The 72,089-nt window shown below is 42.2% G+C and overlaps 1 protein-coding gene and 1 pseudogene across 4 annotated transcripts; both read right to left on the reverse strand.

Moving 5' to 3' along the window:
• Nucleotides 1–4,148: 4,148 nt before the first annotated feature.
• LOC112215045 (sodium- and chloride-dependent GABA transporter 2) lies at nucleotides 4,149–24,290 on the reverse strand. 4 transcript variants are annotated; one of them, XM_024374061.2, is made up of 15 exons: nucleotides 24,090–24,290; nucleotides 16,409–16,617; nucleotides 13,573–13,707; nucleotides 12,260–12,400; nucleotides 11,813–11,903; nucleotides 11,540–11,672; nucleotides 11,315–11,449; nucleotides 10,855–10,958; nucleotides 10,576–10,700; nucleotides 10,264–10,376; nucleotides 9,947–10,084; nucleotides 9,515–9,617; nucleotides 8,067–8,167; nucleotides 5,780–5,950; nucleotides 4,149–5,112 (listed from the first exon to the last, which is right to left on the reverse strand). In XM_024374061.2, exons 1-15 carry the CDS (start codon nucleotides 24,140–24,142, stop codon nucleotides 4,951–4,953), a joined length of 1,914 nt encoding a protein of 637 aa, XP_024229829.2. In that variant the 5' UTR covers nucleotides 24,143–24,290; the 3' UTR covers nucleotides 4,149–4,950. The 4 variants fall into 4 exon arrangements, with proteins under 4 accessions (XP_024229829.2, XP_024229834.2, XP_024229838.2 ...); XM_024374066.2 differs by lacking the exon at nucleotides 12,260–12,400; XM_024374070.2 differs by lacking the exon at nucleotides 24,090–24,290 and having other exon boundaries at nucleotides 13,573–13,642; nucleotides 16,409–16,501.
• An 8,755-nt stretch (nucleotides 24,291–33,045) lies between these two features.
• Nucleotides 33,046–49,549, reverse strand: LOC112222763 (annotated as a pseudogene).
• Nucleotides 49,550–72,089: the final 22,540 nt, after the last annotated feature.

Consider the following 72,089-nt stretch of genomic DNA (forward strand, 5'->3'; position numbering starts at 1 on the left):
GATAAGTGTTCTTTGTCTACCACGGGACATTAGTGAAACGAGTGACCGGATCTCCTTGGTGTTCAGTCAGAGGATCAAGATGATGTCCTTCTGTGTGTAAATATTTGAAGATAACATAACTTAAAAAGGAACAAAGAAAACCCCAGTCAAAAAGCCCCCATATCAATTGCCTGCCAAGAGAACTTGAAATTGTATTTTTTTTTACTCAGTTTTACACCAAATGTTGTATCTGTTAGGTAATATCATGAGTCCAGTGTTGCTCTTTAGCAATATGTTTTTGTGGAACAAAAACCTACATTACTTGAGGTGTCAAACAAGGGGGACTTACTGTAGGTAGGACACCAAGTGTATCTATGGAAATAAAAGCGAAGTCAGAAGACACCATTTCAGTTGATGAGATAGTGTGTCGCTGATGTAGGCTTAGATGTATTATATATTCATTACAAGTCATATTTTACCTGATGTAACTTGTGTGTTATTTTTTACTGCAGAACCCATAAGTTCTCAGGTGGAGGTAATGTAAAATATCTTCAACCAGAAATAAGGCTTGTTATACCCAGGGACTAAGCTCTCAGCTCTCTTCCCTTCTGGCCCGAAATGTCAAATACAAAGGGTCCAAGTGTCATATTTTATAATTTAACATATGAATGCAGAAGGAAATAGGACAAAATACAACTTGTCACCCATCACAGTCACACTGAGAGCTCTCATAGAACCACATACTGTAGGCATGTTGTACGACCTGATAACTGGCACACTTTTAATAGGCATTCTTTCTTACCTTACACACAACGACAAACTTGTCAAGCTTCCTCATATTTGAACTCAAATCAAATTTTATTAGTCACATGCGCCTAATACAACAGGTGTAGACCTTACAGTGAAATGCTTACTTACGAACCCCTAACCAACAATGCAGTTTAAAAAAAACATGGATAAGAATAAGAGATAAAAGTAACAAGTAATTAAAGAGGAGCAGTAAAAAATAAAAATATATACAGGGAGGTGCCGGTACAGAATCAATGTGCGGGGGCACCGGTTAGTTGAGGTAGTATGTACATGTAGGTAGAGTTAATGTGATGTGAATGTGAATAGTCTGGGTAGCCATTTGACTAGATGTTCAGGAGTCTATTTGGCTTGGGGGTAGAAGCTGTTTAGAAGCCTCTTGGACCTAGGCTTGGCGCTCCGGTACCGCTTGCCATGTGGTACCAGAGAGAACAGTCTATGACAAGGGTGGCTGGAGTCTTTGACAATTTTCAGGGAGCAAGGAGTTTGCAAGGAGCACACAATGTCAGTGTTGTTCTGTTCTTCTTTATTTACTGTAATGCAATAACATAACAGGGCAACAAGGGACCCTTTCAAATGCTTGTTTATGTTAAGATGACTTTGGCATTATACCTTGTCAGTCTCTCCCTGGATTGACTACTCTTTCAAATTTCAAATCAGCATTAAAAAAGGTAGGAAACAATGGGCCAGTTTCCCAGACACAGATTAAGCCTAACCCAGGACTAAAAGGCATTCTCAATGGAGATTCTGAGAGATATGTTGTGAGAATTCATAAATTACCATTCAACTTCTTCCCCTGAAACCCTGAACGACCTAGGGCTCTTTTCAATCTTCATCGCGGAAATTCATCTCTACAGTGTGATTGAGATTTAAAGGCAATGTTCTCGCTTTAGTGGAGATATACACTGTAAACGCCGTACCGTCATGGCCAAAAGTTTTGAGAATGTCACAAATATACATTTCTACAAAGTTTTCTGCTTCAGTGTCTTTAGATATTTTTGTCAGATGGAATACTGAAGTATAATTACAAGCATTTTATAAGTGTCAAAGGCTTTTATTGACAATTACATGAAGTTGATGCAAAGAGTCAATATTTGCAGTGTTGACCCTTCTTTTTCAAGACCTCTGCAATCTGTCCTGGCATGCTGTCAATTAACTTCTGGGCCACATCCTGACTGATGGCAGCCCATTCTTGCATAATCAATGCTTGGAGTATGTCAGAATTTGTGGGTTTTGTTTGTCCACCTGCATCTTGAGGATTGACCACAAGTTCACAATGGGATTAAGGTCTGGGGAGTTTCCTGGGCCCAAAATATCGACGTTTTGTTCCCCGAGCCACTTAGTTATCACTTTGCCTTATGGCAAGGTGCTCCATAATCCTGGAAAAGGCATTGCTCATCACCAAACTGTTCCTGGATGGTTGGGAGAAGTTGCTCTCGGAGGATGTGTTGGTACCATTCTTTATTCATGGCTGTGTTCTTAGGCAAAATTGTAAGTGAGCCCACTCCCTTGGCTGAGAAGCAACCCCACACATGAATGGTCTCAGGATGTTTTACTGTTGGCATGGCACAGGACTGATGGTAGCGCTCACCTTGTCTTCTCCGGACAAGCTTTTTTCCAGATGCCCCAAACAATCAGAAAGGGGATTCATCAGAGAAAATGACTTTACCCCAGTCCTCAGCAGTTCAAAACCCTGTACCATTTGCAGAATATCAGTCTGTCCCTGATGTTTTTCCTGGAGAGAAGTGGCTTCTTTGCTGCCCTTCTTGACACCAGGCCATCCTCCAAATGTCTTCACCTCACTGTGCGTACAGATGCACTCACACCTGCCTGCTGCCATTCCTGAGCAAGCTCTGTACTGGTGGTGCCCCGATCCCACAGCTGAATCAACTTTAGGAGACGGTGCTGGCGCTTGCTGGACTTTCTTAGGCGCCCTGAAGCCTTCTTCACAACAATTGAACCTCTCTTCTTGAAGTTCTTGATGATCCGATAAATGGTTGATTTAGGTGCAATCTTAGTGTCAGCAATAGCCCCTTTTGTGCAAAGCAATGATGATGGCACGTCTCTCCTTGCAGGTAACCATGGTTGACAGAGGAAGATCAATGATTCCAAGCACCACCCTCCTTTTGAAGCTTCCAGTCTGTTATTCGAACTCAATCAGCATGACAGAGTGACTCCAGCATGACTCCAGCCTTGTCCTCGTCAACACTCAACACCTGTGTTAACAAGATCATCACTGACATGATGTCAGCTGGTCCTTTTGTGGCAAAGCTGAAATGCAGTGGAAAAGTTTTTTGGGGATTCAGTTCATTTGCATGGCAAAGAGGGACTTTGCAATTAATTGCAATTAATCTGATCACTCTTCATAACATTCTGGAGTATACTGTATACAAATTGCCATCATACAAACTGAGGCAGCGGAATTTGTGAAAATTAATATTTTTGTCATTCTCAAAACTTTTGGCCACGACTGTATATGTCAGTCCAATCGGAAATTACCTTTACATTTCTATCGCAGAATCTGTAACACTTCAGCTTTACAGATTGAATAGAGCCCCTAGTCTTTAAACTCAGTGGAGTTTAGAACCAGAGTCTAACATCTCTGTTAGAACTACTATTACAAGTTGCTGAAGCACACCAGATGATTGCCTGACATGTGAAATGACACAACCAATTACTGGACCACAATGTGAAATACTAGTGGAATCATGTGCAGCTGGGGAATTGTGTAAAATGATCACAAGGGTCAAAATGGTATCTATGAATGATAAAACACAAACTGTCATCAGGGATAGTAGAGCTGGTGCTGCTCCTTTGGTCAGCAATTATCAGAGCCATTTGTACACTGTAATACAGACTATAATAAGTCATTAAAGGATGAATATAGATATTGTACAAATAACTGTCTAAAGCTACAAGTATTTATTTTTCATATCAGGGTAAATTCACCACAAATGCAGGTGGGGTGTGCTCTGTGTTGGTTTAGCCTGAACTGGCAGTTAATGATAACTGCTGTTAACTACTGGTCTTATCTGTAACTCATAGAAGGGCATTGTTCCTGTGTTTGTCTTCAGTTCGGCTATCGAACACTCTGTACCCTGTGGGGAAAACGTATTTACAGTCCGTGAATGACGATGTCTCTGTTCAATTACCTCAGAGTAGGAGTGCTTATCTAGGTTCAGTTTAGCCTTTGCTATGTTCCTAGATAATCACTTCTACTCTAGGACTCTTTATGAATATGGGCCCAGGTGTCAGATGAATATTAGGTCTGAATATCGGAAGAGATTTCTGCAGTGAATTACTTTTTTCATTTAATGTATTCCAAAGAATAAGGGTGGAAAAATAAGATTTAAATCATGGCACAAGGTTTGATGAGTTTATTGATATTGGCATCAAATCCTATCACAGTATTTTACAGTGTTTCTACTATATATGCATCTACACAATCCCTTATAATTTACCATCGATATATTTTCACAAATGTCATACTTCACAAAGTCTTAAGAAATTACATAGTAGTAGAAAAAAACAGTGTCGGATTATTAAACCCACCCAAATCAAAGACAAAATGTATCTTTAAAAAAAATAGTTTGTTCACTTGTATATACAGACCCCAGGACCAATAGCATGACCGTCATGTTTTGTTTCCACCATGATGTGTGACACGTGTTTGATCCATTCATCCTTTACTCTGCCATGACCACAGTCCTGGTTAAAGGACAACTTCAAAGGTCCATATTTTGTGCCGGACCTTACTCAATATCTCACTTCAGATGCTTTCTCTGCATTCTGTCACGAGACAGAAAGATTGACCTGTAATTCTAATCATTCTAGGTAGGGTTTTCTGGACCAAACAGAATGACCGCATCTCTCTTTTCACTTTCCAGAACCAGTGCTTCTATGTCTCATCAGCGCTACATACAGGAAACAGTGTGTGTTTTGGAAACACTTTGCCCACATCTCCCTCCCAAGAAAAAGGCATGGGGTGGATTATGTTCTGTACTATACTTTTCTAAGTCACTCAGACCAAGCGAAGGGTCACATAAGTCTCTGTTACACAACGGGAAGTATTTGTATTGTTTATGTCAGGACCTTGAGTGACTGGCTGGACCTGCTTATCTCTAGTCCTATAGGGATGGTAGCTGAGAGAGGGGGCCAGTGTCTCTACAGGGGGCCAGTGTCTCTGTCTAGGAGGTTGTGGCCCCAGGCTGGTATCTCCGTGTCCCCCAGGGGTCTGTCCTGCTCTGACTGCTTGGCCAGGAGGGAATTCTTCTGGGCCTTGGTCATGGGGAGATCCTCTGACGGAGTGGTGAGGATGGACAGTCTCTGAGGAATCAATAAAGAGGACAGAGGAGCATTTCAAAGAGAGACCAACAAAGGAATGAGACATAAAATAACTGGCGATGTTTGCAGAACGTTGATTGTTTTTCCTCTTTTCTTAGTTGGTAGAAGAAACAACATCATCAGTGTGTATTGGGGAGTAATGGCTGTTTGGGTAATGGATCTGATCATTGTATAAATAGAGACATAACTAGCGATAACAACACAAATGGTACCTGCCAACTTTTAAAAGATCTGAAGTTTGGAATTGATAGTGAGAAATTAACCATGGCCTCTCATGACCATTGCTCCATCTTTGGAGAATGTACTCAAAGACTTAGCCTCTTTCGCCAACCTACGTAACTACCTATAGCTAGGCTACCTATGATATATTGCTTGATTTTTGTTGCTTTTGGACCACTTTGAGATGCTTTTCTGTTTTGAAACTCCAGTGCTTGACTTGGGCTGAGACAGTTGCCGGTACTCATGTTTGGTGCCGGTACTGTTTACATTTAGGTGCATGAGCTCCACAATACTTTTGAGTTAATATTCTATAAGAGGAACAGGAGCTCAAACTGTTAAACATTTTAGGTGCCGGTACTTAGCTCCGGAGAGCTCCTGCCCAAGTCAAGCAATGTGAAACGGAAACATAATAAATGATGTCCCTATTTACCTGTTGCAGTGTACCAGGAGTGACGCTCACGATGTAAACCATCCATAGAGGAACCATGAGGGTGGAGGAGAGAGTGAACCACCAGCCAACGGCGGAACCCCACCAAGGATACTGAAAGGTGTTGTTGAACTTCAGCGGAGTAAACTTTATCAAGGAGGAGACAAATGTAGCCTAGAACAAAAGATATGGATGGAGGTTGTAAAATAAACATTAAAGAACACAATGTATTTTCTGATAGCATTGTACTAATTATAACATATTAGGGTAACAGTGAGGGCTGAGTGAAGACAGAGATGAACAAGATAAGGTTTAGAACAAGGTTATAGTTTCTCCAGTACGTTTAGGTCAGGCTCCTGGTGAAGCATTTATAATGGTCTAATAAAAAGTATGAGCTGGTGCACACCCAATATGTTCCCCCTGTTGATGATGCTTATCATGCATTATAGTTGAAACAAAAGATTACATGTAACAAACATTTTATGAAATTGGAAACAATTAAATACACATTACTAGTAATAAGTTTGGACACACCTAGTCATTCAAGGTTTTTTCTTTATTTTTTTTACTATTGTCTACATTGTAGAATAATAGTGAAAACATCAAAACTGTGAAATAACATATATACTGAATCATGTAGTAACCAAAAAAGTGTTAAACATATCAAAATATATTTTATATTTGAGGTTCTTTAAATTATTCACCCTTTGCCTTGATGACAGCTTTGCAAGCTCTTGGCATTCTCTCAACCAGCTTTATGAGCTAGTCACCGGGAATGCATTTGAACTAACATGTGTGCCTAAAAGTTAACATGTGGAATTAATGCGTTTGAACCAATCAGTTGTGTTGTGACAAGGTAGGGGGGTATACAGAAGATATCCCTAATTAGTAAAAGACCAAGTCCATAAGATTGCAAGAACAGCTCAAATAAGCAAAGAGAAATGACAGTCCATAATTACTTCAAGACATGAAGGTAAGACAATGCGAAACATTTCAAGAACTTTGAAAGTTTCTTTGAATGCAGTTGCAAAAAACATCAAGCGCTATGATGAAACTGGCTCTCATGAGCACTGCCACAGGAAAGGAAGACCTAGAGTTACCTCTGCTGCAGAGGACAAGTTCATTAGATTTAACTGTACCTCAGATTGCAGCCCAAATAAATGCTTCACAGAGTTCAATTAACAGACACAGCTCAACATCAACTGTTCAGAGGAGACTGCTTGAATCAGGCCTTCATGGTCAAATTGTTTCAAAGAACCTACTAAAGGACACCAATATGAAGAAGAGACTTGATTGGGCAAAGAAACATGAGCAATAGACATTAGACAAGTGGAAATCTGTTCTTTAGTCTGATGAGTTCAAATTTGAGATTATTGGTTCCTACCGCTGTCTTTGTGAGATGCAGAGTAGGTGAATTGATGATCTCCGCATGTGTGGTTCCCACCGTGAAGCATGGAGGAGGTGAGATGGTGTGTGTGTGTGGGGGGGGGGCTTGGAAAAGCATTCCTCATGCAGCTGGTTGAGAGAATGCCTAGAGTGTGCAAAGCTGTCATCAAGGCAAAGGGTGGCTACTTTGAAGAATCTAAGATCAAAAATATATTTTGATTAGTTAACACTTTTTTGGTTACTACATGATTCCGCATGTGTTATTTCATAGTTGTGATATCTTCACTATTATTCTACAATGTAGAAAATAGTAAAAAGAAAGAAAAACCCTTGAATGATGAGATGTGTTCCAACTTTTGAGTGCTACTGTATATGTGAAATTAAACAGTAATGTTAATGTTAAACTTTTGCTTGTGCTAATGATAACAAGAGCCTAATATAATTCAATATGCGGTAAACTATTGTCTTCAAACAGTTTCACTCAATACATTCTAATCAACCTAGTAATTATGACACACCCTCACTATTGTCATTAGTTGCACTAATTGCACTGTTTTGTCTACATAACCTGGTTCAGGCACTCGTGACATTACCCTGAAGAAGGAACAATGATGTCGAAATGTTGGTGGTTTACCCAATAAATTACAGTGAGATTATACATAGAGTGTGCGACTCTCTTTGTTTTTATAGAAGCATTTATAATGAACATAAAGTTTATCTACTTTACATAGGTTACACATATACATCAAATTGAAGCCTCTCTCTCTGTATTGCCAACTAAACTTTTGGTTTTCTGTAAATCACTTTTATTACTGTGACATCAACGTCATGTTTACCATAAGTATAATTGGAAAAAGAACATTCATTTGCTGTTGACAGTGTGGTGTAAATAAATAAAACTTACAGTGCAGATGACTGGAGTGAAATACTTCAAACAGTACTTAATGATGGGTAATGGTCGATAACCGATCATGTCCTCTATATTATCGTACAGACGGTCTGCACCTGTGGAGTAAACATATCAACAGGGACTCAAACAGCAGTCAATAAAAGTGTTTGGTCAGTTGGTCTGTCAAATACACAGTTGGTCTGTCAAATACCCAGGTAAACATTCTCAAACCACCAAGTGACAGACAGGTTCAAACAATTTGCAGATTAGGAAACCTGGACAACAGCTCTAACCAGGGTTTCCCAAACCCGGTCCCGTGCCCCTCACAGCTGATTCAAATCACCAACTCATCATCAAGCTTTTATTATTTGATTCAATCGAATTAATATAAAAAGAGGACGGTGTCACGTATACTCCCTCTCCGGTGCTTTAGGTCACCAAGCTGCTCATCATTACGCACACCCGTCACCATCGTTACGCGCACCAGCGCCTCATCAGACTCACTTGGACTTCATCACCTTCCTGATTACCTTCCCTATATCTGTCAGTTCTTTTGGTTTCTTCCCCAGGCATTAGTGTTTCTGTTCCAGTGTTCCCGCGCATCATTCAGGTCGTCAGGTTCCCGCACCTCTTCCGGCTCGTCATGTTCCCGCACCTCTTCCGGCTCGTCAGGTTCCCACGCCTCTTCCGGCTCGTCAGGTTCCCGCGCCTCTTCCGGCTCGTCAGGTTCCGGCGCCTCTTCCGGCTCGTCAGGTTCCCGCGCCTCTTCCGGCTCGTCAGGTTCCCGCGCCTCTTCCGGCTCGTCAGGTTCCCGCGCCTCTTCCGGCTCGTCAGGTTCCCGCGCCTCTTCCGGCTCGTCAGGTTCCCGCCCCTCTTCCGGCTCGTCAGGTTCCCGCCCTCTTCCGGCTCATCAGAGATCCGCGCCTCTTCCGGCTCGTAGGGTTCCCGCTCCTCTTCCGGCTCGACAGGTTCCCGCGCCTCAGCAGAGACGACTGGTCCGCTCTTGGTCACCGAGATCGTCCTTTTGGTCAGTGTCCTGCAGCTGAAGCCGTGCGTCAGGGAGAGGGTACTGTCACATATACTCGGCACACTAGGTCACCAGGCTATTCATTATTACACACACTTGTCACCTGGACTTCATCACCTTCCTGACTCCTGAACAGCTAATCGAAGGGCTACCCAGACCCCTCTTTTACGCTGCTGTGACTCTTGGCTAGACTAACTTACCTAACCAACTATAACAGGGTAGCTGACACGGGCTAATTGGGTGACTGTCAGTGACTGACATAACAAGAGGAAGACTGCGGATGCACTACCACATTTCAAAATGTCACATAGTAGAATACACAATCTTAACTAACAGTAAGTTGAGACCCTGACTGACATTGAACAAAAGTGGTTGAGGGCCATATATGGGAACTTATATTTAGAAATGGCACTGGAAGTAGGCCGGGCTATCTCACCATAAACCCAGCTGATACACACTGACTGTAGTATAGCGAAGAGAAGCAGAGTCATCCCACTGCAGGCATAGTAATCAAACAGCTGGAAGATATACAGGCCTCCCTGCAAATAGAGGAGGGGTAGAAAGAAAGTATAAGGTACAGTCTTACTGAGCACAATAATAAGACTAATCTACCTCCAGAGTCTACAAAACACTCAGACAATGATCGTAGGTGTCCAGCAGCCCAATCGCTTATGGATGAAGTGGAATCTACCAACAATTCTGCGGAATGAGGAGGTATGTTGAAACACAGGGATATGTTGAAACAGATCATTTGGGAGGTGCATTATCCATCATGTATCTGGTTACTGTCATGATTGATCTGATAACGATGGCCTTGAAAATATATCATTTATATCCTATATAATGATGAATTCAAATGACCTCTCACCTCTGTGACCATGACCAGGCCGATGAAGAAGCTTCCCACACTGATGATGATGAGGAGGATTTTACGCCGATGGCCAACCAGGAAGAAGGAGGGATACATGTCTGAGATAGCTGTCATCAAAGCCTCCAGACCTACAAACTGAGGGAGAGATGATGGGGAAGTTCAGTGGAAACTCTCTTCTTTGAAATACTAGCTACTCATTCACAGTTTCACATCCTAAAGTTTAGTAATGATTGCAGAATCTATCTATTGTAGGTTATGTAATTATCCGTCACTAAGGAAATATTTTGTAGGCCTTCAGGACCACACTAACACACCTCACTGTCTAAACCCAGTAGGATTATCATGATGAAGAAGAAGATGGCCCAAAGCTGGGGTAATGGCATCATGGCCACGGCACGAGGGTAGGCGATGAATGCCAGGCCAGGACCTGTATGCAGCAATACAGGTAAACTCATTACTGAACTCTCAGGGGCAGAGGGAATAGTTAGATCGCTGAAATGCTAAGACACCTGTCTTGTAACAAAGCAGAACTTACAAGGGTATGTTAATTTGTTTGTTTGCGCATTTTTTAAGGTTTATTTTATTCATTAATTCATTAATTCATATCTCACTGCTACAACACTTACCTGATTCGGCCACTGTTGAGATGTCTGTCCCTTGTTCATAAGCCATGAAGCCCAGAACAGAGAAGATCGCAAAACCGGCCACAAAGCTGGTTCCACTGTTCAAAAGGCACAGGTACACACAGTCCCTATAAAGAGATTCACTTCCCTGTTAGTCACAACACGAAGGCATCCAAATGACCTACAATGTGGAGATCAACAAACTTTCCAGAAAACGTTCTGCCTGCACATTTTATCTAGCAAGGCACATTTACTGTTTATGTACTTAATTCTTCCACTCACTTGTAACAGTTGTTGTCATACTTGTTGTAGCTGCCAAGAGCAGTCAGACAGCCGATGCAGATAGCATAGGAATAGAAGATTTGTGTTCCAGCATCCATCCACACCTGTGAGATACACCAGAGAGAGACACAATAGTCTTCATAGTTTCACAATTCTGAAATACTAGTCTCATCCCAGGGTATTAGAGGTTAATTAAAATGGTAATTATGTTGACCTTGTAGCTGTAATAAGTCAACAGAAAATATATTTGCTTTGAAATTCAGAGTTATTTTTTTTATGAGGTATTGATGTTGTAACAAATCTGATGCTCTTAAAACCACAAACTGTTGCACCAAGGGAGTTACGTTTCTTGGGTCAGTGGTAATGGTTTCTGCCCTCGGTCATGTTGACTAGGGCTCAAACACCGACAGAGACGTTACCATCTATCCCCAACAATCATTACTGATCGTTTCTGTTACACCTGTGGGTCAGTGAGGCGGGCTGGGTCTGGGTAGAGGTAGAACTTGATACCATCTATTGCCCCCGGCAGTGTGAGTCCACGGACCAGCAACACCACCAGCATCAGATAGGGGAAGGTGGCAGTGAAGTAGACCACCTGAGGGGAGGGGGACCAGACCAGCATTACATTACATACATTACAGTATTCATGGTGTCATCAGGTTGAATGGCAGAGATCCCACCTTACCTTCCCAGTAGACTTCACTCCTTTCCAGACACAGAAGTAACAGAGAATCCATGACAGTAGAAGACACAGAGCCAGCTCCCAGCGAACACTGCCTAGCTTGTTTGGACTGTCTGTGAGATTCAAAACTCTTCTCCTGAAAATAAAATTTTGAGTTACAATCTCACCTCTTGCTTTTCACCATTCTCTTAGCGCCTCCTAAGGCACATAGCCATGATTTCCATCTGTAAGGACTTAATAAGGAGTTGATAAATTGGAATGATTTTGTGTACTCACTCCCAGAACTCTCTCACTGGCGATGTTGCATTCCCTGCTACTGTCCAATTTAGATGTCCCACTACTCTTCTGTCGAACTCCATGCAGGTTGCTGGTTAGGAGGAAATTACACAATAACAAGCATGTCTCAGAACTCTCTGAATCTTTCCTGGATAAGGAGATATTTACAAAAATAAAACAATCAACCCACTTGTCAAAATCGGAATATCTCAGTTTGAAGTAGTGTCCATAAATGTAAGATACTATCTATCATTTAGGCATGACAAAGGTATGTCAACATGTCTACACACTGAAGTTAAACTGGTCCCAGATCTGTTTGTGTTCTATGCAATGCAAACTCCATTGCTCTCCTTGTCAATCCAAACAGGTTTGCTATGACAATGAATGACAGGCAGTTGGTATGACAGCACAAGCAGACTGGCACTCAGGCTACACTGATATACATACCTGTGTTCCAGCTGTTTCTACAACTGGCCCAGGGGAGCTCAGAGCTGAATGAGGAGAAGAGGTAGAAGAAGGCCCAGGCTAGAATGATGATGTAATAGATGCTGGAATATAGAACTACCACCTGACTACCATAACCCAGTCCTGAGGAGGAAGACGAGGAGGAGGAGGAGGAGGAAAAGGAGGAGAAGATTTTACAGACAAACATGGAGGTGTAAATATAAAAAAAAAGGCTTCTTCTAAGAAATAGATGCGACATGTTATATCCAATCACATTCTCAACCTAAAACCACAAAAAACATTGAACTGTGTTTCTTTTTGATGTGGATTAGACTCCTTTCAAAGTCACCAGCTCCGATTAATAAGTTATGGTGCCATTCCAACAAGACAGACATTTTTGAATGTTTGAACACAAGACAAGTGTCCTGAATGCACGTGTCATGTCACATTAAGGACTTCCACTTTATCATGTAATAGCTCATGAATCACATTGTGATACTTGTGTAATACTGTTGATTAATCCTTCATCCAATAACTTGAATTAAATGTTTTGTTACTGTAATCCCTTTTTCATTTTATAAAAAAAAAATCAGGCCAGAAACAGACCAATCATTTTCCAAGCAATCTAAAATGTATCCTGATATTGTTTCAAACTGGTAAAGCAATGTGATTAAAATCATGGTGGATTGACTTTTACAAATACAATAGTGCAATATCATTTAAAGAAGGAAAAGCCTGCATGTACTGTGCATATACTGTACCAATTATGGCTAATTGTCTTGCCCTATATGTCACCCTCAACCAGCACATTCTTGACAAAGGCTCCAGACAGAAACCTTGAGTCTCTGTGCTGAATACCAATTGAAATCATATTGACATTGCTTTGGATTACAGTGCTACTTTCTCAAGTTTGGATATTGCAGCTAGGAGTTTTCCCGAGCACAAATACAATAAACAGACAAAGTTTGGTCTGCAGTGACACTAAATGTTATATTTTCTTTTGGCACAGTTTACAGTACTATCATATCTTTACTTTTCTGAAGGCTATAGCCTTTCTTCCTTCCAGCTATCAGGCTCTCATGTATATTTCACCAAGATGGCATCCATCTTAGGAAGTAAATGCTATCAATGGTCAGACAAACACTGACAATTGAATCCCTAATATGGATGCAATACGTACAACAAGGCCCCGTGGCCGCATTCATAAAGCATACCAGTAGGATGGCTGATCTAGGATCAGATTAACCTTTTAGATCATGATGACTAAGCTTATATGACAGAGGGAACTGATTCTAGATCAGCAGTCTGATATATACCTTCAAACAAGGGGCAGATCTTCCTCCAGCAGGTGATGCTGCCCTGCGTGGTGTACTGGCCCAAGGAGGTCTCCAGGAGAAAGAGTGGAATGCCACAGGTGAACAGAAAGAGCACATAAGGGATGAAGAACACCCCTTACGAACAACACAAGTTAAACCACAATTAAACATATGGCCCAAGACCATAACTTAATGTTTCACCTCACGTGATTATGGTTTCACAAGACTAACATTTTTCACAGAAGCCATCTCTACCATCTCTACCACCTCAACCCCCCCAGACACTTCATTGCATTTATACCGTCCAGAGAGGAGAACGCAAGTATTTATATATATATTTTAGAGGCAGGAGCAGCTTCCTACGATGTAATTGTCTGTATCATTTCTAATCCCCCATATATTTTTTTTTTGTATTTATATAAATGGTTTTGGGGCGGCAGGGTAGCCTAGTAGTTGGTGTTGGAATAGTAATCGAAAGTTTCAAGTTTGAATCCCCGAGCTGACAAGGTACAAATCTGTCATCTGTCTTAACTGACCTGCCTAGTTAAATAAAATAAAAATATATACATACATATAAATACCCATTCATATACATATCTTTTTAGAATATATTTTCCTTTATTATTCCCAGCAAACCCTACCAACCCTCCCCTAATTGGACAAAACCAATCAATAATAACACTTAGGCTTCTACATGCTATATACATTTTACAGACACATTCTAATTTACAATAGTTATATTTTGTTTGTTTTTAGTCCTGGCCTTCCTCTATTTCTTTTTTTTCTTTTTTCTTTTTGATTTGACCCCTTTTTCTCCTCAATTGTTTTAGTAGCTACTATCTTGTCTCATCGCTACAACTCCCGTACCGGCTCAGGAGAGACGAAGGTTGAAAGTCATGAGTTCTCCGATACAAAACCCAACCAAGCCGCACTGCTTCTTAACACAACCCATCCAACCCGGAAGCCAGCCGCACCAATGTGTCGGAGGAAACACTGTGCACCTCACCACAGGAGTCGCTGGTGCACGATGAGACAAGGACATCCCTACCGGCCATACCCTCCCTAACCCGGACGATGCTAGGCCAATTGTGCGTCACCCGACGGACCTCCCAGTCATGGCCAGTTACGACAGAGGCTGGGCGCGAACCCAGAGTCTCTGATGGCACAGCGGGTGCTGCAGTACAGCGCCCTAAACCACTGCGCCACCTGGGAGGCCCACCTTCCTCTATTTCTGATGTTTATATTTGCCATACATTTGTAACTGTGCTATTTCACAAAAGTTCTGAACCTATATACATTTTACAGACCCCATATGTTTTACATTTGTTACATTGTTGTTATTATTCCCAACCTTCAGCTCCATTCAACCCCTCCCATCTATCTCTTAACACCGTCCATATTGGATTTCTATTTGCCATATATTTTTCAACTGTCCTGTGATGCTTCACAAAGTACTGAACCTTTCTATTCTCATAGTTTCTACAGATCGTAAATTAAAGATAACATTTTTTGCTAAAATTATTGATTGATTATGACTTTTCAAATCACCAGGTATTGTTATCTGCAGCGTTAGATCTAGGTAAATGTTGCAATTCTTCTGCCATTCTTGGACCTGTGACTAAAAAAGAGCTACATGTGGACAGTACCACAATAAATTATCTAATGACTGCCTCCTCACAGCAAAATCTGCAGAGCTGGGAAGATTGCATCCCCCATAAATATATATATATAGTCATATGTTATATATATATATATATATATATATATATATATATATATATATATATATATATATATTCTATTCATTCTATTCGTTGCAAGAATATATTTTGCAATTTACAAGGCACAGTTGTCAATTCTGTGCTCTTTAAATGAAACTGGTATATATTTATATTTATCACAATTTTATTTAAACAATTTTGGTCTTTAATGCAGGGCCGACAGACAAGTTCCTTACTTGTTCCCCTTCCACTTGCCACTTCCATTTTTTAGGCAATGCTGCAATCACATGGCTGTAATTTTGGGTAGAGCAGACATTTGCATACAGTATGTCTGTGTTAGCTGCATGTGTGACATAACTCCACCAGCCATATTAATGATATAATTTACAAAGATGATACTTTTTTTACGTTATCGAAAATAATGTTTTTTTATCAACTAGTATATTTGAGTTTAACCACAAGAACTTAAGTATTTGTTTGTGTGGCTAACGGACTTAGCTACCACCCGAAGTGTTGTGCGTCCATTTGGCATGTAAGTGTTAGGGATATTCTCGTGGGGTTTCTGGGACACGTTCAGTAGCCTAACATCATTGAACATTGCAGATAGAAAGGCCATGAATAGAGTCAACCTGATTCCTAATTCTACATGTCAGAGAGACATGTTTTCTCCATAGCATATTTCTATCAGAGCGTAACAAAATGTTGTACAGTAGTGATGTGCATATCAGTATAGAGATTCTGGAAGCACCTAGAAGGTTTTGGTGCCTTTTGTGCACCAAGGCATGCACTGTTGTTTTTATGATTGTGCCAGCCAGATAACATCTAGCCCTAGTGTGTAAATATCCCTATAATATTATAGCAACCACTGACATGTTTATATCAGGCCATGATTACACATCTCTTAATGATTATTCCATTACCGTCTTGTAATTGTGTGATTTCAATATTAGCCTATGATATGAAAAGAACAACTCTGTATTGTCTCCACCACAATTAAGTTAAATGAGGTGACTAGCTCTTTTGCATTGATAATGTAAAAGACAAAGCCTCACCTTGCCATATATTTAATGTGAGCTTAATTGTATGACCATGTAAAGATGTGATGTGAGACTCACCTCCTCCATTTTTGTAGCACAGATATGGGAACCTCCATACATTCCCCAAGCCTATGATCTGTCCGGCCACAGCCAGGAGGAACTCCAGCTTGCTTGACCACTGTCCCCTGGTCTGGGTGCTTGGCACAGGGACAGGATGGACCAGACCCATCTCCTGCTGGGAAAGCATATTGAACCTCAAATTGGGATCATTATGCTTTTCCATAACACTGAGGAAGACAAAGACAAAGTTGGTATATTGCGGTGAACACACGTTAATCTAACAGTCTGTGTGTTATGAAGACAGTATAAGGACACACAGCTAACAGCTACATACTGTATGACCTGCTACATGAGAACAGCTATATTTGACCAGCTACATATGACCAGCTAGATGTGAATGCTACACATGACCAGCTACATATGACCAGCTACATATGACCAGCTACATATGAACAGCTACATATGAACAGCTACGGTACATATGAACAGCTACATATGAACAGCTACATATGAACAGCTACGGTACATATGACTAGCTACATATGAACAGCTACATATGACTAGCTACATATGAACAGCTACATATGACTAGCTACATATGACTAGCTACATATGACTAGCTACATATGACTAGCTACATATGAACAGCTACATATGACTAGCTACATATGAATAGCTACATATGACTAGTACATATGACTAGCTACATATGAACAGCTACATATGACTAGCTACATATGAGCTACATATGACCACAGCTACATATGACTAGACTAGCTATATGAACAGCTCCGGTACATATGACTAGCTACATATGAACAGCTACATATGAACATCTACATATGACTAGCTACATATGAACAGCTACATATGACTAGCTACATATGACTAGCTACATATGAACAGCTACATATGACTAGCTACATATGAACAGCTACATATGACTAGCTACATATGACTAGCTACATATGACCAGCTACATATGACTAGCTACATATGAACAGCTACATATGACGAGCTACATATGAACAGCTACATATGACTAGCTACATATGAACAGCTACATATGACTAGCTACATATGAACAGCTACATATGACTAGCTACATATGAACAGCTACATATGACTAGCTACATATGACTAGCTACATATGACCAGCTACATATGACTAGCTACATATGAACAGCTACGGTACATATGACTAGCTACATATGAACAGCTACATATGACTAGTACATATGACTAGCTACATATGAACAGCTACATATGACTAGCTACATATGAACAGCTACATATGACTAGCTACATATGAATAGCTACGGTACATATGACTAGCTACATATGAACAGCTACATATGACTAGCTACATATGAACAGCTACATATGACTAGCTACATATGAACAGCTACATATGACTAGCTACATATGACTAGCTACATATGACCAGCTACATATGACTAGCTACATATGAACAGCTACGGTACATATGACTAGCTACATATGAACAGCTCCGGTACATATGACTAGCTACATATGAACAGCTACATATGAACATCTACATATGACTAGCTACATATGAACAGCTACATATGACTAGCTACATATGAAGCAGCAGCTACATATGACTAGCTACATATGAACAGCTACATATGAACAGCTACATATGACTACATATGAACAGCTACATATGACTAGCTACATATGAACAGCTACATATGACTAGCTATATGAACAGCTACATATGACTAGCTACATATGAACAGCTACATATGACTAGCTACATATGACTAGCTACATATGACCAGCTACATATGACTAGCTACATATGAACAGCTACGGTACATATGACTAGCTACATATGAACAGCTACGGTACATATGACTAGCTACATATGAACAGCTACATATGAACATCTACGGTACATATGACCTGTCAAGAAAAATAAAAGTTCCAGTACATCAAAACATGAGCCCCTTTCTTCCATGTTTTGGATAGATCTGCATTGCTTGCTGTTTGGGTTTATGCAGGGTTTCTCTATAGCACTTTGTGACATCTGCTGATGTAATAACATTTCATTGATTGATTGATTGATTGGATAGCCTAGTGGTTAAGAGTGTTGGGCCAGTAACCGAATGTCTCTGGGTTGAATCCCCCAACAGACCAGGTGAAAAATGTGTCAATGTGCCCTTGAGCAAGGCACTTATCCCTAATTGCTCCTGTAAGTTGCAATGGATAAGAGCATTTGCTAAAATATGAATGTACATATGAACAGCTTCATATGACCTGTTAAGAAAAAAAGGGGGAAAAAGAGAAGGTCCAGTGCAGCAAAACATGTGCCAGCATATGTGCTACTGGTGTGGAAGTCAGGTGCAGGAGAGTACAGAGTTGTGATCAGGCGCACACTTTATTCGGCAGAAGCAAACAACAGACGGACGCAACAGTGTCCAACAAACCTCCAGCCAAAGGCAAAAGTGCAAAGCGCGACAAAGTCACAAACAAGCAAAAATGTTTAACAATAAACATACTCCGGGTTGAAACATAGTACCCGGGGAAAAACCAGCTAGGCGTGTCAATACAAAACATGTAACAAAACAATCCCACACAAAGACATGGGGGGAAAAAGAGGGATATACATATGCATATGTATATACAGTGCCTTGCGAAAGTATTCGGCCCGCTTGAACTTTGCAACCTTTTGCCACATTTCAGGCTACAAACATAAAGATATAAAACTGTATTTTTTTGTGAAGAATCAACAACAAGTGGGACACAATCATGAAGTGGAACGACATTTATTGGATATTTCAAACTTTTTTGACAAATCAAAAACTGAAACATTGGGCGTGCAAAATTATTCAGCCCCTTTACTTTCAGTGTAGCAAACTCTCTCTAGAAGTTCAGTGAGGATCTCTGAATGATCCAATGTTGACCTAAATGACTAATGATGATAAATACAATCCACCTGTGTGTAATCAAGTCTCCGTATAAATGCACCTGCACTGTGATAGTCTCAGAGGTCCGTTAAAAGCGCAGAGAGCATCATGAAGAACAAGGAACACACCAGGCAGGTCCGAGATACTGTTGTGAAGAAGTTTAAAGCCGGATTTGGATACAAAAAGATTTCCCAAGCTTTAAACATCCCAAGGAGCACTGTGCAAGCGATAATATTGAAATGGAAGGAGTATCAGACCACTGCAAATCTACCAAGACCTGGCCGTCCCTCTAAACTTTCAGCTCATACAAGGAGAAGACTGATCAGAGATGCAGCCAAGAGGCACATGATCACTCTGGATGAACTGCAGAGATCTACAGCTGAGGTGGGAGACTCTGTCCATAGGACAACAATCAGTCGTATATTGCACAAATCTGGCCTTTATGGAAGAGTGGCAAGAAGAAAGCCATTTCTTAAAGATATCCATAAAAAGTGTTGTTTAAAGTTTGCCACAAGCCACCTGGGAGACACACCAAACATGTGGAAGAAGGTGCTCTGGTCAGATGAAACCAAAATGGAACTTTTTGGCAACAATGCAAAACGTTATGTTGGGCGTAAAAGCAACACAGCTCATTACCCTGAACACACCATCCCCACTGTCAAACATGGTGGTGGCAGCATCATGGTCTGGGCCTGCTTTTCTTCAGCAGGGACAGGGAAGATGGTTAAAATTGATGGGAAGATGGATGGAGCCAAATACAGGACCATTCTGGAAGAAAACCTGATGGAGTCTGCAAAAGACCTGAGACTGGGACGGAGATTTGTCTTCCAACAAGACAATGATCCAAAACATAAAGCAAAATCTACAATGGAATGGTTCAAAAATAAACATATCCAGGTGTTAGAATGGCCAAGTCAAAGTCCAGACCTGAATCCAATCGAGAATCTGTGGAAAGAACTGAAAACTGCTGTTCACAAATGCTCTCCATCCAACCTCACTGTGCTCGAGCTGTTTTGCAAGGAGGAATGGGAAAAATTTCAGTCTCTCGATGTGCAAAACTGATAGAGACATACCCCAAGCGACTTACAGCTGTAATCGCAGCAAAAGGTGGCGCTACAAAGTATTAACTTAAGGGGGCTGAATAATTTTGCACGCCCAATTTTTCAGTTTTTGATTTGTTAAAAAAGTTTGAAATATCCAATAAATGTCGTTCCACTTCATGATTGTGTCCCACTTGTTGTTGATTCTTCACAAAAAAATACAGTTTTATATCTTTATGTTTGAAGCCTGAAATGTGGCAAAAGGTCGCAAAGTTCAAGGGGGCCGAATACTTTCGCAAGGCACTGTACATACATATGTTGATTAGGGAATGTAAACCAGGTGTGCAGGGAACAAGACAAAACAAATGGAACAATGAAAAATGGAGCGGCGATGGCTAGAAGGCCCGGTGACGTCGACCACCGAACGCCGCCCAAACAGGGAGGGGAGCTGAGCCCCTATTATTCAATAAATTTGATCTTTCTTTTGTTCAGCTCCTGTTATTACTTTGGATGTGCATAACCCCCCCCCCCCTTCCAAAGGTAATTAGCGGGGCACTGTTAAAATGTACTGTTCTGAAGGCAAAATAAGCAACGTTGACATATAACAGTGGAATTAACTACTGTATTGTACTCCATGTATTATTTTTTACAGTTTCTGTAATTTAGCAGACACTCTTGTCCAAAGCAACTTACAGTAGTAAATGAATACATTTTTGGACTGCTTAGTTGACCCCTTAACCCTGGCATTTCAAGCACCATGCTCTACCAACTGAGCTACACGTGACAGTATGAAGACACATCGATTTTTATTCTTTAATGATCCTGAGAAAAGTCACGGTTCCCATACACTGATCCATACTAGGGTCTATTCTAGAAGTACCCTGAGTATCGGGAGAAGCCTGATTATCTGGGAATAGCCAATACCAGCAGACGTTTTGGCATTGGCCACACAAAGAGGTGAGATTCCAATTGAATCTGGTATTGTGAGGAGCCAGGGCAGCATCTCACTGCTTGGCAATGTGTATGAATGTTCAAATTCCACACTGTTGTACCAGTCTTGTTGCATTAGAGTAGGAGGGGATCAGCACAGCTTGGTGGGACTAGTGTAATCCTGTCATCAATGTTGCCTTTGTGCCCTTGCCTAGTATCCCTGTGGGAGTAGGACACATACAATGGAAAATATGTGCTGCAGCTGCTGCAACCATTATGGTGATTTCTGAAAATGAACACCCTGTACTTATACAGTTATAAGAAGCACAAGTGCAAGGTCTGTTGCTAGGGCAATGTGTTCTAAATAGTTACCTTTACCTTCACTATTTACAGTATGAGGAACTTCCTGGGCATGCATCAGAGGAGGACACTACTGTGACACTACTAGACACCCAGTAGTCAACCTGCCAGAGCCAGGGCACAGTTTGTGATACTAAGAGTAGGTACTGACAGTATATCTTCGATAGTATAATATTGCTTGGTTCAATACAGTACACCCTTTTTTAAATGGATGACAGAGTCGATAGAGAAGAAATGTAACGATTTATGGGAACAATAAGATAAATATGGAGTGTTACTACAGCTAAATATCAAAGTTAATTAGTCAGTTTTTTGGGCTATACTCAGCTTTGTCTAAGGGTAGACTGTGCTTTGGCAAAGTAGGTGGGGTTGTATCCTACCTGGTTAGCCTTCACCCGGGGTATGATGGAATAGCCTGGCAGCAGGTATCCTAGTGGTAAGGGTGTTGGGCCAGTAACAAAAAGGTTGCTAGATCAAATCCCTGAGCTGACAAGGTTAAAAATCTGTTGTTCTGCAGTTAACCCTCTGTCATTGTAAATAAGAATTTTGTTCTTAACTGACTTGCCTAGTTAAATCAAATTTAAATTTAAAAAATGTGCCGGTGTCACACCCTGACCATAGTTTGCTTTGTATGTTTCTATGTTTTGGTTGGTCAGGGTGTGATCTGAGTGGGCATTCTATGTTGGATGTCTTGTTTGTCTATTTCTATGTCTGGCCTGATATGGTTCTCAATCAGAGGCAGGTGTTAGTCATTGTCTCTGATTGGGAACCATATTTAGGTAGCCTGGGTTTCACTGTGTGTTTGTGGGTGATTGTTCCTGTCTCTGTGTTTGCACCAGATAGTCTTTATTAAAGAAACATGAATAACCACCACGCTGCATTTTGGTCCGCCTCGCCTTCACCTAAGGAAAACCTTTACAGAATCACCCACCACAACAGGACCAAGCGACGTGGTAACGGGCAACAGCAGGAGAGGCAGCAATGTCTGGACTATACTACTTGGGAGGAAATAGACAGGTGGGCGGTCGACCCAGGAGGAGTGCCGGAGCCCGCATGGGATACGCTGGAGCAGTGCGAAGAGGGGTATAGAAGAATGGAGTTGGAGAAGCAAGCACGGCGGCGCGGTAGGAAGCCCGAGAGTCAGCCCCAAAAATGTATTGGGGGGTGGCACACAGGAAGTGTGGCGAAGCCAGGTAGGAGACCTGCGCCAACTTCCTGTGCTTACCGGGGGGCTAGAGAGACCGGGCAGGCACCGTGTTATGCTGTGAAGCGCACGGTGTCCCCAGTGCGGGTGCATAGCCCGGTGCGGTACATTCCAGCTCCGCGTATCGGCCGGGCTAGAGTGGGCATCGAGCCAAGTGCCATGAAGCCGGCTCTACGCAGCTGGTCTCCAGTGCGTCTCCTTGGGCCGGCTTACAAGGCACCAGGCTTGCGCACGGTGTCCCCCTGGTTCGCCTGCATAGCCCAGTGCGGGCTATTCCACCTCGCCGCACTGGCAGGGTGACCGGGACCATTCAACCGGGTAAGGTTGGGCAGGCTCGGTGCTCAAGAGCTCCAGTGCGCCTGCACGGTCCGGTCTATCCGTCACCACCTCCACGCACCAGCCCTCCGGTGGCAGCCCCCTGCACCAGGCTGTCTCTCCGGCTCATCCTTACAAGAACCTCTGGCCTTAATGGCCATATACTCTTGTAATCTCCACACGGCACAGCCAGAAAAGGACTAGCCTCCCCTCAGAGCCTGGTTCCTCTCTAGGTTTCTTCCTAGGTTCATGCCTTTCTAGGGAGTTTTTCCTAGCCACCGTGCTTCTACATCTGCATTGCTTGCTGTTTGGGGTTTTAGGCAGGGTTTTTGTACATCTGCTGATGTAAAAAGGGCTTTAAAAAGAAATTATATTTTCTAGGTTCATTGTTCATGTCCGAGTCGTCTCTGTTTAATATTTTAGCATGCTGTAGTGTTTATTTTTTTCTCTTAAGGTTTGTAGCTTGAATTGTGAAAATAATATCTAGCTCAACATCCAGTAATTCTGCTTTCAAATCGAAAGAATGCGAAAAGAGGACTTCTACATTCATTAGACATGCCTGTATAGTTACACAAAACAGGAAGACACTGCTGCTCTCATTAGCACTGCTGAGCCTCCAGTCTGTAACCTTTAGCCTACATTCAGCGCCTGCAACAAGTGCTACAGACTGCAGATAGAGAGAGAGAGAGACAGTGAGAGAGAAAGAGAAAGAGAGAGAGAGAGAGCTACCATACCACTGACTGAAGCCTCATGCCTGTCTCTGTCTCTCTGTACATCTAGGGAGATGTCTAGGTGTTATCACAGCCCCCGCCTGCCAAGTCTGCTAGATTTCAAATACAAACAGTGATAAACAGTCTAAATAAAAGGTTTCCTGATAGACATGGAAGAGACTAGAACACGCGAGAGAGAGAGAGTACCTTAAGGAGGAAGATGTAGTTCTGAAGTCTGTTGTAGTAGTATACTTCTCCATTAAGGAATACTTGTTCTGGTCCCTTTCATTGGAAGCAAACCTAGACCCTGTGTTTCTCCCTGTCAAATGCCCTTCCCAGAACTAACCATGAGTGAACCCATGTGGATAGTTTGGTGTGTGTGTGTGTTCATGTGCCTGTGTGTGTGAGGCGGAGCTATTGAGTCGAGGTAACACTGGCTCCTTCATTGCAAGGAAGAGGAGGGGATTTGCTCTGTGAAAGTGGCAGTAGCAGGCGGGCTTCTTTTGAATGCTGCATGGGCCTGGATGTGTGGAATGTGAACAAATGAACTCGGCATTACAACTTTACAATGGATAGAGGAGAGGAGGGACAGAACTTGAACACTTAAATGAATAGGAAAAGGGGGCATAATACATCTTATGTAGAGTTCTTACAAAACTTTTGAAATGTAATGGAGAGTGATAATGTTACATCTAGTTTGACAGATATATATTTTGTATTACCTCATACCAAAGTCCACTGATTTCATCAGTCTAGAATATGCTGTACATTATGTAGTATTTCAACATATCAGCATGATCATCAATTGCTAGTTGTATGGACTGTGCCTAATGTCTGTGGATGGAATCTAAAACTTCAGCCAATGAAATATGATTTAAATTAAGCATTCTGTCAAGGCCTCTTAAGGGCCATAGTGGGAACACTATATTTTACAGCACATAAATGACCAGCCATTTACTAAGAAATAACATGGCAATGACACAGTAATTATGTTAAAGTAGTGGACACACATCCAGTGACCTTTAGGTGAGGGTCACGTCAAGAAAATCTGTTACATTTTACATTACAGTGTAAGTACAGTATAATAATGAGTAATTACAATACTGTTGCACTGTACTTACAGGAATAATTCCACTGTAATAAGGCCACTGTAATATAAGTGTTACCAAAACATCTAGCTCAAAGAAAATAATGAAATCTGTAGTGCTCACCATTCTCCACGCTTTGTAGCTGAGCAGCATTCTTCAAGAATTTCCTCTGAACGCCTCTCAACTTCGTTCATCACAATGTTTTTCTTGTATTTTTATTATTTGAATGTTGTGTAATAATTGCCTTTTTTTAAAAACATATTTTGTGTGTTTCACCTTTATTTAACCAGGTAGTTGAGAACAAGTTCTCATTTACAACTGCGACCTGGCCAAGATAAAGGAAAGCAGTGCGACAAAAACAACAACACAGAGTTACACATGGGATAAACAAACGTACAGTCAATAACACAATAGATAAATCTGTATATAGTGTGTGCAAATGAAGTAAGGAGGTAAGGCAATAAATAGGCCATAATGGCAAAGTAATTACAATTTAGCCATTTTCACTGGAGTGATAGATGTGCAGATGAGGATGTGCAAGTAGAAATAGTGGTGTGCAAAAGAGTAGAAAACAAAAAAATATATAGGGATGAGGTAGGTAGTTGGTTGGATGGGCTATTTACAGATGGGCTGTGTACAGCTGCAGCAATCGGTAAGCTGCTCTGACAGCTGATGCTTAATGAGGGAGATATACGTCTCCAACTTCAGTGATTTTTGCAATTCGTTCCAGTCATTGGCATCAGAGAACTGGAAGGAAAGGTGGCCAGGGGGTGTTGGCTTTGGGGATGACCAGTGAAATATACCTGCTGGAGAGCGTGCTACGGGTGGGTGTTGCTATGGTTACCAGTTAGCTGAGATAAGGCGGAGCTTTACCTAGCAAAGACTTATAGATGACCTGGAGCCAGTGGGTTTGGCGACGAATATGTAGCGAGGACCAACCAACGAGAGCATACAGGTCGCAGTGGTGGGTAGTATATGAGGCTTTGGTGAAAAACGGATGGCACTGTGATAGACTGCATCCAGTTTGCTGAGTAGAGTGTTGGAGGCTATTTTGTAAATTACATCGCTGAAGTCAAGGATCGGTAGGACAGTCAGTTTTACGAGGGTATGTTTGGCAGCATGAGTGAAGGAGGCTTTGTTGCGAAATAGGATGCCGATTCTAGATTTAATATTGGATTGGAGATACTTAATATGAGTCTAGAAGGAGTTTACAGTCTAGCCAGACATCTAGATATTTATAGTTGTCCACATATTCTAAGTCAGAGCTGTCCAGAGTAGTGATGCTAGTCAGGCGGGCGGGTGCAGGCAGCAATCGGTTGAAGAGCATGTATTTAGTTTTACTAGCATTTAATAGTTGGAGGCCGCGGAAGAAGTGTTGTATGGCATTGAAGCTCGTTTGGAGGTTTGTGAACCAGGCGAGGCAGTCATTAGAGATACCAAGGCTGTTGAGTCTGCCGATAAGACTACGATGATTGGACCTACTCTATGGCACAGCGCTCTGAAAAAAACAAAACTGAGAAAGGTGTTTATAAATGTTAATAAATTATCTCCATTTCACGATTATGGCCAAAGGTTAGAGATCACAAAACTGTGTCAACACACAAAAAGTTATCTATAATTGTGATATAAAGGTGATGTTAGTTACTTAGAAACAGACCCATTTAGGCTCCTTCACTGTTATCCCCCTACAACCCCTATCCCCTAATAGACAAACAATCACCTTATTGTTATACTGGTTTTCTTGTACTAACAGGTGTCTTTTTCTACTAGCACTGACTTTGTAATGACTGGTTTTGACAAATACTGTCATAGCTAGCAACCTTTAGTTGAATGAGCTGACTGTAAGTGGCTCTGGAGAAGAGCGTCTGCTAAATTATCAAAATGTACAAATTTAAGATATTGTTAAATTCAATTATATTGAATTTGGCCATCAATGGCCCTTCAATAATTTGGTGCGTGACACCTCTTGGTACCATAATAATCATCTTATTATTATTATTATTACAAAAGTACAATCAATGTATGCATATTCAATCAATATGACTTTACCACAACCATATCCATGTCACAGTTGCAGTGCGTTAGTACCACCATCTGTTCATGCAATGTTACTACAGGTGGTTCTGAGTTCCTTGGTGAGTGAGTGGTGATTGTTTTTGTCCCCTTGAAAGTAAGTCATTTACCTACAAGTAGTTGTACTGTAGATGGCAATAGCGCACTAGTTTCAAGCACGTGTCATGCAGCCAGTCCCATTTGAATGATGGCAGAATGTAAGACTGTAGTGGTCTACGGGTATGGGTGGACTGTGACCAGAAATGGTTATTTTACTGCTGCTCTTCAATTACTTGTTACTTTTATTTCTTATTCTTATTTGTATTTGTATTATTATTTTTTTACTGCATTGTTGGTTAGGGGCTCGTAAGTAAGCATTTCACCTGTTGTATTCGGCGCATGTGACTAATAAAATTAGATTTGATTTGATTTCTTTGCCACATTCTTTGCAATTTTACTTTAGTGCCTTATTGCAAACCGGATGCATGTTTTGGAATATTTTTACAGACTTCATACTTTTCACTGTGTAATTTGATTAATATTGTGGAGTAACTACAATGTTGTTGTCACATCTTCTCCTGCTCCCCCCTCTGGCGTACGACGTTGCCGGAATACTAACCACCGGTCCTGAGAGTTATCATTACGAACACCTGGCACTCGTCATTGCGCACACCTGTTAATCCTTATGATTCACACCTGGTATTCATTAACTTTGTAAGGCGTCTAGGTATAGCAGGTAAGGCAGAGTCAGGCACAGGACACAGAGATTAGTAATTCACGTAACTTTACTCAAAACAACAAATATTCCAAGAAGGAAAATAATCAAGCTCACAAATACAGACCAACGAACAAACACACACAAAACCATGGGAGAATCAGAGGGTTAAATAAGGAACATATAATTTTGGGAATGGAAACCAGGTGTATACAATGAAGACAAGACAAATGGAAAATGAAAAGTTGATCGGTGGCGGCTAGAAAACCGGTGACGTCGACCGCCGAACGCCACCTGAACAAGGAGAGGGAACAGCTTTGGCGGAAGTCGTGACAACCTTCATCATTTCCTACCTTTTATATGTCAGTCTTTTATGGTCACTCACCAGTTGGTATCATTCGTATGTACCGGCGTGTAGCCTTATGGAATTGTTTCGTTCCTTGTTTTGATGTTTTATTAAACGTTTCACCTGCACCTGCTTCCCGACTCACAGCTCCATTATTACAGAGTACCAACTCAAACTATGGAAGCAGCAGGAAAATCAGATATCGGTCGACGAGCAAGGGTACCTTCTATATCAACACAATGACCAGCTGGCTCAACTGGGGAAGGCCATGGAAGAGGTTCTCCACAGTCTGCAGCATCTCGAACACCCCTGAGAGATGTTGCAGCCCAGCAGCGGAGGATACTCTAGAGCCAGTCTGCACTGCGAGCCAGCGCAACGGCCCATTCAGCAATCCGCTCAGGTCAGCGATGCCCGTCTATCCCTCCCGGAGAAATACGACGGTACACCATCCAAAGGCAGTGGCTTCCTCCTTCACACCAGATGGGAGCCCCCACCCCTGAGAGGTCTAAGGTTGCCACGGTTATTTCTCTGCTGACCGGGCGGGCATTGAAATGGGCTACGGCCATCTGGGAGAGAGGAGAGGAGGAGCTAGATTCTTATGAGGGGTTCACGGCTCTGTTTAAATGCATTTTTGATCATCCCATGGAGGCTTAGAGAGGGAGGTGAGCATATGCTTCAGCTACAGCAAGGGGATCAGACGGCTGCTGAGTATTTGCTCACCTTCCGGAGAGTAGCAGCTTCCAGTGGATGGAGTGAGCCGGTGCTTCGCACACTATTTAGAAGAGGTCTGCGTGAGGGGTCCAGAAGGAAGTGGCCTGTCGTGACAGCAACCTCACCCTGGACGCACTCATTGTGATAGCCATCCATCTGGATAACCTTCTCCGGGAGCGTCGGAATTCTCATTACTTCTCTCCCTCTTTTATGGATCAGACCCTTGCCTCCTCCCTCAACATTACCATCTACCTGCTCTCCTCTCCTTTTCCAGTTCAGGGCCTCGACTGTCGGCCATTAGGATCTGGAACCATCACATACATCACTCAACCACTCACCCTCACTGTGGAGTCCAATCACCAGGAGAACATCCCCTTCTTCATCACCAGTGCACCAGTTCACTACATCATCCTTGGCCTCCCTTGGCTCCAACGCCATGACCCTACCATCTCATGGTTGAATATGATAATCACAGACTTGTCACCTGAATGCCGGAAGACCTGCTTCCCTGTCCCCTGTGGCGCCACTTTGGTTGAGAGTCCTGTGGTTGCCCTTCAGCCCAAAATCCCGTTTGAATACCAGGACATAAGGAAGATATTCTCCAAAACCTGCACTACCTGTCTCCCTCCTCATTGCTCCTGGGACTGTGCCATTGACGTGTTTTCCCATGCTACACCTCCGCGCAGACGCATCTAGCTGTGACCCAGGCCTTGGAGGATTACATTCAAGAGGCCCTCCAATAGGGCTTCATCCTCACATCCACGTCTCCTAAATTGGCTGGTTTCTTCTTCGTGGCCAAGAAGGAGGGAGGATTATGCCCATCTATTGATTACGGGGACTCAATGACATCACCACAAAGTATCGGTACTCTTGTTGCTGCCGTCAGCCACCGAGCAGCTCTGTTGGGCCCAGTTCTTCAACAAACTGGTCCTGCGGAGTGCCAACAATCTCATCCGCATCCGGGTGGGGATGAATGGAAGACATTGTTCAGCACGATGTCAATGCTCCGTCAGTGTTCCAGGAATTCATCAACAAGGTGTTCAGGGACATGATTGTATACATCGATGACATCCTGTTCTTCTCGACCAACCTGGAAGATCACATCACCCACGTTCGAGCAGTCCTGGAATGCCTCTTAGCCAATCACCTGTTCGCCAAGGCGGTCTCCTTCTTGGGTTATCAAATCAGCCCACAGGGATCGAAGATGAAGGACAAGAAGGTAGATGCGGTAAAGTCATGACCAGTCCCAACCACAAATCAAGGGGATACAACTGTTTTTGGAGTTTGCCAACTTCTACCGCCGCTTCATCAGGAACGTCCGCGCCGTCGCCGCCCCTCTCAGCTCAAGGGTTGGCCTCATAGGTTGGTTTGGTCTCCAGTAGCTGACGAGGCCTTACGTCTCCTCAAGGGGCGTTTCACCTCTGTCCCCTTGCTAAAACACCCAGATCTAACTCTACCTTTTGCGGTTGAGGTAGACGCATCTGAGGTGGGCATGGGGGAAGTTTTGTCACAAAGACAGGGTAACCCATTGAGATTGTATCTTTGTGCTTTTTTTCTCCAAGAAACTGTCCTCCACAGAGAGGAATTACGATGTCGGCGATCGGAAGCTCCTGGCGGTGAAGTTGGCATTAGAGAAATTTAGACACTGGCTGGAGGGCGCCAAGGAACCATTCGTCATACTCACCAACCATCGGAACCAAGAGTACATATGGACAGCAAGGAGACTGAATCCACGCCAATCCAGGTGTGCACTTTTCTTCACCAGGTTCGACTTCTCACTAACCCATCGCCCAGGTTCTAAGAACATCAAGGCCGATGCCTTGTCCCGTATCTACAATTCGGCAGAGGTTCCTGTCCAGAGGGTACCCATAATCCCATCCTCCCGAGTCGTAGGTCCAGTGGTTTGGGAAGTAGATGTGGACATCCGCCATGGTCGAGAGAGGGAGCCCGCACCCGGAATTGTCCTCCCGAGCGCATCTACAGTGGTTCCTCCTCTAAAAGTTGTGAGCTTACACCGCGGGACTTAGAGGGACCCAAAAATATATAAGCATGGAGAAACAAACATTTTCCATGATATTCTTAAGATATGTGTTGACTGAATATAAGCAAGTGATGTCTGCTAAATAATCAAGTTATGTTTCTCCAGAAATACATTTTTCTAAATATCAAACTGGCTTTATTTACAAATTAGTGAGAATGTCTCACCCTATGTTCAAGAACTGCCTTTTTCTCGCTCACTCTAGGTTAAATGAAAACGAAATCTCCAAAATATTGTTACTTTTAAACAAATCGATTATTATTAATTAATTTAGAATTATATACTGTAAAAGCCCCATAGATATTCTCAGATATTCTCACAGATCCTAATGGAAAATGACCCTTAGATATTCATCCTCCAATCCTCTAAATGTAATTATTGGGGGAGAGTCACGTCATTGAAAACAATATTTTTTCGATATACTGTAGGCCTACCATAGTCTCACTAGTGTTGAGTAATGTGCTATTGAAAATGGTGTAGGTCTTATTTATTTAAAGAGCATATTGAAGTTAGAAGCACAAGCCTACAGCTATTTTAACACCGTTTCGCGTTGCTCTGAGGCAGGCATCGGGACCGGTCTTGATAAATCAATGAGATTTTTATTTTCACTTAATCTCCATTTGGGTATGGTTAGACAAGAATTAGAAAATTAGGGTGCAGAAATGTTATGCTCTTAGTGTAACCTTTATTTAGCTAGGCAATGTTGTTGATCCATCCTCAGTTGTCTCCTATCTATGGAATTAAAAGTGAAGTCAGACACCATTTCAGTTATGAGATAGTGTGTCGCTGTTGTAGGCTTAGATGTATTGCATATTCACTACAAGTCATATTTTACCTGATGTAACTTGTGTATAATTTTTTTTACTGCAGAACCCATAAGTTCTCAGGTGGAGGTAATGTAAAATATCTTCAACCAGAAATAAGGCTTGTTATACCCAGGGACTAAGCTCTCAGCTCTCTTCCCTTCGGGCCTGAAATGTCAAATACAGAAAGGGTCCAAGTGTCATATTTTATCATTTGACATATGAATGCAGAAGGAAATAAGACAAAATACAACTTGTCACTCATCACAGTCACAATGAAAGATCTCATCGTACAGCATGTTGTATGACCTGATAACTGGCACACTTTTAATAGGCATTCTGTCTTACCTTAAATACAACGATAAACTTGTCTAGTATTACAGCTATTACAACTTGCTGAAGCACTCCAGATGATAGCCTGACATGTGGAGTGACACAACCAAATACTAGTGGAATACGTCATGTGCAGCTGGGGAATTGTGTAAAATGATAACGAGAACAACAATAAAATATCAAAACCTTGAAACTCTATTATCACCCTAACCTGCTACACTGAGGGTTGTAATGGTATCTATGAATGAAGAAACACAAACTGTCATCAGGGATAGTAGAGCTGGAGCTGCCACCTTTGATCAGCAATCAGAGACATTTGTACACTGTAATACAGCCCATAATAAGTCATTAAAGGATGAATATAGATATTGTACAAACAACTGTCTAAAGCTACGAGTATTAATTTTTCAAATCAGGCTAAATTTGCCACAGACACAAATGCAGGTGGGGTGTGCTCTGTGTTGGTTTAGCCTGAACTGGCAGTTAATGATAACTGCTGTTACCTACTGGTCTTATCTGTAACTCATAGAAGGGCATTGTTCCTGTGTTAGTCTTCAGCTCGGCTATAGAAAACTGTCTGTACCCTGTGGGGGAAACGTATTTACAGTCAGTGGAATGACATGTCTGTTCAATTACCTCAGAGTAGGAGCGCTTATCTAGGTTCAGTTTAGCCTTTTCTATGATCCTAGATCAGCACTTCTACTCCAGGACGCTTTATGAATACGGGCGCAGGTCTCAGATGAATGTTAGGTCTGAATATCAGAAGAGATTTCTGCAGCAAATTACACTTTTTATTTAAAGTACTTCAAAGAATAAGGGTGGAAACATGACTTATAAATCATGGCACAATGTTTGATGAGTTTATTGATATAGGCATCAAATCCTATCACAGTATTTTACAGTGTTTCTACTATATATGCATTGTCGTGTCTTTACTATCATTAAATTAAGACTTTTAGTTTTTATCAAAGATTCTCTGTAATTAGTTTTACGCGATCAAACTGACCGGCATCGCGGCAGCATCTACACAATCCCTTCTCGTTAATCATCGATATATTTTCACAAATGTCATACTTCACAAAGTCTTAAGTAATTACACAGTAGTAGACACAAAACTACTGTATATCGGAATATTAAACCCACCCAAACATAAGATAAAATGTATCTTAAAAAAAAATAGTTTGTTCACTTGTATATACAGACTCAGTTAACCAAACAGGGACTAATAGCATAAATGTCATGTTTTTGTTTCCACCATGTTGTGTGACAGGTGTTTGATTCATCCATTACTCTGCCATGACCACAGTCTGCCATGACCCGGTTACTCTGCCATGACCTGGTTAATTCTTCCGGACCTTACGCAATATCTCACTTCAGATGCTTTCTCTGCGTTCTGACATGAGACAGCAAGATTGACCTGTAATTCTATTAATTCTAGGTAGGGTTTTCTGGGCCAAACAGAATGACCACACCTCTTTTTTCACACCAAGACTTCCCAGAACCAGTGCTTCTACATCTCATCAGCGCTACATACAGGAAACAGTGTGTGTTTTGGAAACACCCACATCTCCCTCCAAAGAAAAAGGCATGGGGTGGATTATGTTCTGTACTATACTTTTCTAAGCCTCTCAGACCAAGCGAAGGGTCACATAAGTCTCTGTTACACAACAGGAAGTATTTGTATTGTTTATGTCAGGACCTTGAGTGACTGGCTGGACCTGCTTATCTCTAGTCCTATAGGGATGGTAGCTGAGAGAGGGGGCCAGTGTCTCTACAGGGGGCCACTGTCTCTGTCTAGGAGGTTGTGGCCCCAGGCTGGTATCTCCGTGTCCCCCAGGGGTCTGTCCTGCTCTGACTGCTTGGCCAGGAGGGGATGCTTCTGGGCATTGGTTATGGGGAGATCCTCTGACGGCTTGGTGAGGATGGACAGTCTCTGAGGAATAAGAGACAGAGTAGCATTTCAAAGAGAGGCCACCAAAGGAATGAGACATAAAATAACTGGTGATGTTTGCAGAACGTTGATTGTTTTTCCTCTTTCTTAGTTGGTAGAAGAAACAACATCATCAGTGTGTATTGGGGAGTAAATGGGGTTTGGGTAATGGATCTGATCATTGTAGAAAGAGAGACATAACTAGCGATAACAACACAAATGGTACCTGCCAACATTTAAAAGATCTGAAGTTTGGAATTGATAGTGAGAAATTAACCATGGCCTCTCATGACCATTTCTGGAGAATGTACTCAAAGACTTAGCCTCTATCGCCAACCTACGTAACTAGCTATAGCTAGGCTACCTATGATATATTGCTTGATTTTTGGTTGCTTTTGGACCACTTTGAGATGCTTTTCTGTTTTGAAACTCCAGTGCTTGACTTGGGCTGAGACAGTTGCCGGTACTCATGTTTGGTGCCGGTACTGTTTACATTTAGGTGCATGAGCTCCACAATACTTTTGAGTTAATATTCTATAAGAGGAACAGGAGCTCAAACTGTTAAACATTTTAGGTGCCGGTACTTAGCTCCGGAGAGCTCCTGCCCAAGTCAAGCAATGTGAAACGGAAACATAATAAATGATGTCCCTATTTACCTGTTGCAGTGTACCAGGAGTGACGCTCACGATGTAAACCATCCATAGAGGAACCATGAGGGTGGAGGAGAGAGTGAACCACCAGCCAACGGCGGAACCCCACCAAGGATACTGAAAAGTGTTGTTGAACTTCAGCGGAGTAAACTTTATCAAGGAGAAAAGAAATGTAGCCTAGAACAAAAGATATGGATGGAGGTTGTAAAATAAACATTAAAGAACACAATGTATTTTCTGATAGCATTGTACTAATTATAACATATTAGGGTAACAGTGAGGGTTGAGTGAAGACAGAGATGAACAAGATAAGGTTTAGAACAAGGTTATAGTTTCTCCAGTACGTTTAGGTCAGGCTTCTGGTGAAGCATTTATAATGGTCTAATAAAAAGCATGAGCTGGTGCACACCCAATATGTTCCCCCTGTTCATGATGCGTATCAGGCATTATAGTTGAAACAAAAGATTACATGTAACAAACATTTTATGAAATTGGAAACAATTAAATACACATTACTAGTCAAAAGTTTGGACACACTTAATCATTCAAGGTTTTTAATTTATTTTTTACTATTGTCTACATTGTAGAATAAAAGTGAAAACATCAAAACCATGAAATAACATATATACGGAATCATGTAGTAACCAAAAAAGTGTTAAACAAATCTAAATATATTTTATATTTGAGGTTCTTTAAATTATTCACCCTTTGCCTTGATGACAGCTTTGCACACTCTTGGCATTCTCTCAACCAGCTTTATGAGCTAGTCACCTGGAATGCATTTTAATTAACAGGTGCGCCTTGTTAAAAGTTAATATGTGGAATTAATGCATTTGAGCCAATCAGTTGTGTTGTGACAAGGTAGGGGTGGTATACAGAAGATAGCCCTATTTGGTAAAAGACCAAGTCCATAAGATTGCAAGAACAGCTCAAATAAGCAAAGAGAAATGACAGTCCATCATTACTTCTAGTCATGAAGGTAAGACAATGAGGAACATTTCAAGACCTTTGAAAGTTTTTTTGAGTGTAGTTGCAAAAACATCAAGGGCAATGATGAAACTGGCTCTCATGAGGACCGCCACAGGAAAGGAAGACCCAGAGTTACCTCTGCGGCACGTGACAAGTTCATTAGAGTTAACTGCACCTCAGATTGCATCCCCCAAAAAATGCAAATTCAATTCAATTAGAGTTCAATTAACTTAAGGTATAGGGGGTATAGGGGGTATAGGGGTATGCTGTATAGGTACAGCATTTTGGATAAATAGTGTGCCCAATTTCAACTTCCTGCTACTCATGCCAGGAATATAAGATATGCATACTATTAGTAGATTTTGATAGAAAATACTCTGAAGTTTCTAAAATTGTTTGAATCATGTCTGTGAGTATAACAGAACTTATGTAGCATGCAAAACCCCGAGGACTAACCGTTCAGAATGTGTTTTTTTTGGTCTCTGTCTGTTCACTGAGGTCTCATTGGCAAATTATATTTCTTAGGAACCTGTTTTCAGTTCCTACCGCTTCCACTGGATGTCACCAGTCTTTGGAATTTGGTTGAGGTTATTCATTTGTGCAATGAACAAGTAGGCCATCTAGGAACTGGGGAACACTGTTGAGAGTGCGCAAGACGTGAAAAGTAGCGTTGGTTTGTTGTCTTCCTGTATTGAACACAGACCCGTCTACAATTATTAACGTTTAAAAATACCTAAAGTTGCATTACAAAAGTAGTTTGAAATATTTTGGCAAAGTTTATAGGCAAATTTTGAAATATTTTGTTGTGACGTTGCGTTTTTTGGAAGCTGTTGTTTTCTGGATTAAACACGTCAAATAAATGGACATTTGGATATAAATGGACGGAATTAATCGAACAAAAGGACCAATTGTGATGTTTATGGGACATATTGGAGTGCCAACAAAAGAAGCTCGTCAAAGGTAAGGCATGTTTTATATTTTATTGCTGCGTTTTGTGTAGCGCCTGCAGGGTTGAAATATGCTACTCTCTATGTTTACTGTTGTGCTGTCATCAGATAATAGCTTCTTATGCTTTCGCCGAAAAGCCTTTTAAAAATCTGACATGTTGGCTGAATTCAAGAGTGTAGCTTTAATTGCTTTACATGTGTGATTTAATGAAAGTTAGATTTTTATATAATTTATTTGAATTTGCCGCACTGCATTTTCCCTGTTTTTTTTTGCCAAAGTGGGACGCAACCGTCCCTTATACCATAAGAAGTTAACTGATACATCTCAACATCCATTGTTCAGAGGAGACTGCGTGAATCAGGCCTTCATGGTCAAATTGCTGCAAAGGAACCACTACTAAAGGACATCAATAAGAAGAAGAGTCTTTATTGGGCCAAGAAACATGAGCAATTGACATTAGACCAGTGGAAATCTATCTTTTGGTCTGATGAGTTCAAATTTGAGATTTTTGGTTCCAACTTCCATGTCTTTGTGAGATGCAGAGTAGGGGAATGGATGATCTCAGCATGTGTGATTCCCATCGTGAAGCATGGAGGAGGAGGTGTGATGGTGGGAGGTGGAGCATTCCTCATGAAGCTGGTTGAGAGAAAGCCTAGAGTTTGCAAAGCTGTCATCAAGGCAAAGGGTGGCTACTTTGAAGAATCTAATGTCAAAAATATATTTGATTAGTTAACACTTTTTTGGTTTACTACATGATTCCATATGTGTTATTTCATAGTTGTGATGTCTTCACTATTATTCTACAATGTAGAAAATAGAACAAAGAAAGAAAAACCCTTGAATGAGTATATGTGTTCCAACTTTTGAGTGCAACTGAATATGTGAAATTAAATTAAACAGTAATGTATGTTAATGTTAATCCTATGCTTGTGCTAATGGTAACACAAGCCTAATATATTAAATATGTAGTAAACTATTGTCTCCTAATAGTTTCACTCCTAATCAACCTAGTAATTATGACACACCCTCACCATTGTCATTAGTTGCACTAATTGCACTGTTTTGTCTACATAACCTGGTTCAGGCATTCATGACATTACCCTGAAGAAGGAACAATGATGTCGAAACGTTGGTGGTTTACCCAATAAATTACAGTGAGATTATACATAGAGTGTGCGACTCTCTTTGTTTTTATAGAAGCATTTATAATGAACATAAAGTTAGGATTTTCTACTTTACATAGGTTACACATAGGAATCGTTTTATATTTCTCTGTATTGTCATCTTAACTTTTGGCTTTCTGTAAATCACTTGTATTACTGTGACATCGTCATGTTTACTATAACTATAATTGGAAAAATAACAAATTAGCTGTTGACAGTGGGGTGTAACTTACAGTGCAGATGACTGGAGTGACATACTTCAAACAGTACTTAATGATGGGTAATGGTCGATAACCGATCATGTCCTCTATATTATCGTACAGACGGTCTGCACCTGTGGAGTAAACATATCAACAGGGACTCAAACAGCAGTCAATAAAAGGGTTTAAAAGTTGGTCTGTCAAATACACAGTTGGTCTGTCAAATACCCAGGTAAACATTCTCAAACCACCAAGTAACAGACAGGTTCAAACAATTACAGATTAGGAAACCTGGACAACAGCTCTAACTAGGGTTCCCCCCAAACCCGGTCCTGTGCCCCCCACAGCTGATTCAAATAACTAACTCATCATCAAGCTTTTATTATTTGATTCAGTTGTGTAGTGCTATGGCAAAGAACTAAATATGCACCCAGGGGTGGGCCCCAGGACCGAGTTTAGGAAACACTGGTCTAAGGTACCTGTATTTCTTTGTTTAGAAAATAAGAGCTTACGTTATGGCCATTCTTCTGAAAAACTGGTGAAAATGAAATCTAATATAAAAAGAGGACCAGTGTCAAGTGTACTCTCTCTCCGGCTCTCTAGGTCACCAAGGCCGCTCATCATTATGCACACCTGTCACTTCCGTTACGCACACCAGCACCTCATCAGACTCACATCCATTTCATCACCTTCCTGATAAACCATCCCTATATCTGTCACTCCCTTTGGTTCCTTCCCCAGGTGTTATTGTTTCTGTTCCGGTGTTCATGTCTGTACGCTACCTATCTTTTTTGTTATGTTCGATGTTAATCGAGTTATTAAATACACTCCCCGAACTTGCTTCCCGACTCCCAGCGTACATGTTACAACCAGAACCTGTGATGTGAATCCTCAAGGACTTGGGACTATAAGGTTCTACGTGCAAAATTAATAGTTTTGAGATAATGAAAATGTTTCAAGTCACAGATCTCAGAACTGTTTTGTGATGTCCTCCTGTTTTCTTGTATATCACCTTATGTACAATTATATTGACAACATATCATTGTGATTGGATTGCATATAGAACCTTATAGCACCAAGTGTTTGTGTAGATAGAACTTCCGATTTTTCATTTTATTTCATTGTAAATTAACTTTTTCAAAAATACTACTTATCTCACACGCAAAGGACCACCTAAAGAGCAACGCTATGTGAATAACTCATTTTTGAACAACATGTCAGAACCTTATAATCCCAAGGTAACGAGGTGTCGTTTCACATCAATGTCCAAAGTGGCAATGTCTGCTAGAGGAACAACTTGGAAAACGCCATGAACACCTTGAACAGAAACATCCCGAGGGAAGCTGACCTGCAATTAGGGTTTCTGTGATTGATTATCTGGGATTGATGGAATGGGGCCATGCAGGCAATTTTACAGCTACTTGTTTTCAGGGATCCTTGGGATGTTCCGACTCAATTGAAGTTGACATTTAAAATGGTTAAGGTAAGGGTAAGGGAGGGGTTAGGGTTTAAGGTAGGGACGTCCCAAGGATCCCTGATAGCACTGACCATATTTTACTCTTATCTTTTCATAACACCTACAATGATAGTGGTAACACTTAATAATAACTTATATGAAAATGCCTTCATGAACATTTGTAATATAATACAAGGTTTAGATAGCTGGCTAGACTAACTTACCTAACCAACTATAACATGGTAGCTGACATGGGCTAATTGGGTGACTGTCAGTGACCGACATAACAAGAGGAAAACTGCGGATGCACTACCACATTTCAAAATGTCACATAGTAGAATACACAATCTTAACTAACAGTAAGTTGAGACCCCGACTGACATTGAACAAAAGTGGTTGAGGGCCATAAATGGGAACTTATACTTAGCCCGGCCTACTCCCAGTGCCGTTTCTATCTCACCATAAACCCAGCTGATACACACTGACTGTAGTATAGCGAAGAGAAGCAGAGTCATCCCACTGCAGGCATAGTAATCAAACAGCTGGAAGATATACAGGCCTCCCTGCAAATAGAGGAGGGGTAGAAAGAAAGTATAAGGTACAGTCTTACTGAGCACAACAATAAGACTATAATCTACCTCCAGAGTCTACAAAACACTCAGACAATGATCGTAGGTGTGTCCAGCAGCCCAATCGCTTACGGAATAAATCAACCAACAATTCTGCGGAACGAGGAGGTTTGTTGAAATACAGGGATATGTTGAAACAGATCACTTGGGAGGTGCATTATTGATCATATCTCGTTACTGTCAAGATTGATCTAATAATGATGGCATTTAAATTCTATATTTTATATCCTATATCCTTATAGAATGATGACTTCAAATGACCTCTCACCTCTGTGACCATGACCAGGCCGATGAAGAAGCTACCCACACTGATGATGAGGAGGAGGACTTTACGCCGATGGCCAACCAGGAAGAAAGAGGGATACATGTCTGAGATGGCTGTCATCAATGCCTCCAGACCTACAAACTGAAGGAGAGATGATGGGGTTCAGTGGAAACTCTTCTTTGAAATACTAGCTACTCATTCACAGTTTCACATCCATTAGTTTAGTGATGATTATAGCATCTATTGTAGGTTATGTAAATATCCTTCGCAAAGAAAATATTTTGTAGGCCTTCAGAACCACTCTAACACACCTCACTGTCTAAACCCAGTAGGATTATCATGATGAAGAAGAAGATGGCCCAAAGCTGGGGTAATGGCATCATGGCCACGGCACGAGGGTAGGCGATGAATGCCAGGCCAGGACCTGTATGCAGCAATACAGGTAAACTCATTACTGAACTCTCAGGAGCAGAGGGAATAGTTAGATCCCTGAAATGCTAAGACACCTGCCTTGTAACAAACCAGAATTTACAAGAGTATTTTAATTTGTTTGTTTGTGCATTAATTTGTTTATTCATGAATTCATTCATTCATATCTCACTGCTGCAACACTTACCTGATTCGGCCACTGTTGAGATGTCTGTCCCTTGTTCATAAGCCATGAAGCCCAGAACAGAGAAGATCGCAAAACCGGCCACAAAGCTGGTTCCACTGTTCAAAAGGCACAGGTACACACAGTCCCTATAAAGAGATTCACTTCCCTGTTAGTCACAACACAAAGGCATCCAAATGACCTACAATATGGAGGTCACCAAACTTTCCAGGTACTCTACCATTTCTGCAACCCAACCTCCAAAGAATTATGTGCACAGGGGACGTTTTTGCAGGCAAGAGAAAATGTTCTGCCAGCACATTTTATCTAGTGTCGTGACGTTGTATTGATTAATGTGATGACTGCTGTTCATTGAATAATTAACTGTTTATAATTACGTGATTAAATGAATCAGGTAATTATTAACACAGCAACCTGGGCACAATGGGAAAGTTTGGTTTTATTTAGGTTCCATTTCCCAAATTAACTCAAAGAATGTCAGTATATTGATTTGACAAAAGTCGCTAATTCATTCATTTCCTCTACAGTCTCGTCCTGAGTATCGCATAATCTGTGAATCTGCACAAACCCGAGTCCCACTAAATAAGTCTGTACCACACCAATTGAGTTGATTACTTCTTTACTAACAAGCTAAATGATAATATAAGATACACAAGCACACAGTCTAGGCTATTGATTAGAACTTAGTACACTGAAACAGGTCCCTAGCGGGTCAACACAGTATGGTACGTGTTACACAAAATGGGGATTGAAAAAGAGAGAATGCACAAGTAAAAGGCACATTTGTGACATTTGTAAACTATGCTAAATTTAGCCCTAACCTTGCCCCGAACTGCCGCTCTTATGGTTATATGTTTAGAATATAATGATGTAATTATGTGTCGAAGGTCTCTGGTGGGGTAGCTCCTCATGGACCGAGTTCCTCCTTCTCCTCTGATATTACCGGGTGTAAGTCTCTGATTGTCTCTGATTGTCCACACAAGTGTCCTTTGTCTTAGTGGTCTGTTTTCTCTCTCTTGTTCTGAAAAGGGGTCTTCTGAGGACGACTAATTAGCGTATAAGTGGTTCTAGTGTGGGAATGAAAGCAGTGTAGACACACGATTCCTTGGAGAGAATAACCAGTTGGTCCTGCTTGAATTCACCCTCTTAGTGTTATATAAATAATCAAATATCAAGCATTACTAGCAGACCAACGCTCTGGTTAAACCGGATGTCCTCAGATAACTCTGAGCCCAGTGTCCTCAGTCAAGTTTAGAGCCTACGTGCAATAACATGATTATCCAAAGGACACATGGCTGCCACCACTCAAATATACTCCCCTGTAAACTACAAAGAACATCCTGCAACACTAACGAGCTTAGAGTGCCAAACTATCTCACTGACATTGACCCTTGCATGCACTCCTGCAAAGACAGGAAACACCTGAGCCTAAAGCAGACACTGCCAGTCCCCCTATCTCACGCTTCCTTGACACACAAACATTTCATGAGCACGCACACTCACACTCCACCCCCCTCTACTGGTCGGGTGCCAAGAGCAGAGGACTCTGCTGTGCACCAATGGGGCTCCTGCTCTGGCTAGAGCAGGCCCGCCTCCAACTCTTCAGGACCAGTCAGAAGACCAACACGACAAGACTCCACCTACATTATTCTGTGTATACATTCTGCTTCAAACTCTGGCTAAGGACCCTTTTTCAGCTGACTCCTTACTGAGTCATATGACTAGGTCCGTGCACGCTTTTCTGCCGGACAAGATATCTTTTGACTCAATAAACTGCCATTTTGTTACAACTGAAATCCACTCTGTCCAGCGTCCATGATTTGGTCTCACTCTCCAGTATTTGAACACCAACATTAGACACAGCTACTCATCTGTAGCATAGATTAAGAGCTTCCTTTGTCTTCTACGACCTCGTGCTGCATTTTGTGTTTGCGACTACTGTAACTAAGACCATGACACTGGTCACCTATTCTGCTATGTAAATTCTTAACTCACATGTTTAATATCCTCGGGTCAGAAAGGGGCGTTTCCGTCTTATGGCAAGTTCTCTGGGTGTCGCTAGTTACGAGGCAAGGTCTGGATTTTACTCAGATCCAATTTAAACAACTAACTTCCCATTTCACCTTTACAAAAACATTCTATTTCCTCTGGACATTTTCCACATAACGTACTGTATGTAAACATCAGGTACAAAACTCTTCAAGTTACAATGTTTCCTTTATAACGTTGTAATTTATCTTTTAATAACATAAGAAAAATGACACTCGTTTTCATATCCCATCTATCGTCATTACCCCCATTTTGACTGACGAAATATATTGTCCCAAAGTCCATTTATTGTATGTTACTGTTCTGAGGTAGATTCTCCATAGGCCCATCATACATTCCATTCCTCCACTCACTTGTAACAGTTGTTGTCATATTTGTTGTAGCTGCCAAGAGCAGTCAGACAGCCGATGCAGATAGCATAGGAAAAGAAGATTTGTGTTCCAGCATCCATCCAAACCTGTGAGACACACCAGAGAGAGACACAATAGTCTTCATAGTTTCACAATTCCGATATACTAGTCACATCCCAGGGTATTAGAGGTGAATTCAAATGGTACCTATTTTGACCTTGTATATATAAGTCAACAGGAAATGCATTTGCTTTGAAAATCCGAGTATTTTTTTTATTAGGTATTGATATTGTAACAAATCTGATGCTCTTAAAACCACAAACTGTTGCACCAAGGGAGTTACGTTTCTTGTGCCAGTGGTAATGGTTGCTGCCCTTGGTCATGTTGACTAGGGCTCAAACACAGACAGAGACGTTACCATTTATCCCCCACAAATCACTACAGTATGTACTGATAGTTTTTGTTACACCTGGACACAAATTACACAGTGAAGTGTGTTCCTACCTGTGGGTCAAAGAGGCGGGCTGGGTCTGGGTAGAGGTAGAACTTGATACCATCTATTGCCCCCGGCAGTGTGAGTCCACGGACCAGCAACACCACCAGCATCAGATAGGGAAGGTGGCAGTGAAGTAGACCACCTGAGGGGAGGGGGACCAGACCAGCATTACATTCCCTCAGTCTATAGCTCATCTTAACAACTCTACAGTATTCATGGTGTCATCAGGTTGAATGGCAGAGATCCCACCTTACCTTCCCAGTAGACTTCACTCCTTTCCAAACACAGAAGTAACAGAGAATCCATGACAGTAGAAGACACAGAGCCAGCTCCCAGCGAACACTGCCTAGCTTGTTTGGACTGTCTGTGAGACTCAAAACTCTCCTTCTGAAATCATATTTTCAGTTACAATCCCACCTCTTGCTTTTCACCATTCTCTCAACGCCTTCAAAAAGGAACAGAGCCATGATTTCCATCTGTAAGGACTTAATAAGGAGTTGATAAATTGGAATGATTTTGTGTACTCACTCCCAGAACTCTCTCACTGGCGATGTTGCGTTCCCTGCTACTGTCCAATTTAGATGTCCCACTACTCTTCTGTCAAACTCCATGCAGGTTGCTGGTTAGGAGGAAATTACACAATAACAAGCATGTCTCAGAACTCTCTGAATCTTTCCTGGATAAGGAGATATTTACAAAAATAAAACATTAATCAACCCACTTGTCAAAAACGTAATATCTCAGTGGATATCCCAGTGGTGTCCAACAATTTAAGATACTATCTATCATTTGGGCATGACAAAGGTATGTCAACGTCAACATGTCTGCACACTGAAGTTAACCTGGTCCCAGATCTGTTTGTGTTCTATGCAATCAAACTCCATTGCTCTCCTTGTCAATCCAAACAGGTTTGCTATGACAATGAATGACAGGCAGTTGGTATGACAGCACAAGCAGACTGGCACTCAGGCTATAACTGATATACATACCTGTGTTCCAGCTGTTTCTACAACTGGCCCAGGGGAGCTCAGAGCTGAATGAGGAGAAGAGGTAGAAGAAGGCCCAGGCTAGAATGATGATGTAATAGATGCTGGAATATAGAACTACCACCTGACTACCATAACCCAGTCCTGAGGAGGAAGATGAGGGGAGGAGATTTTATTGACAAACATGGAGATTTAAATGTAAAAAAAGGCTTCTTCTAAGAAATAGATGTGACATATGTTATATCCAATCACATTCTCAACCTAAAACCATAAAAAACATTGAACTGTGTTTCTTTTTGATGTGGATTAAACTCCTTTCAAAGTCACCAGCTCTGATTAATAAGTTATGGTGCCATTCCAACAAGACAGACATTTGTGAATGTTTGAACACAAGACAAGTGTCCTGGATGCACGTGTCATGTCACATTAAGGACTGTCACTTACTCTATCATGTAATAGCTCATGAATTAGTGTGAGCCTGTGGTATACTGTTGATGTTTAATCCAAGCTTCATCCAATAACTTGAGTGAAATGTCTTGCTACTTTAACCCCTTTTTCAAGTTAAATCAGGTTAGAAACAGACCAGTCATCCCCCCCCAAGCAATCTAAAATGTATCCTTATATTGTTTCAAACTGTTAAAGCAATGTGATTAAAATCATGGAGAATGGACTTTTACAAATACAATAGTGCAATATCATTTACAGAAGGAAAAGCCTGCATGTACTGTGCATATACTGTACCTATTATGGCTAATTGTCTGGCCCTATATGTCCCCCTCAACCAGCACATTCTTGACAAAGGCTCCAGACAGAAACCTTGAGTTTACGTGCTGAATATCAATTTAAATCATATTGACATTGCTTTGGATTGCAATACTACTTTCTCAGTTTTCCTGAGTACAAATACAACAAACAGACAAAGTTTGTCCTGCAGTGCCTCTGAATGTTATCTATTTTTACTGAAGGCTTTAGCCATTCTTCCTTCTAGCTATCAGGCTTTCATGTCTATTTCCCCAAGATGGCATCCACCGTAGGAAGTAAACGCTATCAATGGTCAGACAAACACTGACAATTGAATCCCTAATATGGATGCAATACGCACAACAAGGCCCCGTGGCCGCATTCATAAAGCATACCAGTAGGATGGCTGATCTAGAGTCAGATTAGCCTTTTAGATCATAATGACTAAGCTTATACGGAGAGAGGCTACCTGATTCTAGATCGGCAGTCTTATTCAATGACCCTTTATAAATATGAGACCTGATATTTACCTTCAAACAAGGGACAGATCTTCCTCCAGCAGGTGATGCTGCCCTGCGTGGTGTACTGGCCCAAGGAGGTCTCCAGGAGAAAGAGTGGAATGCCACAGGTGAACAGAAAGAGTACATAAGGGATGAAGAACACCCCTTACGAACAACACAAGTTAAACCACTGCTGAAATTGTTGCAACCCATATTACTAGCCTGTTCAACCTCTTTCGTATCGTCTGAGATTCCCAAAGATTAGAAAGCTGACGCGGTCACCCCCCTCTTCAAAGGGGGTGACACTCTAGATCCAAACAGCTACAGACCTATATCTGTCCTACCCTGTCTTTCAAACGTCTTCGAAAGCCAAGTTAACCAACAGATTACCGACCATTTCGAATCCCACTGTACCTTCTCCACTATGCAATCTGGTTTCAGAGCTGGTCATGGGTGCACCTCAGCCACGCTCAAGGTGGTAAACGACATCATAACCACCATCGCTAAGAGACATTACTGTGCAGCCGTATTCATCGACCTGGCCAAGGCTTTCGACTCGGTCAATCACCACATTCTTATTGGCAGATTCGACAGCCTTGGTTTTTTAAATGATTGCCTCGCCTGGTTAACCAACTACTTCTCTGATAGATTTCAGTGTGTCATATAGGAAAGGCCTATTGTCCGGACCTCGGGCAGTCTCTATGTGGGTGTCACAGGCTTCAATTCTCGGGCCGACTCTCTTCTCTGTATACATCAATGATGTTGCCCTTGCTGCTGGTGATTCTCTGATCCACCTCTACTCAGACGACACCATTCTGTATACTTCTGGCCCCTCTTTGGACACTGTGTTAACTAACCTCCAGACATGCTTCAATGCCCTACAACTCTCCTTCCGTGGCCTCCAACTGCTCTTAAATGCAAGTAAAACTAAATGCATGCTATACAATCGATCACTGCCCGCACCTGCACGCCCACCTAGCATCACTACTCTGGACTGCTCTGACTTAGAATACGTGGACAAATACAAATACCTAGGTGTCTGGATAGACTGTAAACTCTCCTTCCAGACTCACATTAAGCATCTCCAATCCAAAATTAAATCTAGAATCGGCTTCCTATATCGCAAAAAAGCATTCTTCACTCATGCTGCCAAACATACTATCGTACAACTGAACATCCTACCGATCCTCGACTTCAGCGATACACTGTGTTATTGACTGTACGTGTGTTTATTCCATGTGTAATTCTGTGTTGTTGTTTGTGTCGCACCACTTTACTTTCTCTTGGCCAGGTCGCAGTTATAAATTAGAACTTGTTCTCAACAGGCCTACCTGGATAAATAAAGGTGAAAAAAAATACATGTGTATATATATACAGTGGGGCAGAAACGTATTTAGTCAGCCACCAATTGTGCAATTCTCCCACTTAAAAAGATGAGGCCTGTAATTTTCAACATAGGTAAACTTCAACTATGACAGACAAAATGAAAAAAAGAAATCCAGAAAATCACATTGTAGGATTTTTTATGAATTTATTTGCAAATTATGGTGGAAAATAAGTATTTGGTCAATAACAAAAGTTTATCTCAATACTTTGTTATATACCCTTTGTTGGCAATGACAGAGGTCAAACGTTTTCTGTAATTCTTCACAAGGTTTTCACACACTGTTGCTGGTATTTTGGCCCATTCCTCCATGCAGATCTCCTCTAGAGCAGTGATGTTTTGGGGCTGTCGCTGGGCGATACGGACTTTCAACTCCCTCCAAAGATTTTCTATGGGGTTGAGATCTGGAGACTGGCTAGGCCACTCCAGGACCTTGAAATGCTTCTTACGAAGCCACTCATTCGTTGCCCGGGCGGTGTGTTTGGGATAATTGTCATGCTGAAAGACCCAGCCACGTTTCATCATCAATGCCCTTACTGATGGAAGCAGGTTTTCACTCAAAATCTCATGATACATGGCTCCATTCATTCTTTCCTTTACATGGATCAGTCGTCCTGGTCCCTTTGCAGAAAAACAGCCCCAAAGCATGATGTTTCCACCCTCATGCTTCACAGTAGGTATGGTGTTCTTTGGATGCAACTCAGCATTCTTTGTCTTCCAAACACGACGAGTTGAGTTTTTACCAAAAAGTTATATTTTGGTTTCATCTGACCATATGACATTCTCCCAATCTTCTTCTGGATCATCCAAATGCTCTCTAGCAAACTTCAGACGGGCCTGGACATGTACTGGCTTAAGCAGGGGGACACGTCTGGCACTGCAGGATTTGAGTCCCTGGCGGCGTAGTGTGTTACTGATGGTAGGCTTTGTTACTTTGGTCCCAGCTCTCTGCAGGTCATTCACTAGGTCTGGGATTTTTGCTCACCATTCTTGTGATCATTTTGACCCCACGGGGTGAGATCTTGCGTGGAGCCCCAGATCGAGGGAGATTATCAGTGATCTTGTATGTCTTCCATTTCCTAATAATTGCTCCCACAGTTGATTTCTTCAAATCAAGCTGCTTACCTATTGCAGATTCAGTCTTCCCAGCCTAGTGCAGGTCTAACATTTTGTTTCTGGTGTCCTTTGACAGCTCTTTGGTCTTGGCCATAGTGGAGTTTGGAGTGTGACTATTTGAGGTTGTGGACAGGTGTCTTTTATAGTGATAACACGTTCAAACAGGTGCCATTAGTACAGGTAACGAGTGGAGGACAGTGGAGCCCCTAAAAGAAGAAGTTACAGGTCTGTGACAGCCAGAAATCTTGCTTGTTTTTAGGTGACCAAATACTTATTTTCCACCATAATTTGCAAATAAATTAATTAAAAATCCTACAATGTGATTTTCTGGATTTTTTCCCCCTCATTTTGTCTGTCATAGTTGAAGTGTACCTATGATGAAAATTACAGGCCTCTCTCATCTTTTTAAGTGGGAGAACTTGCACAATTGGTGACTGACTAAATACTTTTTTTGCCCCACTGTATGTATGTATGTATATATATATATATATATATATATATATAACATTCTATTGATTGCAAGAATTTAGCAAATTAATTTAAATTGAACAATTCAAAGTTTTGAATCCGGTGTTGCTTTTTGTGTCAATTCATAAACCATGTGCCATGGAATCGGTGCATCAAAAATCTCTTCCCAACTATTTTGCAATTTATATGGCACAGCTGTCAATGTTTTGGTCCTTAAATACAACTGGTATATATTTTTATTTATCACAATTTTCTTTAACCAATTTTCGTCTTTAAAACCTCTTAGGGATATTGAGACGCTAGCGTACAACTCTGCACTCTCTCCACCACAATGAAGTTAAATGAAGTGACTAGCTCTTTTGCATTGATAATGTAAAAGACAAAGGCTCACCTTGCCATACATTTAATGTGTGTTTAAATGTATGCCCATGTAAAGATGTGATGTGAGACTCACCTCCTCCATTTTTGTAGCACAGATATGGGAACCTCCATACATTCCCCAAGCCTATGATCTGTCCGGCGACAGCCAGGAGGAACTCCAGCTTGCTTGACCACTGACCCCTGCTCTGGGTGCTTGGCACAGGGACAGGATGGACCAGACCCATCTCCTGCTGGGAAAGCATATTGAACCTCAAATTGGGATCATTATGCTTTTCCATAACACTGAGGAAGACAAAGACAAAGTTGGTTTTATGCGGTGAACACACGTTAATCTAACATAGTCTGTGTGTTATGAAGACAGTATAAGGACACACAGCTAACAGCTACATACTGTATGACCTGCTACATGAGAACAGCTACATATGGCCAGCAACATATGAACAGCTCCATATGACCAGCTCCATATGACCAGCACCATATGACCAGCTACATTTGACCAGCTACATTTGACCAGTTACATATGAACAGCTACTTATGACCAGCTACAGTACATATGACCAGCTACATATAAACAGTTACATATGACCAGCTACATATAAACAGTTACATATAACAAGCTACATATGACCTGCTACACATGACCAGCTACATATGAACATCAAGACTACATGTGACCAGCTACATATAAACAGTTACATATGAGCAGCTACATATAAACAGTTACAAATGACAAGCTACATATGACCGTCTACATATAAACAATTACATATGAACAGTTACATATGACAAGCTACATATAAACAGCTAGAGTACATATGACCAGCTACATATAAACAGTTACATATGACCAGCTACATATGACCTGCTACATATGAACAGTTACATATGAACAGTTACATATGACCAACTACATATGACCAGCTACATATGAACAGTTACATATGACCAACTACATATGACCAGCTACATATGAACAGTTACATATGAACAGCTACATACGACCAGCTACAGTACTGTCTGCTGTGAATTACAAGTATCTTTTATACAAATGTTTACCGTGGCTATAAAACCTTTGTAACTTTGTATTAGGGCTCTCAACGAATCATCTGAGGGTGATTCATCGACCAGCTATCATTATTGTAGATCACTCAATTGATTCACTTTGTGTGTTGTATTGACTTGCTCCCTTATTAATAAGTCAATAAAGATTTGGTTTAAGTATAACTCTGACTTGTGTGATAAGTTTTTTTCTTCTCATTTGATAGTAAATAAATGAACCATCACATTTGGCGACGAGGATGGGATGTGAATCTTCACTTGGTGACCGCTCCTGACGACCTGGGTAAATGGTGCTCCAGGGATCCCTCAAACATGGATGGAGACCACAGGGAGACCACACTTCGGGAATGAAGCAGATTGACCCACTTTTGATCTGAGAGGCAGCGAGCCGAGTGGATACCACGTCCGGAACTTAGTTTTAAAAAAGAAAGAGGTGAGCGAAACATGCAAAGTCAAGTTTTTAAGACAAGCCTCTGTTACGTAGGCTCTGAGTGTGTATTCCTGTGTGAGGGGGGCACCTTGGAGGCGTAAACAGGGCCGAGTCAGTGGAGTATGATCTGAGAGTTAGTCGACTCAAAGACACCTATCATTGGTCAGTTGCGGGCGACCTAGATCCGTCCTGACACTGAATTGATCACAGAGGGGATTGGTGCGGTCTGTAGGAGTGATGGGCCAGGGTGACTGTGGGATCTGTGTGAAGCACAGTATCTTGTGAAACCTTATTGGAAGAAGGACCTCATTCTGAAAAGTGTCTGTGTGACCGTCTAAGTGACCCTCAGAAGTGGTGAATTCCAATTATTTTAAATGTGCTAACCAGGAATGCCCTGGGTTTGGTCATTTAGCATTAAACATCTAGTATCTGTGTGAACTAGTTTTGGCCATTTAATGTTAAAACATCCAGAATCTATGTGACCTGGATGAAAACTAGAATCTGTGTGAACTAGGTAAGACCATTTATGATATAGTATAAGATAGTAAGGTGCACCAGTATTGTTTTAAACCTGTACCCCATTTTAGAACTATTGAAAGATTTAAATGTATGAGTTACATAATCATAGTAACTAACCATGAGATAGAAATGAGAAAATATTCCTGCAGGTTAAACTCTAATTGATTAGGCATGTTTGGGAATAGCATTGTGTGAATGTGATATGAGAGTTGTGTGAGTGTGTAAATACGATTTATACATTTGCATAATACGATGATTGAAATTTGGTAGTCAGAGTTGATATAATGTTATTTTGGGGTTCTGTCCATCACTGCCCATCATAGAATATCTCTGGGTGCCATTGAGAGCGGGATGTTAGCAGCAAGTCTATTGTTTCTGGGAGGCTAGACTTTCCTGTGGTTTCTGGGGGGTTAGATAACCGTTGAGGATTCCATGACAGACCGGTCAATGTCCGCGAAACAAAAGTTGGGAGTATGTTTGGAGAGCTTCTAGCAACCAATAGAATGATATATTATATATATATATATATATATATATATATATATATATATATATATATATATATATATAAATATATAGGGGATACAATTTTCCCAGCTCTGCAGATTTTGCTGCGTGAAGGCAGTCATTAGATCATTTATTTTGGTACCGTCCATATGTAGCTGAAGAATTGCAACATAGCTGTGGAGAGTCCTTGAAAATGCAAATGGAATGGTTGATGTAAGTACCTAAGAAATTCTTACACTTTATATGGATTCTGTGACGATATGAAAATATGATGAATTGTATGTGTGTATAATCAATTACTGGAGATTTGATAAAGTAATACTGTGAATATAATGAAATGCAACTGAAACAACCCATACGTAGACGTATGTAGGTTTTGAGTTGGTCCCTTTAACTTCAACCAAATTCCAAAGACTGGTGACATCCAGTGGAAGGTGTAGGAACTGTAAAATGGTCCCTATCAAATATCCCTTGGCAAAGACAACAGAGGGAAAGGTTAGAGGCAAAAAATAAAAATAAATCTGAACAGTTAGTCCTCAGAGTTTTGCCTGCTGCATAAGTTCTGTTATAGTGACAGACATGATTGAAACCGTTTTAGAAACCTCAGAGTGTTTTCTATCCACACCTACTAATCCTATGCATATCATATCTTCCTGGCATGAGTAGCATGAAGTTGAAATTGGGCATGCTATTTATCCAAAAGTGAAATGCTGCTCCCTAGGTTAATAATTTGTGCAACGAAGAAGCACATCCTGGAACAAGGTTACACTGTTGAGATTTGCGCAAGACGAAAAAAGGAGAATGGTTTGTTTACTTGCTGTATTGAATACAGATCGCCCCGTCTACAATTTGATCGATTATTAATGTTTAAAAATACCTAAAGTTGTATTACAAAAGTAGTTTGAAATATTTTGGCAAAGTTTATAGGCAACTTTTGAAATGTTTTGTAGTGACGTTGTGTTTTGGTAAGCTATTTTTTTCTGGATCAAACGTGCTTTATAAATGGACATTTTGGGTATACATGGACGGAATTAATCGAAAAAAAGGACCAATTGTGATGTTTATGGGACATATTGAAGTGCCAACAAAAGAAGCTTGTCAAAGGTAATGCATGTTTTATATTTTATTTCAGCGTTTTGTGTAGCCTGCTATGCTAGCTCATTTGTTTACTACTGGTTCAGATGGTTCAGCTATCAGATAATAGCTTCTTAAGCTTTCGCCGAAAAGCATTTTAAAAATCTGACATGTTGGCTGGATTCACAACTAGTGTAGCTTTAATTGAGTATCTTACATGTGTGATTTAATGAAAGTTTGAATTTTATAGCATTTTATTTGAATCTGGCGCTCTGCATTTCCCCAGGCAATTAGCCAGTTGAGACGCTAGCGTCTCCCTATCCTCAAGAGGATTAATTAAAACCTCTTATGGCTGCGATCCCTGTACAGGGATCAACATCAGGGGAAATTTCAGAGTGACAACTAAAAATACAACATCGAAACATTAAACATTCTTGAAAATGCAAGTGTCTACACCCTTCAAAAGATTAGAATCTTGGTAATCAAACTAAGTTTTCCAATTTAAAATAGCTATTACAGAGAACAAATTCCATTGCTTTTGTTTGAGAAGAGCAATCAACAACAGAAACATTTTCCGCCATGACAGTTTTTACAAATTCACATCTGAAGGTAAAATTATGACTTACATTCTGATATCTTGCTCTTATTTCTCTTCCTGAGGATCCCAGTGATCAAATGAAGTGCCGTTTTCTTTGATAAAATCAATTTTTATAGCTTAAATCGAAACATTTTGTAACCCGTTTGTGCCGTGAATTCCATCTCTATCAATTTTTTACAGAGCATTCAACGTAATTACACACGGTAAACCATCGTTTATCTAGTCATGGTTGGTTTCAGTGCATTCCTCTGGATGTTTGCAACACAGCCAAACGTCATTGTTTTTTTTGCGGGGAGTATTGACCGAAGTGAACTGATTTGAAGACAAGGAGCAATGACTACCTTGCACACCAATCATTTTAGCAAAGCTTCGTTGATGGACTGTATTTCTGCCGAATGACCACTGATCTTCTTGAAATCTAGCTAGATAGATAGCCAATGAGCTGAGGTAAACGCCAGTATGTAATGGTTTTAGGTTGGACAACCATTCCTTGTTTGTAATCGCACACGTAACAAACTCCATTCTCGCCTTGACGATCAGAGGAGTTGCTGTGAGGCTTGTTACGCGCAGCAGTATTTCGGAAAGTTGTATTTTCAACGATTTCATTGAAGATATCATGGCGAATAAATCAGGAAAAGCGAAGTCAAAGATTAAAGTGAAAGTGAAAAAGTGAGCGAGACAGATTTTTTGTTTGAGGAATGAGTGTTATGATTCAAACAGGAACTGAGGAGCTGTTTCTGCAAGGACAGGACGTACTTCTGGACGGGTAAGTGCTAATGCCGTTTTATGAAATATAAATATATATATATATATTTTATTTTTTTGCAAAAAAATAATATATACTGTATACATTTTCTTTATTTGCAATGAAATGTGTGGTTTGTTTGTGTGTGTGTGTGTGTATGTGTATATATATATATATATTCCATGTCAGATATATATATATATTTTCCATGTCAGATTATATTTTCCATTTTTTATTCAAATGGAAAGGAGTAGAACAGCAAACACACACATGGCCACTGCGCCTGCTACTCCTCTCCATTTCCATATGAAATAGCCGTTGGGTGCTGTTCAGGGGAGGGCAGTACCAGTTAGGTGTAGCAGGGTGGAAAAGAGCGTTTTTATTCTTTATACAATAAATGTGTGTTTCTTTTAACCTTTGTATTCTGAGTATGACACCCTTGTGGGTGTCAAAAGGGGGAGTTGAAAAGCATATATCAGTTGTTGATTTTTTCTGTTTCTGTAAAAAAAATGAATGAATGATACACTTTTTATCATTTTCATGAAATGCTATTAACATATTACTATGTTGTGACCCCTAAAATAAAGGATAAGGAGTGACACCCTAGGGGGTGTCAAAAGGGGGACTCAAATTTAGCACCGTTTTATTCTGTTTTTAAATGAGCTGTTGTTCTCTTTTGAAATTAGGGGTTTAAGTTCCTAGGTGGCTGGTAGCCAATCTAGTACATAGTTGAATCGAATGGAGGACATGAAGGTATTTTAAACTTTGTAGCTTTTTAAATTTTTAAATTATTTTTTAAATTTTATTCACACCCAATAGGGGGGGATTGTGAGGGTTGAAAATATGCTTGGCCTATCATGAGGGTGTTTGTGTGTGTTAGAAGTAACATTAGCGGAAAGGCTATGGCTAACCTTGGGTATAGGCAGTTATCATAAGTTGTGGGGGACACATACAGAACGTAGTGTAGCAAACAGACTGTCTTTTGTTAGAACTCAAACTTAGCAATAACAGGAACCAGATGTGTAATAACGGTATCTAGGGTATAAGCGCATAGATATTCTACACAGCAACAGTTACATCTATCAACTGGAGCGCTCGGGGGCTGGGACCAGCCTGTGTGCCAACGATAGGCTGAGTGAGTTTAAACCACGCCCAGTCTCTACTCTGACAGGCCAGCTCAGAAGAGGAACTACTTCTGTCAGAGTATTTTAGAAGATAATATTAGTGTGTTGGCTAGTTCTCTGTTCTGCCCTGCGTGGTATTACAGTGAACCCCTATATATGAAAATTGCATTTACCATTTATTGCTTAGCTAATAAAAGTACATAGTATACAATCGGTGACTCAGTGTCATAACTTGTTCTGATACCAGATTCGAATTGACGCAACCCTAACACTAGGTATCCCCCTTTCCGTTGGGGCAAGCCCACATCATAGCTAAGAGTTGGCGACAGTTAGTTTTGACTATTACGCTGCAAGGCAAGTCAGTTAAGAACAAATTCTTATTTACAATGACGGCCTACCAGGGAACAGTGGGTTAACTGCCTTGTTCAGAATGACAGATTTTTACCTCCTTAGCTTGAGGATTCGATCCAGAAACATTTCAGTTACTAGCCTAACACTCTAACCACTATCCACCACACCTATCGCACCAAATGTGAATGCTGAAGGGGCATGGCTTTGTCTAATGTGAACAAATAAACTCTCGGCATTATGACTTTACAATGGATAGAGGATAGAGAAGTGACAGAACTTGAACACTTAAATGAATAGGAAAAGGGGGCATAATACATCTTATGTAGAGTTCTTGCAAAACTATTGAAATGTAATGGAGAGTGATAATGTTACATCTAGTTTGACAGAGGTATTTTTTTATTACCTCATACCAAAGTCCACTAATTTCAACAGTCTAAAATATGCTGTAAATTATGTAGTATTTCAACATATCAGCATGATATGTGTGATTCCATATGTGCTATTTCATAGTTTTGATGTCTTCACTATTATTCTACAATGTAGAAAATAGTAAAAATAAAGAAAAACCATTGAATGAGTAGGTGGTGGGTGTGTAGGTGTGTCCAAACTATATTTTACAGCACATAAATGACCAGCCATTTACTAAGAAATAACATGGCAATGACACAGTAATTATGTTAAAGTAGTGGACACACATCCAGTGACCTTTAGGTGAGGGTCACGTCAAGAAAATCTGTTGCATTTTACATTACAGTGTAAGTACAGTATAATAATGAGTAATTACAATACTGTTGCACTGTACTTACAGGAATAATTCCACTGTAATAAAGGCACTGTAATATAAAGTGTTACCTAAACGTCTAGCTCAAAGAAAATAATGAAATCTGTAGTGCTCACCATTCTCCACGCTTTGTAGCTGAGCAGCATTCTTCAAGAATTTCCTCTGAACGCCTCTCAACTTCATTCATCACAATGTTTTTCTCGTATTTTTATTACCTGAATGTTATGCTATATTTGCCTATGTGGACTTACTGTATGGCAGAGCGCTCTGAAAAGACAAAACTGAGAAAGATGCTCTTTTATTCTAAGTGTTAATAAATGATCTACATTTCACGATTCTGGCCAAAGGTTAGAGATCACTCAATTGTGTCAACACACAAAATGTTATGTAAGACTGTGATATAAAAATGATGTTAGTTACTTATAAACATAATCATTTAGGATCCTTCACTGTTATCCCCCTAAAACCCCTACCCCCTAATAGAAAAATGATTACCTTACTGTTATACTGGTTTTCTTGTACTAACAGGTGTCTTTTTCTACTAGCACTGACTTTGTAATGACTGGTTTTGACAAATACTGTCATATCTAGCAACCTTTAGTTGAATGAGCTGACTGTAAGTGGCTCTGGAGAAGAGCGTCTGATAAATATTGTATTGATATTGTCAAATTAAAATATATTGAATTTGGCCATCAATGGCCATTCAATAATTAGGTGCGTGACACCTCTGATACCATAAAAATCGTCTTATTATTATTACAAAAGTATAATCACTGCATGAAGTTCCAATAACATGACTTTACCACAACCATATCCATGTCACAGTTGCAGTGCGTTAGTACCACCATCTGTTCATGCAATGTTACTACAGGTGGTTCTGAGTTCCTTGGTGAGTGAGTGGTGATTGTTTTTGTCCCAGTGAAAGTAAGTCATTTACCTACAAGTAGTTGTACTGTAGATGGCAATAGCGCACTAGTTTCAAGCACTTGTCATGCAGTTAGTCCCATTTGAATGATGGCAGAATGTAAGAGGGCCATGCTTCAAGAGGGCCACCATTGTTCCTGTTCCCAAGAAAGCTAAGGTAACTGAGCTAAACGACTACCGCCCCGTAGCACTCACATCCGTCATCATGAAGTGCTTTGAGAGACTAGTCAAGGACCATATCACCTCCACCCTACCTGACACCCTTGACCCACTCCAATTTGCTTACCGCCCAAATAGGTCCACAGACGATGCAATCTCAACCACACTGCACACTGCCCTAACCCATCTGGACAAGAGGAATACCTATGTGAGAATGCTGTTCATCGACTACAGCTCGGCATTCAACACCATAGTACCCTCCAAGCTCGTCATCAAGCTCGAGACCCTGGGTCTCGACCCCGCCCTGTGCAACTGGGTACTGGACTTCCTGACGGGCCGCCCCAGGTGGTGAGGGTAGGCAACAACATCTCCTCCCCGCTGATCCTCAACACTGGGGCCCCACAAGGGTGCGTTCTGAGCCCTCTCCTGTACTCCCTGTTCACCCACGACTGCGTGGCCATGCACGCCTCCAACTCAATCATCAAGTTTGCGGACGACACAACAGTGGTAGGCTTGATCACCAACAACGACGAGACGGCCTACAGGGAGGAGGTGAGGGCCCTCGGAGTGTGGTGTCAGGAAAATAACCTCACACTCAACGTCAACAAAACTAAGGAGATGATTGTGGACTTCAGGAAACACCAGAGGGAACACCCCCATCCACATTGATGGAACAGTAGTGGAGAGGGTAGCAAGTTTTAAGTTCCTCGGCATACACATCACAGACAAACTGAATTGGTCCACTCACACACAGACAGCATCGTGAGGAAGGCGCAGCAGCGCCTCTTCAACCTCAGGAGGCTGAAGAAATTCGGCTTGTCACCAAAAGCACTCACAAACTTCTACAGATGCACAATCGAGAGCATCCTGGCGGGCTGTATCACCGCCTGGTATGGAAACTGCACCGCCCTCAACCGTAAGGCTCTCCAGAGGGTAGTGAGGTCTGCACAACGCATCACCGGGGCAAACTACCTGCCCTCCAGGACACCTACACCACCCGATGCTACAGGAAGGCCATAAAGATCATCAAGGACATCAACCACCCGAGCCACTGCCTGTTCACCCCGCTGCCATCCAGAAGGCGAGGTCAGTACAGGTGCATCAAAGCTGGGACCGAGAGACTGAAAAACAGCTTCTATCTCAAAGCCATCAGACTGTTAAACAGCCACCACTAACATTGAGTGGCTACTGCCAACACACTGTCAATGACACTGACTCTACTCCAGCCACTTTAATCATGGGAATTGATGGGAAATGATGTAAATATATCACTAGCCACTTTAAACAATGCTACCTTATATAATGTTACTTACCCTACATTGTTCATCTCATATGCATACGTTGATACTGTACTCTATATCATCGACTGCATCCTTATGTAATACATGTATCACTAGCCACTTTAACTATGCCACTTGGTTTACATACTTATCTCATATGTATATACTGTACTCGATATCATCTACTGTATCTTGCCTATGCTGCTCTGTACCATCACTCATTCATATATCCTTATGTACATATTCTTTATCCCCTTACACTGTGTATGACAGTAGTTTTTTTTTTGGAATTGTTAGTTAGATTACTTGCTCGTTATTACTGCATTGTCGGAACTAGAAGCACAAGCATTTCGCTACACCTGCATTAACATCTGCTAACCATGTGTATGTGACAAATAAAATTTGATTTGATTTGATTTGATTTTTTGTTAGTTTATTATCACATATTTTCTTTTTTAAATGTAATATAAACACAACACATTTTATATGATCAGATATTTTAATTTTTAAACACAACACATTGAAATATTGAACAATTACACATTACAAACTATTGAACAATTACATTAGATTTATTTTCTTTTTAACTAGTAAACCTACACATTATGAACAATTATACTTTTAAGCAGTGTATTGGTAGTTAGTTAACATGCAACCTAACTGATCAACAATTATAGGTACAAGCTAATAACAAGGTATATATGCTATCTTTTTGAACAAGCAACTTAACTAAATAATGATGTGTGCACCATGCATCTCTCTCCAGATCTCTCCAGGTTGTTGTGATGCTTGGCTGTCTAGCTGCTCAATGCTGTCCTCCAGGTATTGCCACTATTCTCACTCACACTGCAGTACACACTGCCACCATCAGCTGTGTGTCTCCGCCAGTTCCGGAAAGTCCACTCCTTGCATACGTACTGTAAATATGATGAATCAAAGATTGGCAAGGAAATCCTCTTCATCTACACTGTCCAACTGCATTGTCATGGAGCTGGAACCAGCAGAAGAGGATAGAGTGGCCTAAAAGTTGTATGTTGCTGTGGTGCCAAACTGCTGCAGAACTTCACTTGGTAGTTTATGCTGGTAACGGGTATCACCAGCCAGCTTCAGTCCGTACCGCACCAGGAGTACGGAGTTGAGTGTGTAGTGACATTCTATTTCTTAACTTTGACTTAACCACACTCATTTGGCTGAACAGCCGTTCAACCTCCGCATTTGAGTGTGGCAAGGAGAGGGCAGCGAGTGCAGCTTTGCACAGTTCTTCAAATGGATTTGACCTGGAAGAGTCTGTGTAGTTATTCACTTCACTCCAAAACTCGACTGTATTTTCAGTTGAGTCCCACCTAAACAGATGGATGTTTCTCCATTTGGAAACAATTTGATCAATTGTTTGCAATTAGTACCCCAGTAGCTCAGCTACTTTAATAATTTCAGGGGTGCCTTTATTGTACTTGAGCTTTTCCTTAACACTGAACAAGGCCATGTTTCGCAAGGCGTCTAGGTTGTCTGGGAGCCTTGCTTGCAGCCCCTTGCTTAAAGCAACAATGTAGTTGATGCACTGTCTACGAATAACCTTTTTGTCCTCTGGCGCAAGACTGAGTTGGACACCGTGCTCTCGAAAAGGTACCCAAGGCATGGTGATGGACTGAGATGTCCATCAATGGCATCCTTCAGGACATCAATTTTTGCCATAGGGTTGACTATTAGGCTGCTCATTAATTTTAAGAGGTGTACCAGATTGTCCAGAAGCTGGACAGGATCTGTTTGCTCTCCCTCAGCTGACTTCACTACAACTTGTATGTCGGACAGGATTGATTTCCAGAATGTCAGGTAGACATAGTTGGTCTTGTCCATGTACATGGCGTGGAGCACATCCACCATGTAGCAATGCTCACTGGCTTTGGTCAACTGAAAGTCAACTCAAACCCACAGTTGCTGGAGCAGACAGGGCTGGCAAAAAGTGCTCTTCACTGACGAGTCGCGGTTTTGTCTCACCAGGGGTGCTGGTCGGATTTGCGGTTATCGTCGAAGGAATGAGCGTTACACTGAGGCCTGTACTCTGGAGTGGGATCGATTTGGAGGTGGAGGGTCCGTCATGGTCTGGGGCGTTGTGTCACAGCATCATTGGACTGAGCTTGCTGTCATTGCAGGCATCCTCCTCTCTCATTTGGAACCCTTCCTGCAGGCTCATTCTGACATGACCCTCCAGCATGACAATGCCTCCAGCCATACTTCTCATTCTGTGCGTGATTTCCTGCAAGACAGTAATGTCAGTGTTCTTCCATGGCCAGCGAAGAGAACGGATCTCAATTCCATTGAGCACGTCTGTGACCTGTTAGATCGGAGGGTGAAGGCTAGGGCCATTTCCTCCAGAAATGTCCTGGAACTTGCAGGTGCCTTGGTGGAAGAGTGGGGTAACATCTCACAGCATGAACTAGTCTGGTGCAGTCCATGAGGAGGAGATATACTGCAGTACTTAATGCAGCTGGTGGCCACACCAGATACTGACTGTTACTTTGATTTTTACCCCCCCTTTGTTCAGGAACACATTATTCCATTTCTGTTAGTCACGTCTGTGGAACTTATTCAGTTTATGTCTCAGTTGTTGAATCTTGTTATGTTCATACAAATATTTACACATGTTAAGTTTGCTGAAAATAAACGCATTTGAGAGTGAGAGGACATTTTGTTTTTTGCTGAGTTTTATATACATCTACACAATCCCTTCGCATTAACCATCGATATATTTTCACAAATGTCATACTTCAAAGTCTTAAAAAATTACATAGTAGTAGAAAAAAACTACTGTATGTCGGATTATGAAACCCAACCAAATCAAAGAAAAAATTAGATGACAGTTGCCTTGATGACAGCTTTGCATACTCTTGGCATTCTCTAAACCAGCTTCATGAGGTAGTCACCTGGAATGCATTTCAATTAACAGGTGTGCCTTGTTAAACATTAATGTATGAAATTAATGCGTTTGAGCCAATCAGTTGTGTTGTGACAAGTAGGGGTAGTATACAGAAGATAGCCCTATTTGGTTAAAGACCAAGTCCATAAGATTTCAAGAACAGCTCAAATAAGCAAAGAGAAATGACAGTCCATCATTACTTCAAGACATGAAGGTCAGACAGCGCGGAAAATCTCAAGAACTTTGAAGGTTTCTATGATGAAACTGGCTCTCATGAGGACCGCCACAGGAAAGGAAGACCCAGAGTTACCACTGCTGCAAAGGACAAGTTCATTAGAGTTGACTGCACCTCAGATTGCAGCCCAAATAAATGCTTCACAATTAACAGACACATCTCAACATCAACTGCTCAGAGGAGACTGCTTGAATCAGGCCTGCATGGTCAAATTGCTGCAAAGAAACCCCTACTACAGGACACCAATAAGAAGAAGAGACTTGATTGGACCAAGACACATGAGTAATGGACATTAGACCAGTGGAAATCTGTCCTTTGGTCTGATGAGTCCAAATTTGAGATTTTTGGTTTCAACCTCTGTGTCTTTGTGAGATGCACAGTAGGTGAACGGATGATCTCAGCATGTGTTGTTCCCACCGTGAAGCATGGAGGAGGAGGTGTGAAAAGGAGCGTTCCTCACGAAGCTGGTTGAGAGAACTACATGATTCCATTTGTGTTATGCCAAACCCTTGAATGAGTAGGTGTGTTCAAACTTTTCAGTGCTACTGTATATGTGAAGTTAAATTAAACAGTAATGTATGTTAATGTTAATCCTATGCTAGTGCTAATGATAACAATGTTTAATATATTCAATATGCTGTGATCTGTAGAGAGAATATATTAGACGGAATGTGCCAAAAAGTGATTGATGAGCTATTTTTAGTGTCATGTGTTTATACCCTTTTATGGTCATCCTGCCCGGATGTTCTCACACTATCGAGTGAGTGTTTATGTAACATGATAGCGCAGCTGTTCCTTTGAAGTTAAGCAAATGTTTGCAATAAAAATGTCCTGGTGATAATGTGTAGTGACCTTGTTGAACTGTTGAATGTGTCTGAACATTTGAAACAGTTGGGATTTTATGTAGTGTGTGAGAATGAGTTTGAAAAGTTTAAACATTTGGGTATTTTTGTAGTGAATTTATGGAGTTAGCTTGTGAGCCCCTTGTATATGAATAAGTAATTTCTGGGGTACATTTGTCTGAGTATAAGAAAGGGTTAGACTAGTCCTGTGTCATTTCTAACACAGATAAACTATAGAAAACATGTACCCTAGACCGATTCTAGGTGTTTTGTGCTTCATGTCTGGGACACAATGACAAGACCATCTTAAGCCATTTTCTCCTGCATTTCACTTGAGAGAATGACTTAAGATAAGACTTTCTCTCTGTCAGATCGAACAGGCCCTGGGTGGAACATCCCTGCCTGGCTTTTCATTGTGAGAGGACATCTGCGAGGCGATTTGAAAGCCAATCTTGGTGTTCTCTGGCAAATCACAAACGTCCTGCACGGTGTTGGGCTGTAAGCACAACCCCCACCTGTGGATGTCGGGCCCTCATACCACCCTCATGGAGTCTGACCGTTTGAGCAGACACATGCACATTTGTGGCCGGCTGGAGGTCATTTTGCAGGGCTCTGGCAGTGCTCCTCCTGCTCCTCCTTGCACATAGGTGGAGGTAGCGGTCCTGCTGCTGGGTTGTTGCCCTCCTACGGTCTCCTCCACGTCTCCTGATGTACTGGCCTGTCTCCTGGTAGCACCTCCATGCTCTGGACACTACGCTGACAGACACAGCAAACCTTCTTGCCACAGCTCGCATTGATGTGCCATGCTGGATGAGCTGCACTACCTGAGCCACTTGAGTGGGTTGTAGACTCCGTCTCATGCTACCAGTGAATGAAAGCACCGCCAGCATTCAAAAGTGACCAAAACATCAGCCAGGAAGCATAGTAACTGAGAAGTGGTCTGTGGTCACCACCTGCAGAACCACTCCTTTATTGTCTTACTAATTGCCTATAATTTCCACCTGTTGTCTATTCCATTTGCACAACAGCATGTGAAATTTATTGTCAATCAGTGTTGCTTCCTAAGTGGACAGTTTGATTTCACAGAAGTGTGATTGACTTGGAGTTACATTGTGTTGTTTAAGTGTTCCCTTTATTTTTTTGAGCAGTGTATAACATTTCCATCAATGTATACCAAAGTAACAAATATTTAACAGTGTTTCAATGTTTTGTATTGCAACAGTTATGAAAGACAATGACATCCAATTATTAGGGAATGATTCATATAATGTGTTACATAGTGTGCGTCTGTGAAAACTTTATGTAATAGATCCTCTCTCTCCCTCTCTCAGGCTACGAAAAATACAAAAGACGTGACATTGACTCCTGAGTGTTGAACTTTTGCCCACTCTATAGCCACCCTGGTTATTAATTACATAAGTTCCCAACTGTTAGAAATGTTCAAACACATTCAGCATTTCAACAAGGTGTCACGAGTTACTAAGGTGGGTGGAATCAGGCGCAGAGAGCAGGTTTCAATTATTCAACAGTTTATTCTCCGGCGCACAAAACAACGGTCAACCCAACACACAGGGTGAATAATCCAAAGCAGGACCAGAATAGTCCGGAGAATAAAACTCATGAACACCACCAAATAACAGGAATACAAAAACAATCCCGCACAAAACAAGGGCGGGACAACCTACTAAATATAAGGAGGCTAATTAAACTAAAATACACACAGGTGAAACTAATAAGACAAAACCAACAGACAAACGAAAAAGGGATCGGTAGTGGCTAGTAGGACGGTGACGACGACCGCCGAGCACCGCCCGAACAGGCAGGGGAGCCAACTTCGGCGGAAGTCGTGACAGTACCCCCCCCTGACGCGCGGCTCCTGCAGCGCGCCGCCACCGGCCTCGAGGACGACCCGGAGGACGAGGTGCCGGGTGATCCGGTTGGAGGTGGTGGAAATCTCTCAGGAGAGAAGGGTCCAAAATGTCCCCCACCGGAACCCAGCATCTCTCCTCCGGACCGTACCCCTCCCAATCCACGTGGTACTGTAGGCCCCCCACCCGGCGTCTCGAATCCAGAATGCCCCGAACTGTGTACGCCGGGGACCCCTCGATGTCCAGAGGGGGCGGAGGGACCTCAGGCCCCTCACCTTCTTGCAGGGGACCAGCCACCACCGGCCTGAGGAGAGACACATGAAACGAGGGGTTAATACGGTAATACCTAGGAAGTTGTAACCTGTAACACACCTCGTTTATTCTCCTCAGGACTTTGAACGGCCCCACACACTGCGGCCCCAGCTTCCGACAGGGCAGGCGGAGGGTCAGGTTTCGGGTCGAGAGCCAGACCCTGTCCCCCGGTGCAAACACGGGGCCTCACTGCGGTGCTGGTCAGCGCTCCTCTTCTGCCGTTCTCCCGCTAACCGTAGTGAGTCCTGAACGGCTTTCCAGGTGTCCTTGGAGCGCTGTACCCATTCCTCCACCGCAGGAGCCTCGCTCTGATGCCATGGGGCCAGGACCGGCTGGTAACCTAACACACACTCAAAAGGGGACAAGTTAGTTGAGGAGTGGCGTAGGGAGTTCTGAGCTAGTTCAGCCCAGGGAACATACCTTGCCCACTCACCAGGCCGGTCCCGGCAATAGGACTGCAGAAACCTGCCCACATCCTGGTTTACGCGCTCCACCTGCCCATTACTCTCGGGGTGAAAACCTGAGGTTAAGCTGACCGAGACCCCCAGTCTCTCCATAAACGCCCTCCACACTCTGTTTCTGATCGGGGCCCCCAATTCACGTCCAATGTCCTCAGGCACCCCATAGTGCCGGAAGACATGGGTAAACAAGGCCTCCGCAGTCTGAAGGGCCGTAGGGAGACCGGGCAACGGGATGAGATGACAGGACTTAGAAAACCGATCCACAACGACCAGGATCGTAGTACTTCCCTGGGAGGGGGGAAGGTCGGTAAGAAAGTCCACCGATAAGTGTGTCCACGGCCGTTGTGGAACGGGGAGGGATGGTAATTTCCCTCTAGGCAGGTGCCGAGGAGCCTTGCTCTGAGCACACACGGAGCAGGAGGAGACATAAAATCTCACGTCTTTAGCCAGTGTGGGCCACCAGTATCTCCCTCTCAGACTCCGCACTGTCCTCTCGATGCCAGGATCACCCGAGGAGGGGAGAGTATGAGCCCACCGGATCAGCTTGTCCCGGACCCCCCTCGGCACGTACTGAGTCCCCACTGGACAGTTATGGGGGGCCGGCTCTGACCGTGAGGCCTCCTCTATCTCCGCGTCCACCTCCCATACCACCGGTGCCACGAGACATGACGGTGGAATGATGGGAGTTGGCTCAACGGTCCGCTCCTCGGTATCATAGAGGCGGGACAGCGCGTCGGCTTTGGTGTTTTGGGAGCCTGGCCGGTATGAGATGGTAAACCGAAACCTGGTAAAAAACATGGCCCATCTAGCCTGACGTGGATTTAGTCTCCTCACTGCCCGGATATACTCGAGATTACGATGGTCAGTCCAGATGAGAAAAGGGTGTTTAGCCCCCTCAAGCCAATGTCTCCACACCTTCAGAGCCTTGACTACAGCTAACAACTCCCGGTCTCTCACGTCATAGTTTTGCTCCGCTGGGCTGAGCTTGCTCGAAAAGAAAGCACACGGGCGGAGCTTGGCTGGCATGCCCGAGCGCTGGGACAGCACGGCTCAGACCCCAGCCTCGGACGCATCCACCTCCACTATGAACGCTAAAGAGGGGTCCGGATGCGCCAACACGGGCGCATTGGTGAACAGCTCTTTCAAACGACTGAAAGCTCTGCCAGCCTCTGCTGACCAACGCAAGCGCACCGGTCCTCCCTTCAGCAGTGAGGTGATGGGAGCAGCCACCTGACCAAAACCCCAGATAAACCTCCGGTAGTAATTGGCGAACCCTAAAAACCGCTGCACTTCTTTCACCGTGGTCGGAGTCGGCCAATTACGCACGGCTGTAACGCGGTCATCCTCCATCACCACCCCGGAGGTGGAAATACGATACCCCAGGAAGGAAACGGACTGTTTGAAAAACTCACATTTCTCTGCCTTGCAATACAGGTAATGCTCCAGCAGTCGCCCAAGTACCTTACGCACCAGAGACACATGCGCCGCGCGTGTGGCAGAATAGATCAAGATGTCATCGACGTACACTACCACTCCCTGCCCGAGCAGTTCTCGGAGAATCTCATCTACGAAGGATTGGAAGACGGCTGGAGCATTCTTCAACCCGTAAGGCATGACGCGGTACTCATAATGACCAGATGTAGTACTAAATGTGGATTTCCACTCATCTCCTCCCCGGATACGCACCAGATTATACGCACTCCTCAGGTCCAGTTTTGTGAAGAAGCGCGCCCCGTGAAATGATTCCACCGCCGTAGCGATGAGAGGTGGTGGGTAACTAAACCCCACTGTGATGGAATTTAGACCTCTATAATCAATCCACGGACGCAGACCTCCATCCTTCTTCTTCACAAAAAAGAAGCTTGAGGAGACGGGTGATGCGGAGGGCCGAATGTACCCCTGTCCCAGCGATTCAGCAACATATGTTTCCATCGCTACCGTCTCCTCCTGGGACAATGGATACACGTGACTCCTAGGAAGTGCAGCGTTCTCCAGAAGGTTTATTGCGCAGTCCTCTCGACGATGGGGTGGTAATTGGGTCGCCCTCTTTTTACTGAAGGCGATAGCCAAATCGGCATATTCAGAGGGAATGCGCACGGTGGAAACTTGGTCTGGACTCTCCACCGTAGTCACACCAACGGCAACTTCTATAGACCTACCTGAACACTCCTCTGACCACCCCTTAAGAGCCCCCTGTAGCCAGGAAATCACCGGGTTGTGTTGAGCTAACCAGGGAACCCCCAACACCACTGGAAACGCAGGTGAATCTATAAGGAACAGACTAATCTGCTCCTTATGATCCCCCTGCGTTACCATGTCCAGCGGCACCGTAGCCTCCCTAATTACTCCTGACCCTAATGGTCGGCTATCTATGGAGTGCACGGGGAAAGGTAGGTCTAACGACACCAGGGGAATCCCTAGCCTTAACGCAAGCCCACGACCCATGAAATTCCAAGCTGCGCCGGAATCGACTAGCACCTTATGCTGTAGAGAGGGAAAAAACCCAGGGAAAGAAGTCAACACATACACATGACCGACAGGAAGCTCTGGGTGAGTCTGCTGCTTACTCACCTGGGGTGATCGAGCAGTGCTCCGCCTGTCCTCCCGACTCCCAGATGAGTTCCTCCAGCACCGGTCGGACGTGTGCCCTCGTCGACCACAACTGGTGCAGGAGGACACTCCTCCTCCGGTCCCCCTCTAAACCGCCCCTCCTAATTCCATAGGGATAGGGGCAGGAGGGCTGGAAAGTGGAAACGACAGGGCCTGATCCGAACGCCCGCGGGCAGCCAGCAGGTTGTCGAGACGGATAGCCAAGTCAATGAGTTCATCCAGTGTGAATGTGGTGTCCCGACATGCCACCTGCGGACGTCCTCCCTGAGACTGCATCTGAAATGATCGATCAAGGCCCTGTCGTTCCACCCTGCTCCTGCGGCCAAGGTCCTGAACTCCAGAGCAAAGTCCTGTACGCTCCTCGTCTCCTGACGCAGGTGGAACAGCCGTTCACCCGCCGCCCGACCCTCTGGTGGATGGTCAAACACAGCTCGGAATCGGCGGGTGAACTCTGGGTAATTATCCCTCGCCGAGTCCGGACCATTCCACACTGTGTTGGCCCACTCGAGGGCTCGCCCAGTCAAGCAGGAGACGAGGGCGCTCACGCTCTCCTCTCCGGAGGGAGCAGGACGCACAGTAGCCAGGTATAGTTCCAGCTGAAGAAGGAAACCCTGGCACCCAGCCGCCGTTCCGTCATAGTCCCGTGGGAGCGTCAGCCGAAGAGCCCCGGAGCCAGATGTGGTCGCAGGAACAGGAGGTGCTGAAGAAGGGGGTGCTGGAGATGAGGTGGGAAGGCCACTCCTTTCCCATCGATCCATCCTCTCCATCATTTGGTCCATGGCCGAACCAATCCGGTGAAGCACGCTGGTGTGAGGGAGGACCCTCTCTTCCATCGATGGGAGACAGGCTGCTCCTGCTGATTCCATTGGGGTGCGGGATTCTGTCACGAGTTACTAAGGTGGGTGGAATCAGGCGCAGAGAGCAGGTTTAAATTATTCAACAGTTTATTCTCCGGCACACAAAACAACGGTCAACCCAACACACAGGGTGAATAATCCAAAGCAGGACCAGAATAGTCCGGAGAATAAAACTCATGAACACCACCAAATAACAGGAATACAAAAACAATCCCGCACAAAACAAGGGCGGGACAACCTACTAACCTACTATAAGGAGGCTAATTAAACTAAAATACACACAGGTGAAACTAATAAGACAAAACCAACAGACAAACGAAAAAGGGATCGGTAGTGGCTAGTAGGACGGTGACGACGACCGCCGAGCACCGCCCGAACAGGCAGGGGAGCCAACTTCGGCGGAAGTCGTGACACAAGGTCACAACAAATCAATCACCAGGACATTTTTATTGCAAACACTCGCTTTACTTCAAAGGAACAGCTGCAATATCATGTAATATAAGCAATCACTCGATAGCGTGAGAACATCCGGACAGAATGACCACAAAAATGCATAAACACAGACACTAAAAATAGCTCATCAATCACTTGTGGGCACACTAAAACTTTTCAACCTCAGCTCCTCCCCCATTCACCACAGAAATTCCCAACTGTTTCAAATGTTCTAACACATTCAACAGTTCATAATCAATCACATCACATCAATCACCAGGACATTTTTATTGCAAACATTTGCTTTCCTTCAAAGGAACAGCTGCACTATCATGTTGCAATCACTCGATGACATCTACTATATTCTCTCATTGTCTTTTAAAAGTTTCACTCAATTCATTCTAATTAAAAATCATAACTATGACACACCCCTCTCTAGTCATTAGTTTGCACAAATTGCAATGTTTTGTCTGCATAACCTGGATCAAGCATTCATGACATCACCCTGAAGAAGGCACAGTGATGTCAAAACATTGGTGGTTTACCCAATAAATTACGGTGAGTTTATACATAGAGTGTGCGACTCTCTTTGTTTTTATAGAAGCATTTATAATGAACATAAAGTTAGGATTATCTACTTTACATAGGTTACACATTGGCATCCATTTGATTTATATTTCTCTGTATTGCCAACTTAACATTTAGGTTTTCTGTCAATTATTTGTATTACTGTGACATCAACGTCATGTTTACTATAACTACAATGGGAAAAATAATAGAATTCGATTAGCTGTTGAGGGTGGGGTGTAAAGAATGAACTTACAGTGCAGATGACTGGAGTGACATACTTCAAACAGTACTTAATGATGAGTAATGGTCGATAACCGATCATGTCTTCTATATTATCGTACAGACGGTCTGCACCTGTGGAGTAAACATATCAACAGGGACTCAAAATCACAGCAGTCAATAAAAGGGTTTAAAAGTTGGTCTGTCAAATACACAGTTGGTCTGTCAAAAACCAAGGTAAACATTCTCAAACCACCAGATTAGGAAACCTGGACAACAGCTCTAACCAGGGTTTCCCAAACCCGGTCCTGTGCCCCCCACAGCTGATTCAAATCACCAACATCAAGCTTTTATTATTTGATTCAGTTGTGTAGTGCTATGGCAAAGAACTAAATATGCACCCAGGACCGAGTTTAGGAAACACTGGTCTAAGGTACCTGTATTTCTTTGTTTAGAAAATAAGAGCTTATTTTATGGATATTCTTCTGAAAAAGTCTAAGTAATATAAAAAGAGGACCAGTGTCACATATACTCTCTCTCCGACGCTCATTATTACACACACCCATCACCATCATTACACGCACTAGCGCCTCATCAGACTCACCTGGACTTCATCACCTTCCTGATTACCTTCCCTATATCTATCACTTCTTTTGGTTTCTTCCCCAGGCATTAGTGTTTCTGTTCCAGTTTATGTCTGTATTATTGCTTCCTGGTCTTTGATTTGATTTGATTTGTATGCTACCTGTGTTTCTTGTTTTGTTCATTTCGGGACATGCTTCCCGAGTCCCAGCCTACACGCTACAGAATAATGCCTCACCAAAGGGGAGCATCAGTGTCTTTAGTTTTTTTAATGTCGGGTCTGGGTCATTGGCCGGCTTGTTAAGATTCCATGTCTTAGCTGGCTCTCCTAGTTCCCGCGCATCACCCAGTCTCTCACCCAAGTTCCCAAGACTCAACAGAGGGGACCGGTCCGCTCCTGGTCACTGGGATCGTCCCTCTGGTCGGCGTCCTGCCGCTAAAGTCATGCGTCAGGGAGGGGGTACTGTCACATATACTCCCTGTCCGGCTCTCTAGGTTATCAGGCTGCTCCTTATTACACACACCTGTCACCTGGAATTCATCACCTTCATGACTCCTAAACAGCTAATCAAAGGGCTACCTAGACCTAGCAACGCTGCTGTTGCTCTGTTTATAATCTATGCATAGTCACTTTAACTCTACCTACATGTACATATTACCTCAATTACCTTGACTAAACGATGTCCCCGCACATTGACTCTGTACTGGTGCCCCTTGTATATAGCCTCGCTTGCTCTTTAGCTGCTGCTGTTAAATTAGTTGTTACTTTAATTTTCTATTTTTTACTTAACACTTATTTGTATTTTTTTTCCATAACTTCTTAAAGCATTGTTGGTGAAGGGCTTGTAAGTAAGCATTTCACTGAAAGGTCTACTACAACTGTTGGATTAGGCGCATGTAACAAATAACATGTGATTTGATTACCTTCCCTACATCTGTCACTCCCTTTGGTTCCTTCCCCAGGTGTTATTGTTTCTGTTCCAGTGTTCATGTCTGTACGCTACCCGTCTTTCTTGTTTTCTTCTATGTTCATTTAGTTATTAAATTAACTCCCTGAACTTGCTTCCTGACTCCCAGCATACATGTTACAACCAGAACCTGTGGTGTGAACAATCATCAAGGACTCAGGAATATAACGTTCTATCTGCAAAATGTATAGTTTTGAGATAATGAGTACTTTTATGTACCAGATCTCAGAACTGATTTGTGATGTCCTCCTGTTTTCAAGTATATCACCTTATGTACAATTATTTGTTATTGACAACCCAACATTGTGTGATTGGATTGCATATAGAACCTTAAAGCACCAAGAAAAAAGGTGTTTGTAAATTTGACTCATCTCACACGTAAAGGACCACCTAAAGAGCAACGCGA

Source organism: Oncorhynchus tshawytscha, linkage group LG02 (genome assembly GCF_018296145.1).
Source record: "Oncorhynchus tshawytscha isolate Ot180627B linkage group LG02, Otsh_v2.0, whole genome shotgun sequence".
Taxonomy (NCBI): domain Eukaryota; kingdom Metazoa; phylum Chordata; class Actinopteri; order Salmoniformes; family Salmonidae; genus Oncorhynchus; species Oncorhynchus tshawytscha.

Coding starts and splice junctions, on each gene's coding strand:
- LOC112215045 (XM_024374061.2), bottom strand. CDS start 24,142: ATGGAGAAGTATACTACTACAACAGACTTCAGAACTACATCTTCCTCC. Junction 16,618..24,089: donor ACTACATCTTCCTCCTTAAG/GTACTCTCTCTC, acceptor TGTCTTCCTCAG/TGTTATGGAAAAGCATAATG. Junction 11,673..11,812: donor CCAGTGAGAGAGTTCTGGGA/GTGAGTACACAA, acceptor TTTTATTTTCAG/GAGAAGAGTTTTGAATCTCA.